The 72,089-nt window shown below is 31.4% G+C and overlaps 3 protein-coding genes and 1 long non-coding RNA gene across 5 annotated transcripts in view; 3 read left to right on the forward strand and 1 right to left on the reverse strand.

Annotated features, from left to right (window-relative positions):
* The window catches only part of LOC137810644 (uncharacterized), a 20,416-nt gene extending 11,030 nt beyond the window's left edge, over nt 1-9,386 (forward strand). Inside the window, exon 4 of the long non-coding RNA XR_011080938.1 lies at nt 9,144-9,386. This is a non-coding gene — a long non-coding RNA (uncharacterized lncRNA). The remainder of the gene's footprint in view (nt 1-9,143) is intronic.
* A 30,395-nt stretch (nt 9,387-39,781) lies between these two features.
* LOC137830180 (squamosa promoter-binding-like protein 3) lies at nt 39,782-41,215 on the forward strand. The gene is made up of 2 exons (XM_068637359.1): nt 39,782-40,240; nt 40,684-41,215. Exons 1-2 carry the CDS (start codon nt 39,906-39,908, stop codon nt 40,907-40,909), a joined length of 561 nt encoding a protein of 186 aa, XP_068493460.1. The 5' UTR covers nt 39,782-39,905; the 3' UTR covers nt 40,910-41,215.
* A 1,878-nt stretch (nt 41,216-43,093) lies between these two features.
* On the reverse strand, nt 43,094-47,148 carry LOC137816146 (probable protein phosphatase 2C 39). 2 transcript variants are annotated; one of them, XM_068619262.1, is made up of 5 exons: nt 46,864-47,148; nt 44,745-44,990; nt 44,052-44,328; nt 43,614-43,768; nt 43,094-43,473 (listed from the first exon to the last, which is right to left on the reverse strand). In XM_068619262.1, exons 1-5 carry the CDS (start codon nt 46,894-46,896, stop codon nt 43,336-43,338), a joined length of 849 nt encoding a protein of 282 aa, XP_068475363.1. In that variant the 5' UTR covers nt 46,897-47,148; the 3' UTR covers nt 43,094-43,335. The 2 variants fall into 2 exon arrangements, with proteins under 2 accessions (XP_068475363.1, XP_068475427.1); XM_068619326.1 differs by having other exon boundaries at nt 46,786-47,141.
* An 18,531-nt stretch (nt 47,149-65,679) lies between these two features.
* On the forward strand, nt 65,680-67,116 carry LOC137833291 (uncharacterized). The gene has a single exon (XM_068641653.1). The coding sequence runs from the start codon at nt 66,019-66,021 to the stop codon at nt 66,655-66,657; it is 639 nt and encodes a 212-aa protein (XP_068497754.1). The 5' UTR covers nt 65,680-66,018; the 3' UTR covers nt 66,658-67,116.
* Nucleotides 67,117-72,089: the final 4,973 nt, after the last annotated feature.

Raw genomic sequence — 72,089 nt, forward strand, 5'->3', positions numbered from 1 at the left:
TCTCTCACATTCAATATTTTGAATAAATTTAAAATAAACTAAATGTCATCTTAAAATTGTTTAGTTAAACCTAATTAAATATGGTAAAACTGATTTGTAATATTTTTCTAGTTTTTAAGTGATATCTTAAATTGGAGCATTGTAGATAAAAATAAACATGATAGGAAGGAAATTTTATTAAAATAATAATCAGATTGTATTAGAGGGTTAGTTATAAAAGATTATAAATATTTTATATTGTAATAATCCAAACTTAATTATCATAAATCAACTATTCCAACCACACAGGCACTTCGTATTTTGAGGGTGAAAACTGTGGTGCGGGGCAATCATATATGGGTGGGTAATAAATAACAAAAGAGTGTGCAAAAGAAAAAGAGAAAAGGAATAGTACATAGCAAAAGGAAAAGAGAAAAAGTCTCTAAAGTGCATTTGTTTATTAAATATATGCACAATTAAGCATTTATTATTTTTTCAAGTAATTTATTCATTGGTTTCTCACCTAATTAAATGAATCACAAATTGTAATAATTTTATCACAATAATTCATGCACTTCATAATATTCTTAACCTTACAATGCTCTGTTGGAAAAGAATATAGCGTTATCAATCAGATTAGTTTATTACTGTTTAGCAAAAAATTTAGAATTACTGACACGTGTGTATGTATATCGAATATGAGTTATGAACATTGTATATCTATGAGATTCCTTGAACCTAAGCTATCAACTTTTTTTATTTTATTATTATTATTATTATTATTTATACTTATTATAAAAAAAATTATAAAAAATCATGAAATAGAAACCAATTTTTAGATACCAAAATAATTAGTTATAATAATAACTAAATTAGAGACCATTTTAGAAACTAAAAAAAAAATAGTTTCTAAATTAATTTCTTTTATTTTTAAATAGTTTATAGCAACCAAGGCTTGTTACTAAATTTAAAAACTAAATAATTAGTAGTTAAAACCTTGGTTGCTAGATACCAATTTAAAAATTATTTAACAATAATAGAAACTAATTTAGAAACTATTTTTTTTAGTTTCTAAAATGGTTTCTAATTTAGTTACTATTGTAACCAATTATTTTAGTTTCTAAAAATTAGTTTCTATTTCATGATTTTCTTGTAGTGACTCTTAACCATAATGACTCTTAACGAATGTCTTCGAGGTTCTTGAGTGTATCATTCCATCTTACATGAATTAGAGGAATAATGGAAACTTGATAACCGTTTTACTTCCTCGTAATGAACAACAACTTTGTCGTTTGTATTTTTTTCTACGTAGGATGTATATGCTATATACACTTTCAACATACCACACACACAAACCTTAACATATTGTTATTGCTATTTTAATTACTTATATATTATATATTGAATTTGACTATTTTTATTGATTTTGTTTTTTAGATTAGGTTTCTACATTCACATCACAAGTCAATGAAATGAAAGTAGTGATGATTTTTTGTGTGTAAAATTATCCTTGAGAGTTTCCCTTGACTTTGCTATGTTTTATGAATCACTTAACATGGTCTTCTGTTTTAATCTGTTACCAATAGGATTATCAATTAACATGTTCTTTAACCTTATCAGAATTAATTTAATCAATTAAATAACCATATAATCAATTGTTTTGATTTTAAAACTTTTTCAAAATTATTTAAACTCATTTTAGCTCATTTGATTGTGTGTTGTTCTTACCTTTGTATGAGAGACTTAGAAACAAATACACAAAAAGCCTAAACACATTTATAACAATATCATCTTCATTCTTCATAAACTTAATATTTTAATCGATTATACCATCAATGATATCAATTAGTTGTATATGTGTATGAAAAATATCAATTATCATTCTATTTTAATCTATTAAAGTTACAATTTGAAGTTGTTAACTTGACAAAAACAAATATTTTTACTAAGTTTAGTTAGATTGTTTGATTAAGTATATTCTCTATGTCCAGATGATTATATTTGAGTCTATAAAAATTCCCTAGAAAATTTGAAGAGACTCAATGTGAGTAGTGGAGAGTTAAGTAATGAATATAATTTATTTTCTCTTTTTGCATTTGTTTCATGTTTGCACATTATTTTAATACTGTTGATATTTTTAATTTTAATATTTTTATGTTTTTTTATAATTCAGGTCGTTTAGAATATAAGATATGCAAATAACTATACTTGATATCCTTGTAAATCATACAATAACTATGATTTTTTTTATTATATTTATAAGTCATACAAATATTTAAAGTTATTTAAATATACAAAAATACTATAAAAATATTTTACTTTCATAATATTAAATATTAATTTATATTTTTTTTAGTGTTTCTGTTTTATGTTGGATTGAGCTGAAACTATCGAGTTGAGCTTTTATCTCTTTTAGTTTATGTGTATATATTTGTTTGCTCAGTCTGTGGCACAATGCAAGATGGGCACATATAAAAAGTCATGCAGAATAAAAGAGTTAGAATAATATTCAGATTCTCTCTCCCCTTAGCACTATTCATCATCTTTTCCTTCACCTCTATGCTTCAACAACCATGAAGCATATGCAGAACGTCAAAATGGTATCAGAGCGGGTCTAACCCGCTCTGCTCTCCACTGCGACTGGTTCTCTTCTATCTCTATGTTCTTATCTTTCATTCTCCATTCCTTATTCTTCCCATTTTGAAAATGGCTGCCAATGAACAAGACCCATCCATGAATGACCAACAAAATCCGGCCAGTGCATATTACCTTCATCCTGGAGAAAACCCAGGTAAGGTATTGGTTACGCCACATCTAGATGGAACATACTATCATTCGTGGAGCAGAGTAATGAAACGTGCATTGCTGTCAAAGAATAAATACAAATTCGTCAATAGTGAGATCCTTGAACCCTTGCGAAGTGATGCCAAATACGAAGCTTGGGAAAGATGCAATGTTACGGTTGTTTCTTGGATTACACGAAGCCTTACTCCGCAGATTGCTCAAAGCACTGTGTACATTGATAATGCAAGAGACCTATTGAAATATCTTGAAGAAAGATTCTCAAAGGGGAGTCATTTTCATGTTTCAAACCTTCTGCAAGAAATCACTCCATCAAACAAGGTGAAAGAAGCATCAACGAATACTACATTGATTCTAAAACTCTATGGGAAAAGCTGGATTCTCTGCATCCGCTACCCACCTGCACTTGTAAATCAAAGTGTACGTGCAATGTGATAAAAATCATAGCGGGAAACATGGAGTCAGAAAGAGTCATGTGTTTTCTAAAAGGATTGGGAGGAAATTACAACACCGTAAAGACGCAAGTTCTACTAATGGATCCTCTGCCAGGAGTCAACCGTGTCTTTTCTTTGGTCCTGCAACAAGAAAGACACCTAAATGAAAGTGCAGTGGTGGATACAAAGATTCTCATCAACAATGCCAACCAATATGGCCAAAAGATGAATGCAAAGAATAATGGAAGAACCCTGCTTGGCGCAACTACGGAAGAGGAAGATGAAAGAATTATGGTAAACAATGTTCTTTTTGTAATAAGATGAATCACACGGCCGATGAGTGCTACTCAAAGCACGAATATCCTCCTTGGATCAAACAAAGAACGAGTTATGCTGCAAATGCTATGAAAAGTGAGGTAAGCAATGAAACAGAGGTAGAAAAGAGCGCACACAATGATGCTCACAATGACCAAATTCTGAAAAATCTTGACACTGAACAATTACAACAGCTTGTGGACACGATTCGGATGCAAAGGAAAACAGAGAGTGGTAAATAATAGCGTTGGAAATTCTTTGAAATCAAACAACACAGGTAAAGAAGGTAAAAATCTCTGGATTCTTGACACTGGGGCCACAGATCATGTAACGTGTTCCATTACCTCTTTCACTAACTTTTACGAGATAAAACCAGTAAAATTTAAATTGCCCAATAATCACGATGTTATTGCTACATGTTGGCGCTGTTATTTTAACTCACAAAATTACCCTTCATAATGTGTTATATATACCTGCTTTCACCCTGAACATACTATTTGTACAAAGGTTGATAAATTCTTTAAAATGTAGGCTTGTTTTCACTGATAATGTTTGTCATATACAAGAGAAATGTACTTTGAAGATGATTGGTCAAGCTGACATTGTGAATGGGCTACATCATCTCCACACTGATGAGAAAGAAAGTCAGATTTACTTCCTGCGTAAACAAGGAAGTTTTGAAGCAGTCAAAGGATTAAATATATGGCATTGTAGAATGGGTCATCCATCAAAAAGGGTATTAGAAAAACTTGTTAAACAATACACTGGTATACACTCCACTGATATATCTTGCTAAACAACATAAGCTTCCATTTCCATTAAACAAAACCAGTAGCGATCATGTCTTTGATTTGGTTCACATGGATATATGGGGGTCCTTTAAATGTTCATTCTTTGCATGGGCACAAATATTTTTTAACTGTTGTTGATGATCACAGTAGGTATACTTGGATTCATTTAATGAAAAGTAAGAATGAAACTAGAGATTATATGCAACGTTTTGTCACTCACATTAAAAACCAATTCAACAAAGGTAAAAAAGCTATTAGAACTGATAATGGAAAGGAATTTTGCTGGAAAAGTTTTTATGATGAACATGGTATAATTCACCAAACTTCATGTAATGAAACTCCCGAACAAAACTCTACTGTGGAAAGAAAGCACCAACATATACTTAACATTGCGCGTTGCATTTTGTATCAATCAAACTTGCCAAACAATTTCTGGTCTTATGTTGTTCTTCATTCTGTGCATCTTATAAATTGCCTTCCTTTTCCTGTCATTCAAAACGATTGCCCATATAAACTAATGCATGGAAAGGCTCCAGATCTTTACAATATTAAAGTGTTTGGGTGTCTTTGTTTTGCTTCTACCCTTGAGCAAAGTAGACACAAGCTTGATCCCAGGGCACGCAAATGCATCTTTCTTGGTTTCAAGCATGCTACTAAAGGTTATGTGGTTATGGATGTTCGTTCTAGAGAAATATTTGTATCAAGAAATGTGATATTCTATGAAACCTACTTTTGTAACTCAAAAAGCGAAAACAGTGATGAGACTACACTTGAAGACACTGATTTTACAATGTATGATGCTACCTCTCCCAAACCTACTATGACAGAGGAAAACACTGAACAAGAAGAACCCAGGCGATCCATAAGAGTCAAGAGACCACCAACTTACTTGGAAGACTACCATCATAGCATAATGGCCTCACCATGCAACAATGCAACGCAGAAAACCAAGGTATTATACACTTTTAGCTCTGTTATATCTTACAAGAATTTGGCAGAATATCATTTAAAGTATGCTTTATCAATTTCATGTCAAAATGAACCTCGAAACTATGAGGAAGCCAAGCAATATCCAGAATGGATGGAAGCCATGAAAGTTGAAATAAAGGCTCTCGAAGAGAATGAAACTTGGAAGATTACGAAACTCCCACCAAACAAGATAGCCATTGGATGTAAGTGGATATTCAAAATCAAACGAAAAGTTAATGGAGACATAGAAAGATACAAAGCAAGGCTTGTGGCGAAGGGATACACACAACGTGAGGGCATTGATTACATGGAAACCTACTCACCGGTGGCAAGACTCACAACGATTCGCACCATCCTTGCAGTAGCCTCCACCATGGACTAGCATCTTGAACAACTCGATGTCAACAACGCCTTCTTGCACGGTGACCTAGAAGAAGAAGTTTATATGGAAATTCCACCAGGTATTGCTTCCAAGAAAACACATCAGGTATGCCAATTGATGAAGTCTCTTTATGGTCTAAAACAAGCAAGCTAACACTGGTATGATAAGCTCACTTATTTTCTTTATTCCATCAACTTTGCTCGCTCTAAAGTTGACAACTCTCTCTTTGTAAGAAACACTGAAGGTTCTTTCATTGCTCTACTTGTATATGTTGATGACATCCTCATCGTTGGAAACAATGCCAATGAGATCAATATTGTAAAGGGTTCTTTAGATGCAACCTTTAAAATAAAAGACTTAGGTCACTTAAAATTTTTCCTAGGACTTGAGATAGCTAGGACTGGGGAGGGAATTCATATTTGCCAACGTAAATATGCTCTTGAGATTTTGGTAGATGCAGGAATGCTGAGTCCAAAGCCAGCGGCCACACCCATGGTGCAAAAGAATGAAAAATTGTTTGACAGAAATACAGAGGTACATGACATGTTCTTGTACAGAAGAATCATTGGAAGATTGCTCTACTAAATAAATACACGACCAGACATTAGTTTTGCTATGCAATTCCTTAGCCAGTTTGTTGAATCTCCTACAAAGGCACACCACCAAGCTGCACAGAGGATCCTCTGTTACATAAAGGCTTCTCCAACACAAGGACTATTTTATCCCAGAAACACCAATTTACAAATCAAGGCATTCAGTGATTCAGACTGGGCGTCATGCATTACGACACGGCGTTCTACCACAGGATTTTGTATTTTCCTTGGAGAATCTTTGATATCATGGAGAACCAAGAAACAGAGCACCATATCTCGCTCTTCATCTGAAGCTGAATATCGAGCTCTTGCCGCTACTAGTTGCGAGATTCAATGGTTGAGTTTCTTGCTTGAAGATCTACATGTAACAACTAATGGAGTTGCTAGCTTATTCTGTGACAGCCAGTCAGCAAGACACATAGCACAAAATAACAGTTTCCATGAACGAACCAAACATATAGAGATAGATTGCCATGTAGTAAGGGAGAAGCTTCATGAAGGTCTCTTTCACTTACTACCAATCAGCACTGAAGATCAACCTGCAGATCTTCTTACCAAATCTCTTAACAGAGAGATTTTTTACAAATTTCTTTCCAAGCTAGGTGTGTTAAACATTCACCCACCAGCTTGAGGGGGCGTTTTAGTGTTTCTGTTTTATGTTGGATTGGGCTGAGCTTTTATCTCTTTTAGTTTATGTGTATATATTTGTTTGCTCAGTGTGTGACACAATGCAAGATGGGTACATGTAAAAAGTCATGCAGAACAAAAGAGTTAGAATTATATTTAGATTCTCTCCCTCTTTAGCACTATTCATCATCTTCTTCCTTCACCTCTACCCTTCAACAACCATGAAACATATCTAGAACGTCAATAATTTTAATTACTAGACATGTGTGAGCATAGTATCCATAAGAATTCCCAGACACATGTTTCAAAACATACAATGCATATAATAAACCATTACGACATGCAATTAAGTTAAAATTAACTCCCGTAGGAATTCTAATGACATGTGATTGGACACCCTCGACACATTAATCATATATAAAAGAAGCACATGAAGTCTTGATATGGGATTTTCGAGGACTTGCTGCTTCTTTTAAGAGTAACAAAAAAACTACAAATTCCACCTGTTCTCACCGAGGATGAGGCAGAATCCGAGTTCATACAGGTTATTAATTTTCACTATTTTCTCACTATTACAGTAGCTGAGTATTAACTACTTCATCACTTACGATATTAGGTGTTACACCACCTTAAAGAGATCTAAATGCATGGTTGAAAGCATGCTATCCTATCAAATTCAAATTCAAAGAAGTCTATTAAATGATGTGATCATGTCAAATAACACACGTATAACAACATGGTAAAATATTTAATTTAATAAATATTTTTTTTAAATTTTTGACAATTTTAATACAGTTTTAACATAATGTTATTAGAAAGAATAAACACAATAATTTTTAAAAACTTAAATTTATTATATAAATTTCTGTAAAAAAAAAAACTTAATCAAACTTTTTTTTTTAAATTTTAATTTTTAATTTATAGAATTCATAATGATCCGTATTTCATATACTACATTTTAAATATTATACATCTCAAAATATTTGTGTCTGTGTCATATGTTGGTATTAATATTTGTACTAAACAACCTATGCCCGGATCATTGTCCGTGTGCGTGTTAGTGTATGTGTTAAAAGTATTATCAACCTAACAATTTGTTGGTTCACATTTAATGCCATTCTCATGTTTCAAAGCCCGGAGTCTTGTTTGGCTGTGGCACACCAGAACTTTTGGATCCTACCACACTACTGCACACCCAAGAAAAGGCTCCAATGGAATGTGATAATGACAGAACCAAGCTAATTATAAAATCGAAATCAACACATGTTTCAAAATCCTTTTGAAATCTTTCGTTTTCTTCGTAGTGTGACTGCACCCCACTTCTCTCTTTTCATTTCTCTTTACCGCAGTTGCTCCGTTTCTTTCACAATCTAGTATTCTCTTTCACTCAATCTATATCTACTTTCTTTCTCACAATCACTGCCTTTTTATTTTGTCTAAGAACCATAGACTTAATTACTCTTATTACTTAAAAATCAATTTCATTCTTCACATCGTAAAAAGTTTAATGTCGTCCAAAAGTTCAATTTGATTTTTTTTTTAATTTAAATTTAGTTCTAACTTTTTTAAAACAATTTAATGGGGTAGTTATAACTTTTTTTTAAAAATATTGAATGTGATTCAGTCAGTTAGATTGACATCATTAAACTGTTTTAAGAAAATTTAGAATTATATTGAACTTTTTTAAAATTTTGGAATTGACTTTTGATCCTTAGTAAAATATTATTTTTTATTAATTAAGATAACTTTTAATTTTCTATTTTGATTATTCAGATGAAATTGAGTGTTAACAATTTTAAATGATTTAATATGTTAAAACAGATATTAATAAATTAGAAGAACTACTGGATTAAAATTCCAAATAACATATTAAAATTTTAAATAACATAATTTTTTTCTAATATTTGGACAAAATAATTGATTAGACCACTTATAATCGATTATTTTAAAGTGTTTTGTTTCTTGAAAATTCATTTTGTCCAGGATAATTGATTATGAATGATATTAATTGATTATTTCAGATATTCATGTTTTTTGAAATCAAACTTTCTCCTAGGATAATTAATTAATTAATAACAGAAAATTTTAATCAATTATTTCACATGTTTGAATATTTCTTATCTTTACTCTAACACATATTGTTTTGAACTATTATTGTTATAATTTCGTTTTGATAATGCCCTAAAGGCATAAATTTATGCATGCTTGCTTCGATGTGAGTTTAAATTTGTCTTTTTGTTATTTTTTTTAGTTGTATCTCATGCAGGGGAACTTAGAAAATAAAAAGAGAGTTAATATAGTAAGGGGAGCTCTTTGTTATTTGTTTCAACCGATGTGTTTGAAGACTTCAATGAAATGAAAGAAAAGTTAGCATCGTCTCCAACATTAAAGATTGAATCATGCGTTAAGTGTGGGTCATCTTAAAAAGGAGAGATTGTTGGATTTGAAGAGTAGACTCAAGCTTCAAGAGAAGTTGTTTTGATGATGATGTTTGAATAAGTGTTTTAACTTTCATTATATGTGGTTGAGAGTTTTTACACGAGGTTTGTTGGTTCAATACATAACCTATATAAAAATTAATCAAAATAAAATCATTTTTGAAAAGTTTAAAACATGAGAAAAAGGTTGTATGACTATGTTAATCGATTAAGATTTTAAGTAATCGATTAAACTATTTTTAAGAGGTTTCAAAATAGGATAATTGATTATATGTTTAGTTAACCAATTAAAACAAAGAGCAGAATTATGAGTTTTAAATGTTCTTAGAATTTTACCTATTAAAATCTTGCATAATTGATTAACTTAGTTTTCTAAATTAAATGAAAAGCTAAAATAATTGATTAACAATGTTGTAATCGATAAAGAACATAAAATGGTGTAACTTTTTTTCAAATTTTAGCAAGAATAATCGATTACAAACTTGAAATAATCAATTAGGTATGTCTAAATAAGTTTTCAATCAACATTTTCTAAACTCTATGAATAAAACCTTAGTCTCACTCTTTTATACAACAATTACTACTGTGAAATATGAATTGAGACCATTTGGGTAGGAAGACTTTTATCCCCACATGAATAAGGATATGTTAATGGATGATTTTGGAAGGTGGGATAGAGTATTGTCATACTTTTGAACCAACAACATGAGCACACAACTTTGGAACACAATAATCCTAAAGCAAATTGCATCCATTTTTTATGTTACATGTTAGAAAACGATTTTCAAAAAAATAAGCAATTTTGTTTTGTTCCTTTAGAAGTTCTAAAGGAAAATGGAAAAATAACTTGAAAGTGAAGAAGAAAGCATCACACTCTCCACCATACTCAGAAGAGAATTCAAGACATAATTAAGCAATTTTTGACTTCTAAAAGCCATATATTTCTTATAAAAAAGATAGAAGTTCATGTTCTTAGAAGAAATTTTGTTTTTATTTATTTGTTTTTTTTGTCTTATGTGGTTGCCATATTTCTTGGAGTTTTTCAATTTCTTTTGGCAACTCACACAAGATTAATTTGAAGAAGAGGTTTTCAAAATATTTTCTTTTCTCCCTCTTCTTTCTTCAATCTATTCTTCCTTTTCTTTTTCTATCTTTTCTTTCTTTCTAATAAAAGCATGTAATTTTTCTCTTCCTATACATTCTTTTTTCCATCTACAATTTTTCTACCTTTTCACAAGCTCTTTTATCTCTTATATAATCTTTTTATTTTTCTCATATAAAGGCAAAACAAATTTTCTTCTCAAACACAACTTTAACTCATTCCAATTCAATATTTCTAATTTTCTACCAATCCTGACATCATTTTGCCTTTGTTTCCACCAAGACATGACATGTTTTTGAAAGCATTGAGTAACCATGGATAATCTTCTAAATTCATCTACTTAGTGGTATTCAAAAGTTTGATCAACCTTTGTCTCCCATTTTAAATATACCTCAACATTTTTATTTCCATAAAAGGAAGGGAGGTTTACTTCATGCTTTGCAGAATAAGGGGGACTCTAGGCTTATGATGTTGTTTAAGGGGTGGTTGATATGAATGGATAAACTAAGGATTGCTAGACAAATAAGGTTTGGTGGGGCCCAAATTTGTATACTAAGATGACTGACCTTTTTGTGAAGTGCTTGATGTGTCCTTAGTCATCTGCTGGTTGATGTGGTTTGTATCACAACCTCTTAAAAAAACTTAATTCTTACCTCTAAAAGTCAACCAACACTTCAACAACGCAACCCACTCCTCCACCCTATCCCACACAGCTAAAATGAACCTCCACCAGCACCTCAAATGAACGAAGAAGAAGAACAATGCCCAACCAACTCATCCACGATGCCTTTTTCAAATAAAAGGTCAAGGCTAGTTTCAAAATTTTAAAAATTGTGGGGGTGCAGGAAGAAAAATATAGGGGTGCAGGAAGAAACTCCCAATTTATTGTTGTAGGAAACCCAATTTTAAGGTTTGTAAATGTGCTATGCTAGGGGTAGACTTGGGTGTTTCTTCCCGCACCCCTACATTTTTAAATACCCAAATTACCCTTGACAGTTTTGGGTGGTTCTGGAATAAGGGGTGTTTCGTAAGCAAAAGATGTTTTCAGAATAGGAAAGTCAGAAGACAAAAAAACCATTATGGAATACCCTTTCCAGAACACATTTTTTGACTTCCAGAATGGTAAATATTGAATTTATAAAATGTGTTCTCGAATGGGTATTCTGGAATGGTTACAGAGTGCCCTTTTCGGGAACAAGTTATGGACTGCCCTTTTCAGAATGTAATATGCATGCACTTCCCAATTTCATTATGGATTTTCTATTTTTACAAATATTATGAATTACCAATTCCAAATGCAAAAAAAAAAAACCCTTACCTTTCTTTTTCGACGAACAACGCTTCCAAAATCATCCACTAACCACCACAATGCCGCTAGAAAGCACACATGTCTCTCTGTCTATATATCTATTGAAAGCGCACTAAAATCATCAAAATAGCCCAAAATACCCACTACCACTTGTTCTAAATAGTGACAACAAAAATGAAAGAGAAGAAGGAGACATTGTGCTTGGGTTCTTAAAACCTCTCAAAGTCAATTTTGTCAATTCACATTTCTGACGGGTGCAGGAAGCAAAATATAAGGGTGCAGGAAGAAATACCCGATAGAGTTTTATGACAAATTTGAAATTAGTTTGGAGGGAGGTGACTCGTTAGCCCAAAAGGTAGAGGGTATTATTTGTGTTTCATGTGCTAATTTTGGTTCCATTTCAAACCTACTTGTATAATTTTTAGATTATAAAACAGGTACTTCCATTTAATATATATTTTTTTTGATAAAAAAGAAAGACATAAACTACGTGAAAAAAAATTACATTAATATTCTGTTAAACTAGAATAGCATAATACGAAGAAAATAAGAGCCACTCATGATGACTAACTTGCAAAGACTATACAAAAGAAGCAGGGAAGTATGAGTTTTTATATTGAATGAAAATTAAATTAAGCATATCAAAAGTTTAAAACACAGTAACCCTAATGGATTATAAAATTCAACTTGGCTCTGGTATCATCCTAACAAAAAAACAAGTCAGCTATTATTTTATTAGACTTATGTGTGCGAAACTTAAGAGAATCTAATACCTGTGTCTGTTTCTTACACGTAAATATCCGATAAAGCGGTAGCAAAAACGACAACCAAAGAAAAAAAAAAGCAGGTACTACTAATGACTAGTTTTTCTGTGTCCCGAATCCAACATCTAGGCCACAAAACTTACGATTGATACATAATTTCTCTGTTTTAAAAATGTTATTACCACTTCAATTTTACTAAATTCGTGTGAATGAGAAAATATATATTAAAAAAATTCAATCACTTAACTGAAATTTGAAGAAATTAGTGGTTAACTATATGTAGGTTAAAACAATACCCTAGAGTTAAAGCAAAAACATATACATGAGAGAAAAGCTATGAAGCTCGGATACGGTGAAAAAGGTGTCGTTAGTATTTCCAATACACCGTGGAGACGGACACACGGCGGAAGCGTGCCCAACGCGATGTCAGACACTTTTTATTGGTCTGGAAACGACCCTCTTTTTGGATACGCCGGAGGAGACACGTTTCCTTCCTTGGACACGCCAGAAAAACAAAGTAAAAAAAGACGCGGTTCAGTGTTTTAAAGACCTCTTCTCTTCCACACTAAATCTAAGATAAAATCTGATAAAATCTCAAACAAAATATTAAAATCTCCAAAAAGTAAAAGTTAAACATTATGTTTTTCTTGATTTTTTTTTTCATATAACAAAATATATTACTAATTTTAATTTATATATACATGTCCCGTGTTCTATAATTTTCACTTTAGCCATATCTTCGTGTTTTTGTTCGTGTCGTATCCGTGCCGTACCTTTCTTAGCAGAAAAGTGTGTTGTGAAAACAAGTATATGATTTAAGACATTATTCATGGGTTGCCAAACCTTGGGGACCAACATCACCTTCCATGCAGCTTATATTCCTCTTATCTTATCAACCATGCAGCTGTATGCACTATATATCATTCTTTAGCAACAAGAATTGTCTAGCACTAGAACACTTTTGTCTATTCATATCATATGGAATTCTTCACAACTGTCCTACACATTATTGTTTTGGAGAACACAAGAAAAAGGGCCTTTAGAAGAAACAAACAGTGTACATGTTGTGCACACTTGGGTGTGTGGAACTCATGAAGTGGTGGTGATGGGCTAGCTAGAAGAAGTACAGAGGTGAAGAATAAAAGGGCAATGCATGCAGTGGGGGACCAAGGGCAAGTCAACACATGAATGAGAGTGATGGGCATGATTTTTTTCTGGTGAAGTATGTGTGAGGTGTGAAATTCTGATTCTCATAATAAGGAGAGTGGAAAACAGAAAACGAAAGAAATAGAACATATATTCAGGTGGATGTCAAATAGGGATGGTTGTACATTTATGGCCAAGCCTCACTTATGCCTCTCAAGATCATGATCTGCATCACTTAAATTCTAAGTTTCCTTTGATTTTACAAAGGATTGGTATCATTACAAGAAAATCACGAAATAAAAATTAATTTTAAAGATAAAAAATAATTAATGGTTATAGTAATTAAATTAAAAATCATTTTAGAAATTAAAAAAAAAATTTAGTTTCTAAATTAGTTTCTATTATTGTTAAATGATTTTTAAATTGGTATCTAATTAGCAACCAATATTTTAACTATCAATTATTTAGTTTCTAAATTTGGTAGCAAAAATATTGGTAGCTAATTAAATACCAATTTTGAAACTATTTAACAATAATAAAAATTAATTTAGAAATTAATTTTTTTTTTAGTTTCTAAAATAGTCTCTAATTTAGTTACTATTGCAACTAATTATTTTGGTCTCTAAAAATTGATTTCTATTTCATGATTTTCTTGTTGGTATATTAACAACTTAAATAATGATTTGTGAATTATTTTATATTATAAGTGTTAAAAAGTAAAAGAAGAAATGATCTTTTACTGAAATATGAGTTTATGTGAGATGATGGAAAAATTTTAAAAAAATAATAAATTGGTATTTTTAACTATATAATTATCAAAATAACATTTTTTTAACTACATAATTGTCAAAATAACATGTTTTAACTATACACTTGTCAAAGTAATATTTTTATTTTCATAAAGTCTGTTTTTACTTTTCAACTTATACAAGTATATCATGGACCTTTTTACTTATATTAAAAATAAATATTTATGAGATTTTTTTTTATAAATTTGTTTTTATATACTTAAAACTAGTTATATATATCTTATAAAAAAATTAATTTTAATTTATCTCTTCCTATATAATATATTGGAAAATTGTATGACTAGACCTTTCTAGATATTATTGATTTTAATATTGTGAATGTGGGTTTCAATCTTAAAAGGGAGAGAACTTATGCTATTGTCTTCCTTTATTCTTGAAATAGGCCTTTTTTATTACTTGGTACTTACTTTTATATTTCTTTAAAATTTTAATTTTAATTCCTTTGAATTATTGACTTTATTGAAATACTAATATTTTCGTGTTAACGTTTTCTGAAATGCCAACTTTAGTATTTTAAAATTTCTCTGTTATTTATTTATTTCTCTCTCTAATATCAGTCTCTTATATTCTCAAATTAATTCTTTCCATTTTTTCAAAATTTTTATTTATCCTTTAAAATTAAATGTTCTGTAGCGTTTTATTTTTTTTTCTTTCTAAAGTTGTTATAATAATGATATTTGAGAAATTTTATACCGATATAATTGTATAGTTTTTCATATATGTAATTATAATTTTAGACTTTTATCTTATTTAAAATTTTAATTTGTTCTGAAATACAAACAAATAACTCATAAGACGCAACCTCTATTAGTTGGTAGGGCAAATTATTTGGTTTAAATACATAATGATTAATTTCTGCTAAAAAAATGATATGGATGATCTTTAATGAAAAACTTTATAGTTAGTTATATTTTTTATTTAATACTATTTTTGTCCGTGTATAAATGATGAAAAAAATCAATTTGGTTTCTATTTTTTAATTTGTTCAATGTAGTCTCAATTTCTTTTAAAATGTGACTCAATGTGATTTTTTTGTTAGATTGTCTTTGACGTCGTTAACTGAGTGATGACTTGTCACAAAGAGCGGTGCATATGGAATTTGATTTGGAACACTTATATCTAGGTTTGTCCCTTTTATGTAGTTGGCTAGGCCATGTTGTTTTCCTATTTGGAGTGTGTACTTCTTCTATTTTGTTGAGGGGTTTGCTTCATTACTCATCAATGTTTGGATATCGATCTTTATCTTGTAGTTATAATGGATGAGGTTTGCAAAAACCAATGTAACTTCTCTCATGGTGGTGGAGTAGGAGTTCCTTCATTGCACACATTTACCACTGTGAAGATTTTTGTGTATTAAGAACAACTATGACTATTAAGAATGTTGGGAAAATTTTTTTGGAGTTGTCTTAAGTATAAGGTTAGAGTTATGGAACTTTTTTTGTTAAACCTACATTTCTTCTTTCTAACTACATGAATCGTTTGGTTTTGTGGTTTTGCTAAAAAATAGAGTTGCAGTAGAGTAGTGTTGTGTTGCAATTTCTTCAAATGGTGCATTCAAGAGGTTGGTGATGAAAAAGATTCAATTATTACGAGAAAAAGGAAGAAGATAATAAAAAAGATTCAATTATTGAACTAATTTCTTTTCTATCCTACTTACAATTTTTCGGCAAATGAATCCTTGAAAGGAAGAAATATGCAATTTGTTCTTTTGCCCATCTCTCCATGATATAAGTTATGATATCATCTAGCACGGTGATGATAGGTTTAGCCCTTGCGCTAAGAATGACATAATCCTTCATTCCTTTCATTGTCAACATCACCTTCAACTTCCACATCCACAAGTTCTTCATTGGGTTCCTTTAACCAAAGAATCTTTTGATACATTATGAACTTCCTCCACTCTCAGAATCCTCCATATTGGGGGGGGGGGGGGGGAGGGAGGTGAATTGTTTTTTAAAGATTTTCGCACGTATTGAAGGTTGAGTGAAAAACTATGAAGAATTAAGCAATGGAAAATCCGTTCAGCCAAAAAGAAAATTGTTTTTAAACTTGATTCCAGATAAACAATTTGTTGTTTTCACGAAACAACCGGTTGTTTATATCAACATATTTGAAAATCCAAGATAAAATAGTTCAATGAGTGAAGGGATAGAGAAATTTTCATACAAGATGTTTATACTGGTTCACTCTTAGCCAAGAGCTACATCTAGTCTTCAGCTAACCACTGAGAATTCACTATGTAATCAAACCTAGATTACAAAACACACACCAAGAGTGATGATCTTGAAGTCCTCAAGAACACACACCACTTTTGGCAAACCACACAGTTTTCCAGAAACTCCTTCTGAAACTACACCACACCAGAACACACATAAATACAATGTTCAAGGAAGAAGGGAATAAAATACACCTAGGTAAATCAAAGATTAAAGATCATAATTACAAGACAACCCTATTCCACACTTGAGATGATCTAAAAGCTCTTTGAAATCTTGTAAACTATTTTTTATTGATCTCTCTTTCTTAGTTAATGGATAGGAGCGTAAAACAACCTTCTTATACTCCAATCAAATGGTCAAAGTAGTTAAATCAAGAGCCAAAAGCTGTTGGAATCATTTAAAATAGATTTGAAAATCCTAACAAAATTCTATTAAGGTTTTTAGAAAAACAACCAGTTGAATTCTCGAAACAACCGATTGAATAAGTTTGACAGGAAAGTCAAAACAAAGCCAAGCTTTTCAAACTCATTTTAAAAGCCACTAAGTGTCAAACAATCGGTTGAATCAACATTTCAGCAGGTTGAAATTTCACACTCTTTAGAAAGCTCATCTTTTTCAAAAGGATTAAGATTCAATTAACCTTGGATCATCTTAAAGAGTGGATTAACAATTCAAAGACTACTAGACACACACACAACCAGTAACAAGGTCTTTAAGCTTGAGGTGTCAGTGTAGCTGAGATGTTAAGTTGCATTGTGATGCCTAACATGAAAACTTTTAATAAATAACTAGTTGAACAGATAAATCAATTGATTGATTTAATTGATCTTTTCAATCTAACACCGGTCTTTGCGTAAACTTTGTGAAAACAATTTACCTCCTCTTGTTTCGGCCATATATTCTAAAATAGACACTGTGTACCACAAAAAAATGTACTTCATTACTTTGCCTTGCAATGTTGACCATATTAATTGCACCATTGTCTTCAGACAACAAGTGCAACCTATCTTTAAAAAGATAACACCCACCACAAGGATATCATAACTCCTTCACTATTACATACCCCATTTCCTTTAGAATGCCTAGTATATCAAAATAAATCCATCTATCTGAGTCACATGGCCTTCTACTTGTCTGACCAACATATTTTAGTGTGTCAATATTTACAAACTTCCCCCCATAGTGGACCATAATGTCAAAAAAAGCCTTCGTACATGACAACCAATAAATAAATGTATCCTTATTAAATATGAATATGCACACAAATCAAACAAATTATAAAACATATAATACACTGAAAAGGAAATGATGGACCAGAAAAACAAAAATTTCTTTGTGGTGGGACCCTAAATCCTAATTAACTGACAAAGTGCAATGAAATTAATAAATTACATAGTTAACTGCATACAAACAATCAAAACCTCAAAAAATAATATTTTAATCTTACCATAAACCCCTAAACCAAGAGTCACACAACAATTGAAGTCAAACAAAGTGGGACTCACCTTACAAAGTTAATAGAAAACCACCCACTAACAAAGCAACAATGCAAACAACAAGAGCCCAATCACCACCACTACAATGCACGAGATCACTCTCCAAATCTCGTAAGTCCCTCGAGAACAACCCCAATTTTTTTTTTTCAATGTTCAGGAAACACACAAAATTTTCATCTCAACAAATGCCAAATGACATGTTCCAAATGAAATTATATAAGTGTTTCAAATGAAATTTAATGTGTATCACTCTCTATGTCAAGTCTTTATCCACTTAATGCACATAGAGATCACATTCAATCATTTTAAAATAAATTGGTCCACCTAATAAATTAAAAACTGACTTTTTTTTGGGTCTTTATATAGGAACCAAAAATATTATTAAACCTATTTTTTAATAGAACTTAAACTCAGTTTCATTTTAAAAAATAGATAATTCCATTTTCTTAATGAGGATATAATTCCTCTTAAACTAATGATTTGGTGATACATCTTTTTAAGTATTTAAAGTAACAAAAGAAAAATCCTAATTAAGGCAGTTTTAAAATTCTTGTCATGGTGGTAATCTACCAACCAAAACGTGTACAGTATATTCGTAGTTGCACTGTTTTTTTTTTGTAAGTCAACTAAGTGCTATCAAATCAGAAACAGTCTATTCTCTCCCATTATTCAAAATCGACTTCCAACATCGAACAGAGATATACTCGAACAAACAGTGTTGAAATTTTATAAATCTTATACAAAAACATTGCCTAAACAAAAGAACAATTTTATTTTAACACGTTTAGAATAAAACAACCCTTTCATAACTTTAATTTAATAATATATTAATAATTATTTAAAAAATGATTAAAATGTTAATATGATTGTTTTGTTTTAACGGATTGCCAAATATTATTGTTGTAAATAAAAATAGAAAGAAAAAATAAAACTTGAAAAGGGTTAACCTAATACTATTTTCTTTCAAAGTTTTCTTAAAAAAGTTAGGGTTTTATAGGTGAAAAAGTGAGAAAATTGTGAATTCCCCCCCTCTAATAGTGCTGTTATCCTTTTTAATTCCCCAAAAGAGTAAATTATATATATTCTTTAATTACCAGGATAGCACGCATCACTATTTATAGACGGGATTCGATCTTTTGATGACTAAATTCTGATCCTGATTTTCGTGTTCTGTGTGTTAAACCAACCAGTTCAAATCCGATTTTCTGGAAACTAAATTTTGATCTATAATTTTGAATTTTTTTCTAACAAGTAAAAATATATAGTAAATATAATAAATAAAATATAAATAAGTGTAATAATTATTTAGTTATGTGTTGAATTAAAATATTTAATATTAATACTGATTTATTCATAATAAAAAATAGAAAATAAAGAAAAGTTAGAACTAAATAAATTAAGTACTTGAAATGTAAAAAAACAAATGATATTTTAAAAAACTATTAAATAGTAAAAATTTACACTTAACTAATTAATAAAACATTGATTAAATAATAAAGTTATTTTTTTTATTGTGTAATTATATTTGTAATATAGGAAAATATGGATGAATAAAATCTGTATTTAATAAATGGAATCATCTTCATCCTAGATAAAAATTCTTAAAACTTTGTCGAGTTTACAAAAAAGATTAAAAGAATACTTCTTATTAAGTGCGGGTTTGCACTTAAACGCATTTTGTAAAAAACGCGGTAGCATTTTTGAAATTAATTTGATTTACAAGTGCAGTTTTTCATATAACCGCACTTGTAAATCATTGGACATTGATTTACAAGTGCGGTTTTACTTTACAACCGCACTTGTAAATGCTTTTTACCCTAAAAATTTGAAGCGCGCCACTCCAGTTTCACACTTTCACTTTCTTCTCCGCTCTGGCCTTCGTTTTCACTGTTCTTGCGCTCGCGTCTTCTCTGCATCTTCGTTCCTTTTTGCCATTGTAAGTTTCGCGAATCTCTTCATTGGCATTGGCATTTTCGTTCCTTACTAGTTTTTGTTGGCATTGACATTTTCGTTCCTTACTAGTTTTCGTTGGCGCATTGGCATTTTAGGTTATTGTTCCATTGGAATTGCTCCTTCATATTTGCTCTTCGCTGGTCTGTCGCTGCTCCGCCACCGCTTCCGCCGCCGCCATTGTCGTGTGCCTCTGCCATTCTGATCACCAACAACCTTGGTTCACGGAAAGGTTGGTTCTCTTTAAAATTTTTTGAATTTTTATTTAATATTTTGAATTTATATTTTTGTGTATTATAATTTATATATTATTATATATAAATTTGTATTTTCTTAAATTTATATTATATATTTAGTTAGTTGTTAATTACGTTTTAATAAAAGTTTTATGTTATGTTAGTTGTTACTTTTAGAATAGAATTATCGTGTTTGGATTGAGTCCGGGGGTGTTCGACCCTCGGAAAATGTGTGAGATAGAATACTAATTATTAGAAAATCCTAACTATTCCAGAATATATAATGGATCGAGGTTGGATTAATGTTGTTCGTATAAGTGATGAGTACGAAAGGGGAGTAGAAGAATTTATACTATTTGCGCAGCGTAACGCGATTATTAGTGGTCATGATGGAGCAAAGATCAGGTGTCCGTGCGTTAATTGTTTGAATGGAAGGATACTGGATGTGAATATCATGAGGGAACACCTGCTATGTGATGGGTTTCTTCGATCTTATACATCTTGGACATGACATGGTGAATTATTAAATTTACCACGTGTTTCCGTAACTGAAGAATATGTGGGTTCTACCATGGATGAAGCAGTACACGATGATGGAGATGATGATCGATTGGAGGACATGATTCGTGATGTGGGAGCTGAGTGTTTTGCAAAAGTGCATGGATATGGAAGTATATCAAGAGATGTAGAGACTCCTTTGTATCCTGGATCAACTAACTTCACACGGTTGTCGGCGATGTTAAGATTGATGAATTTGAAGGCAATAAACGGATGGACTGATAAAAGCTTCACGGAATTGCTCCAGCTATTGAAGGATATGCTTCCAGAGGGAAATACTCTACCTAATCGTAATTACGAGGCCAAAAAAGATTCTTTGTCCAATGGGTATGGAGTACAAAAAGATACATGCATGTCCTAATGATTGTATATTATACCGGAAAGATTTTGAATTGTTGAAAAGTTGTCCGAGGTGTGGGTTATCACGTTATAAGTTGAAACAAAAAGATGATGATTCTATTGATGAGATGGAAAAGCATGGACCCCCAATGAAGGTTATGTGGTATCTTCCCATCATTCCAAGGATGAAGCGTTTGTTTGCAAACCTAGACGATGCTAAAAATCTTAGATGGCATGCAGATGAGAGGAAATGCGATGGCATGTACCGATATCCAGCTGATTCTATTTAGTGGAAGAAATTTGATGATGACTTTCCAGAGTTCGGTAAACAATCAAGAAATATCCGACTTGGTTACAGACGGAATGAATCCGTTTGGTAATATGAGTACAAATCACAGTTCATGGTTTGTATTACTAGTTATTTACAACTTACCTCCTGGATTGTGCATGAAGCGATAATACATGATGTTGTCTATGATGATATCCGGTCCGAAACAGCCAGGGAATGATATTGATGTTTATCTAAGTCCCCTAATTGAAGATTTGAAGTTAATGTGGGACCAGGGTGTTGAAGTATTTGACGGATTTGCTAATGAAACTTTCAAGCTTCATGCCATGTTATTTTGCACCATCAATGACTTTCCTGCATATGGTAACTTATCAGGTTATAGTGTTAAGGGTCATAAAGCGTGTCCAATATGCGAAGAAGACACTGCTTCTCAACAATTGAAACATGGAAGGAAAATAGTATATCTTCGGCATCGGAGGTTTCTTAGAAGTCATCATCCTTACCGGAGGTTGAAAAAAGCCTTTAATGGACACCAAGAGGGTAGTGGTCCACCAACTCCATTAACCGGTGTTGAGGTTTACAAAAAGGTAAATAACATAGACCACACCTTCGGTAAGTAAAAAAAAAAGTCATCTGTGACAAATATTTGGAAGAAGAAATCAATCTTCTTTGATCTTCCGTACTGGTCGAGGTTAGAAGTCAGACATTGTATAGATGTAATGCATGTTGAGAAGAATGTGTGTGATAGCTTAATTGGTACACTTCTTAACATTAACGGGAAGATAAAGGATGGTCTAAATGTTCGTTTAGATTTGATTGAGATGAACATACGCGGCGAGTTGGCACCCATAGAAATGGGTAAGTGTACATATTTGCCCCCAGCCTGTTACACAATGTCAAAAGATGAAAAAATTAGTTTTTGTCAATGTCTAAAAGGTGTGAAAGTGCCACAAGGACATTCCTCAAATGTGAAGAGCCTAGTGTCAATGCAAGATTTGAAGTTAATTGGGTTGAAGTCTCATGATTGTCACATCTTGATGCAACAGTTGTTGCCGGTAGCTATCCGTGGGATCTTACCAAAAAATGTTAGACATACCATAACCCGTTTGTGCTCATTCTTCTCTTCCATCTGTTGTAAAGTCATTGATCCCTCAAAACTAGATGAACTTCAAAATGAAATTGTTGTTATCTTGTGTGAATTGGAGATGTTTTTTCCTCCGTCTTTTTTTGACATCATGGTTCATCTAGTGGTGCATCATGGTACACTTTTTTTTAATATTCATTGATTAATTTTAATTTGCTGATGTTATTTTGCAGGCAAACTTTGAAATTCCTGATGTGGAATTGCTTCGATCAAAGATTATATCCAATATCGGACTCAAATTTCGTACCTTTAAGTCAAGACTGACTTCGAGATACATTTTTGGCGACCTTAAAGACTAAAATCCATGTTTAAAGTACAAACATATTGATGAAGAGACATGACGTCTTTTTAAAGAAAGCCGTCAAAATGAGGCTTCGATGGTAAGTGAAGTAACTTAACTTTTTTTGTTTATATAACATTAATAAGTTTATCTTATTTACTTCAGTTTGTTTATTTCAATTATGACAGGATCGTCGGAAGAAAGCTCAAGAGATAGCTTTGAAGAATCTTACCCCACACGTTATGTCTCGTTCGGGGTATCGAAAACTTGAGCAAACACTGATGGTGGAAAAGGAGAAATCTAAACAGGGGACGTTGTCTGAGAATGTGGAAACAGGGGTCACTTCTCCTCCATCACCACCTTTTCGCCATGTAAAATGGAAGAGGGCCCGAATTAAAAAGTCGGGTGCACCAAGTTCTGAGCAATCCGGAGTTATCATCGAAAAAATTGTAAGTTATTTTTGTTATTTTCATTTATTTTAAAGCATTAATTATATTAATGCTTGAAAATATGATTTTTGTGTACTCTTGCAGGATTCCTTGGAATCCGACGGTAAATTTGTTGCTGAAGGTCATCACGATATCTTGGTTGAAGCAATTGAACGACCTGAGCACTCTGGTCGTGTTCGTGCAGCTGGACAATGGGTCGGAATTAAACTATATTTTGGAGTTTCAGAGCAACAGTCATCCTCCTCCTCCAAAGAGAACGAAACTCAAATGAAGACTAAGATAGTGAAGAAATAATGGAGGAGATGAAAAAGGAGACTGATTTGATGTGGCTAGAGATGAAAAAGGAGAATGATCGAATGCGACAAGAGTTTCTATCGCAACAACTTTGTGCTGAACCCCTTGTTAGTCCCACTCTGAAGAGCACAAAGGGGAGTTGTGCGGCTCCTCCAACATCAGGGGATGATATCAATGGGCAGACGAAGGATTGTGAGCTACTGGTAGTGGGCGGCAAACTTCCTCGGGTGGTGGTCCCTGGAAAAGTCTATCAAGACGCCACCACCTTACATAACGTTCCTCTCTCCCCTGATGTGGCGAAGGTAACAGTTGAAAAAGTACGATTTCCTGATGCTCGTGTTCCACTACCTTCAGATGAGGTAACCACTGTGGCCGATGCATTTCAGACATTCGTTGCCTGGCCCAGAGAGCTCATTCGATTTATGCCCGAACCTCATGTAATAATTTCATTTCATTATATTATTTTTTATTTATATTTATATATTACATATAATTTAATACAAATGTTGTTTATCTTGTAGAAACCTTTTCGGCCACCAAGTCCGGAAAAGAAGCGTGAGGTTCCAATTGACGATCCTATAGTTTCCTTACGTCTCATTGCTAGTCAGATTGGCAATGAACCTTTTCCAGTTTCGTGGGATGATACATTTTTTAAAATAAACACTGAACTGCCACTGTTGATGTACAACACAGATTTATCAGAATTTATATATGGGAATCAAGAGCTCAATATAAGTATAATTCAATTTTTTATGATGTAAGTATCTTTACCTATTATTCAATTTACTTTATGTTAAATTATTATTGATTATGCTTTAACTAAAAACTTGTAGGTTTTTGCATAGAGTCTGTATCACTGAGGGGAAGGAAAATATGTATGGAAACTTAGATCCTGCATATACTAATCCCGTTTGACCAAACTCATCTGAGACTCAAGCATACATCACTAACACCCTGGAAAAAGAGGGAAAACAAATTTATTTATGCCCTTATATTAATGAGTAAGTTTAATTATATGTCATCAATTATTATTATTTCATGTTTTAAATATTTACTAACTCTTTTCATGGATGATATAGGCATCATTGACAGTTACTTGTCTTATCAATGGTTGATAAGACTGTTGTGTGGTTCTGTTCCCTACACAAGAAGATTCCCACAAAATTTAAGGATATCATTGATACGTAAGTACATTATAAACTTAACTTTGTATATGTTACTAATTAACCATCTACTAACGATGTTTTTTGTATTAACCAGTTCATGGCGTGGATATAACATCCTAAAAGGTCGATCCAGTTCAAATAATTTGAACTGGATAAGAATAAAGGTTTGTAAGTTTTTTCTTTCTCTATTATCATTGTTTATCAATATACTAACATATTACTTTTTATTGAATTATAGTGTAATAAACAACCAGGAAGCTATGAGTATGGCTATTACATTATGCAATGGATGATTACCATTATAAGACTAGGTGTTAAAACTGGTTGAAAAGAGGTACTATATGTTAAATCATTTTTATAATTCTTGAACATATATATATCTAAAATCTAATTTATGTCAACTATATTTTGCAATGCAGTTATTCATAGAAGAAACACCAATGAATTCGGAAGGCATTTCATATGTTAGAGAATCTTGGTCCACATATTTCATAAGTTTTTATAACTCTAGCATAGGTAATCAATAGTGGTTTTATTATATGTAATTTGATTACTTGTAAATGTACATTTTGATGCTCTCAATTTATATCTATATTTCTGTATTTGTCTGGCTAGGTTTGATCATTATGAAGGTTAATTTATATGGTTTAGGGACAATACAAATTGCACTTTAAAAAAAAACACTATTTATAAATGCGGTTATTTACCAAAGTCGCATTTGTAAATCAAAAAATAAGATTTACAAATGCGGCTATTACCAAAGCCGCATTTGTAAATGTGATTTACGAATGCGGTTATTATCAGAGTCGCATTCGTAAATCATGTGATTTACGAATGCGGTTATTACTAGAGCCACATTCGTAAATCTTAAACCCCTAAATCCTAAACCCTCATTCAGAAGAAGATACAAATGCGGTTATTTTAAATAACCGCATTTGTAAATCTAATTTACAAATGCGGCTCTATGGCCGCATTTGTATCTCTCTGATTTACGAATGCGTGCTTATCAAATGCAGTTCTATAGCCGCATTTGTAAATGTAAAATAGCCGCATTTATTTTACATTTCTGCACTAGTGTTATAAGAAGAAACTTGTATTGTTCTTTCTTCTCAAGCAAGGATACTTGAATGGAGAATTAGGAAAAGATTATTCCCATTTTGTGAAGATAAACTTTTAATATCAAATAAATTCTCATTCAATCAATAAATTTTGTGAAAGGCAGGTGTTCTATAGATGCCTAGCCCCCTGCACTTGATGTTACAAAAAAAAGTTCGATTAATAATCATAAATACAAGTAAAATTGACACCTCTCCCTCCCTAACTACCACACTTTTGGCTAAGAAGAAAGGTTTCATGGAGAAATGATTTACACTAAAGAGTATAAATGAAAATATTTTTTTCATTTTTCCTTAAATTCTAAACTCCAAACCATAAACCCTAAAAGTGTATAAGAGTATAAATTTTGTATAAAAATAGTAATTTTCTCTTGTAAATAGTAGAAACATAAGTGTGCTTCATTTTGGACTAATTAGGATTTGACTTGGAAGTCAAAACCCTAATTTTTGAAGTTGACATGCATTCCTTTTTATTAGAGAAGTCAAAACCCTAAACGAAGAGGCCAAGAGTGAGAGCATATGTCCCACTCACACATTGACGACCATACAAGCATCAAAGATGCATGAAGGCTTATAAACACTTGAAAATCAAAGAAGAATTTGAGGAAACAGTTTTTTATGAGCCAAACACTTGAGGAGAGGAGGTAGACTGGAAAATACACAAATGGAAACAAAGAAAATGCGAAACAATAGCATTACGTTTTAGCTAGTGACAAAAAATTCCATCACAAATATGAAAATCCATGGCTAAACCCGTCACTAGCTAAAGCAAAACTTCTTGTTAATTTCCTTGTTATGGAACTTTGTTGTATTCTTTTTTTATAATTTTCTTGCACTTTTCTTTACTTTGGTTGATGGTTCAAATGGCTCCCGAAGAAAGGTTTAATGGAGTCTAAACTCAATTCGTGGAGTATGTATCAATTAAAAATAAAATCTTAAACAAGAGTAAAGAGAGAGAAGTAAACAAAAATTTATACTAGTTCACCCACAACAAGGGTTACATCAAGTCCCCTCAAGCAAATCACTCAAGAACCTTTCACTAAGTATTCTCCACCTCTTTAGGTACACAAATATTCTTACACCTCTTTAGGTCAAAAAGTATTCCTACACCTCTTCAGGTCACAAGTATTCTACACCTCTGTAGGTACACCAATATTCTACACCTCTATAGGTACACACCAGTATTCTTATACCTCTGCATGTCACCAAGTATTCTTACACCTCTTCACGTCACCAATATTCTACACCTTTGTAGGAAATCAGTCATAATCTCCTCGAAGGCTAGGTTCTTTATTTCAATAGGCACAAAGAACGATCCCGACCGTCCCTTATTATTTTACACGTGCCAAGAAATGATGTTTGTCTTATGAGATATTTACTTATGGAAGACATGGGGCATGAACGAGAGCATGGTTAATTAAGTAGGCTATGAAGCATGAGCCATATCAGTGCAAACCTTTTAACAATGAGAAAACCTTTCTAATGAGAGAACAATAAAAGCTCACATGATATACTTCTTAGTGTGAAGTATTTACAATGGTTAAACTCATAACCCAATCTCACAGATTCAATCTATAGAAGTAGATGTAACTATATAACACTATTCTTAATCACACAACTATAAAACATGTTCATGTACTCTTAGAAAGCTTATATATAAATTTTTACACTTTGTTGTTGTGCTCTTCATCTTCAAGGTCTTTATGCAGTCCTCTGAAAATTGAATTTTGAAGCTTTATGCTTTTTACTCTTCAATATAGTTGTTAGACGCTTAATATAGAAACAATTGCTTCTGATTTATATATCAGACGATCATGAAAGCCAAGTACATGCTATGAACAAATAAACTTCACAAAGTACATATCATGATGATACACATTGTGAAGATTTAATATGTTAGACGCTACTTTAGGCATGGTAGACATTGATCAAAAAATAGAAACCGTAAAAAAGATAAACATGTTAGATGATGCAAAGAATGCAAGTGTCAAACTATATAATGAATGTACACTAGATGATGTATTGGAAAGGAAGAAAGATGATGTTACACAAAATGTTAAATAATATATGTCAAATACTATATATCCATGACAAACAATGACAAGAGTGAAAATAGACTTAGCTGAAAACATTAGACGAAGTCAAATAGACTCATTAGACAAAGCATAGAGAAAAAAATCATAAAGCAAGGCTAAGTAATGCAAATGATAGACTATGCTTAAGAGAAACTCACTAGACAATGTTCAAACATTTAAGAGTTATACGAAGGTCTCACAAAGCTTGGTAGACGATGTCTACAAAAAAACTCAATGGATCAAGCTCAATATATAGTGTTAGAGAGAGCTAACACAATTTCCAGATGATGAAAGCTTTACAACGTGTCAGACAAAGATCAAGTCATACATGACAAATGATGATGGGCGTTGAACAATCATTTGACAGGGAAGTTGATGTGAGTTGATTTTAGGTTGCACATTTTATTAGTTGCTCTTTGTTTATGATTTTTTATTTTTAGCAATGCAAGGTGAGAACCCAAAGAAGACCCCCACTGGACACAAACTTAACCAAGTGGTTAAGTAAGTGTGAAGGTTCACTTATAGAGGGCAAAAGGAAAAACACAAGACTATGTGATTATGATGCAACGGGTGGAAATTAAAGAACAATCGAAGTAAAAGATGAATGAAGATGACCAAAAGGAAGAGACATAAACAAGAACATCAACAAGAAAATAAATGGCGCAATGGAAGGATGGAAAAGAGATAAGGTGAAAGAAGCTTATGGTGAAATGGTGAAGATGATCATGCCACTTGGAGGGTGGGAAACCCCAAGATAAGTGAAGGAAGAGCCGCCACTTGAAATGCTCACACACTCAAGATAAGACCCAAAATCATTTAGGAGACAAAGCTCACTAATCACTCAAGCAAAGTTTCTTTACTTTATTCAAAATCTAGGTGAAAATACATGAGGCAAGCCACCCTATTTATAGGAATGAATACCTTGGCAGGCAAGATGGGGGAAGGGTAGAAAAGTCATAAGAGAGGGGCGGCCTAGGGGTTGACCTAGGTCAAATCTGCCCCCTAGTCCTAGCTTCTAGAAGCTAGGGCTACCCCCTAACCCTAATGGACTTGGCACAAGCTAATTTGATAAATACACCCCCACTATTATGCTAAATGGACCCTACTCTATTGAAATTAAAAACAAAGAGACTAGTTGGTGCTTAGCTCCCAAGGCTTGGGCTTTGCTCCGGGTGATCCTCTAAGGAATGATGAACTCTTAAGCACTGATAGTGGTGGGTCCTGACCTAGTCCTGGATCCTGTGTCATGCTCTGGGTCATCCTTCTGGAGGGTTGGGCTTGGTTAGGGGATGCTCTATCTCTCAGGTCTTCATCATGCTCTCCGGGTGGGAGAGAATTCATTCAGGAATTTGCAACACCTGTAGAGAAAGGAGTTAGATCACTAACATTAAAAGAATGGCTTCTTAAATACGAGTCAGGTAAATCTAACTCATAAGCATTATCATTGATCCTTTTGATGATATGAAAGAGACCATCACCACATGGTAGGAGTTTGGATTTCCTTTTAGTAGGGAAGCGATCCTTCCTCAAGTGAAGCCAAACCTAGTCCCTGGGTTCAAAGAACAATGCCTTGCGCCTTTTATCGGTGTTGCGCATACTTGCCTATCTTCCTTTCAATTTGGTGCTTGATGTGGTGGTGAAAGATTTTAATAAAAGATGCTTTTTCAAAACCATCCTTGCACAAAACCTCATCAAGTAAAATAACAGAAAGTAAGTTAAGGGGTGTGAGGGGATTAAACCCATACACAACCTCAAAAGGGTTGTGAGAAGTAGTGGAGTTAACTACTCTATTATAAGCAAACTCAATATGAGGAGGTAAATTTTCCCACACCCTTGGGTTCCCGGAAATAAGGCATCTTAGTATTTGGGCTAGAGTTCTATTGACCACTTTTGTCTAATCGTCAGTTTGGGGATGACAAGTAGTAGAAAACAAAAGTTTAGTGCCAAGTTTTCCCCATAAAGTCTTCCAAAAGTGACTCAAGAACTTAAAGTCTCTATTAGATACTATACTTCTAGGAAGCCCATGCAATCTAACAACTTCCTTAAAGAAGAGATTTGCAATTTGACAAGCATCATCTACTTTGTGGCATGGAATAAAATGGGTCCTTTTTGAAAACGATCCGCCACCACAAAGATAGAATCCATACCCTTAGATGTCTTGGGAATACCTAAAATGAAATCCATAAAGATATCTACCCAAGGCATGTCCAAGATGGGAAGAAGGGTATATAAACCATGGGGTTGCACCTAAGACTTAGCCTTCCTACATGCTATGCACTTATCATTGAAACTATGTATGAATTTGCGCATGTAGGGCCAAAAGAAATGCTCATGCAATGTATCTAAGGTTTTTGCTACCCCAAAGTGTCCCATTAAACCACCCTCATATGCCTCCCTAACAAGATATTGTCTCAAAGACCCTTGGGGAAAACAAAGTCTTTTCCCTTTAAAGAGAAAATCATCATCTATGAAAAAGTCTTTGTGGTCACCCTTTGAGCACTCTTGAAAGATGAGAAAAAAGTCAAGTTCATCTTTGTAAATTTCCTTGATGTGATCAAATCCCAAGTATTGAGTGTCCAAAACATTAAGCAAGGTATGTATTCTAGAAAGAGCATCCGACACCACATTAGACTTGCCTTGCTTATGTTTGATCACATAAGGAAATTGCTCAATAAACTCTACCCACTTGGCATGTCTCTTGTTAAGTTTGCTTTGAACTTTCAAATATTTAAGAGATTCATGATCACTATGTACCACAAACCCCTTTGGAAAAAAAGATAATGTTGCCAATTTTGCAAAACCCTAACAAGAGCATAAAACTCTTTGTATAGGTGGAGTAATTGAGATGACTCCCCTTGAGTTTCTCACCAAAATAAGCTATGGGGTGACCCTCTTGAAGGAGGATAGCCCCAATGCCTATGTTAAAGGCATCACACTCAATCTCAAATTTCTTAGCAAAGTTGGAAAGTGTTAAAATGGGTGCCTTGGTTAATTTGTCTTTCAAGGTTTCAAAAGCATTTGCTTGTTCTTGGCCCCATTTGAACATTACATTCTTCTTTACTATCTCATTGAGAAGTGCAACAATAATACTAAATTCTTTCACAAATCTTCTATAGAAACAAGCTAATCCATGAAAGCTTCGTACTTCACTAATATTGTTGGGTGTAGGCCAATTTCTAATTGCTGCTACCTTTTTCTCATCAACATGCAACCCTTTGGAACTCACTACAAACCCTAGGGAGTCTATATGGTCTATGGAAAAGACACATTTTTCTAGATTGGCATACAACTTCTCTTTCCTAAGGGTTTCTAGAACTTTCCTAACATGCTCTATATGGTCTTCTATGTTCAAGTTGTAGATAAGGATTCCATCAAAGTAAACTACTACAAACTTGCCTATAAAAGGTCTTAAGACATGATGCATTAGTCTCATGAAGGTGCTTGGAGCATTGGTTAAGCCAAAGGGCATGACTAACCACTCATACAACCCAAACTTGATCTTAAAAGCGGTTTTCCATTCATCTTCCGGTTTAATCTGGATTTGATTATACCCACTTTTAAGATCAATTTTGGTGAATATTTAAAGAATATAAACATGAGTTTAAAACATTCTATTTTCTTTTTATTAATATTCATTAAATCTCTCTATTTAGGGTTTTATTGGCTCTTGTATTTTGGGCTAAGTAGAATAGGATTTTTGAGCCTTGTGTTTTTGACCAAGTATAATAGGATTTTGGGCCTTAGGCTTTGCATTATAAGCCATGTTGGATGACCTCATGTGAAGATTGCAAAGACTATATAGGCTCCACATGTGTAAGCTTCTATAGATGCCTATTTCCCTAACTCTTAAAGTCCGTGGTGCCATTGTTCCTTTCCCATTGGGTGTTTTCCTCTTTGTCTCTCTAAGTCCCTGGTGCCACTTGTCCTCTTCTCATTGGAGAGTATCTTGAAGCTTGGATTGCCACATATCACCATGTGAATGGAGAGGATTTTAGAAGCATAAAGGACAAGTGTCACATGTCATTGTATGAGTGGAGAGGATTTAGAAGCTTAAGAGACAATTTTAGGAGGCTAAAGCACTATAAATGAGAGTGCTTACCTTGTAATATTCAGACTTTGATTGAGTAATGAATTTCTATCGGATTGGTTTCAAAATTCTTCTCTTAGTCTCTTTTATGCTTTGCTTATTCTCTTATCTCAGAAAGCTTAGAGCATTGCTAGAAGGTTGGCCTAACCTCCTTCCTAACACATATTCTCCTTTCACACCTTATGAATTTTACCATGCATTGATCTTCACTACCTATGTTGCCATTCAAATCCATCTTTAAATCATTTCAACCGAAGAATCTATCATAGAGCCAAGGAGAACTCCATCAGTTGGTATTAGAGCTTTAGTTGCATCAAAAGAGATAAGTTCTTTGATTTATTTCATTCTTTTTGTGTGTGTCAAGTTGTCTTAATCAATTTTCATAATTTTTTTTTAAATTTTCATCGTTTGTTTTGAGTTTTCTACCGTTTAATTGTTTCACATTCAATTTTTATCGGTTCAAAAATTTGTTTCCCTTCATTGCACCAAACTAACATAAAATTTCATAGGATTTGCGTGTTTTAAATAATGTTCGTTCAAGTGCTAATTTTTTTGTATTTTCAATCAATTTTAATTAGTTGGTTTTGTGTTGTTTTCAATTTATAATTTATATATGTTGTTGTCTTTGTCTTGTTTTTTTTCTTAATTGTCCTAATCTCATGAGTTTAGTAGTGTTTACAAATTGTTTTTTGATTTGCCTAAGTGAATTGCACATAAGATGTTTGATAAATTTTCTCTAAATAAAATTCAATGTGTGAGTGTTGGTGCATTTTTCTTTTAGGTTTTAAGTTCAATACTTACTATTAGATCATTAGTAAGTTTCATAAATCACAAAAATCCATTGTGTCTTGTTGTCTTTGTTCATTTTCCATTGGGTTCTTTACGTCTCTTCTTTGCTACCAGGTTTCAATGTAATTGTTCTAAAATAGAAATTTTACTGTGACCTAAATATGTGTTCAAATAAATTAATATTTTATATATGTGAACTTCAATATATCACAAATACTATGTTAAAAAGGAACCTTCAAAACAAAATAGAAAAAAAATGATAAATCTTAAAACTCAGGATGTTTTATGTTGAAAATAGTTGAGCAAGAAAGAGTTTTGCTCCCAGTTTTGAAATTGTTGCAATTAATTATGTGAACAAATTTGGTTGAAATTTCGTGAGCATATTTCTTATTGTTTTATATATTTGCAGTTAAAACTTTAGTGAAAAATTAAACCTAGAACATTCTACATAAATTCCGCCGGTCAAGACCTTGTTCTTTGAAATTTTTTACATAATAGAATGCCCACTAGGGAGGTGCAACAAAGAGGGGTGAATCTTTGTTCTATATGTTTGCTATGTAATAAGCATGAGGAGTCTCTATCTAATATTTTTTTTGGATGTCCTGTTTCTTGACAAGTTTGGTCTTGGCTTCAACAAATTTTTTCTACCGTGGCTTTTTCTTCTCTTGAGGATTTAATCCACTATATTAAATCCCTGGGAAGTCCCCTTCTTAAACTTATTAGACTTGCACACGTTAATTTCTTGGTTTGGATGATTTGGAGAATGAGAAATCACATAAGGTATCATCAAGAAATCAATACTCATATGATTATTGAGACTAAAAGAACTATGTCAAACTTTATGGAAATTCCTCTAAGAAATCTTTGAACAATGATATTTCTAATTTCTTTGCAATTAATATGAGGCCAACAAAAAATTTACAGCATATTCAGGTTGTTTGAAGTTTCCCGCAGGTTGGTTGGATTAAACTTAATACAAATGGTGTTGTAAAGGATTCTCCTGGTTTTACTACCTGTGTCGGGATCTTTAAAAGAAGCATGAAAGAGTTTGTTGGTGCATTTTCTTCTTTCCTCGATGTTCAATCATCTATTTTGTTAAGTTTATCGGAGCTATCATTGCTACTGAACAAGCTCAACAGGTTGTGTATTGTCGTTTATGGCTAGAGAGTGATTCTACCGTGGTATGTCTAGCTTTCTATTCTATGCACTTAAATCTTATTTCTTGGAATATACGTAGTAGATGGAATAAATGTTTGTCCTTTTGTAAAGAATTGAGTATAAAGTCTCACATATTTTTAGAGAGGGTAATCATTGTGATGATAAGCTTGCTTCCTTAGGTTTGCTTAATCCACTTGAGTTTATTTGGTACTCTAGTTTGCCCTCTAGTCTTTACTTAGTTTTTTCCATAATAGGTATAAACTCCCTATGTATCATTTTGTCTAGGTTCTTGGAAGTTGTTTTGTATTTCCTTGTATGGATTTGGTCTGGTTTCCCATATTTTCTTGTTCGCTTTTTCTTTTTAATGAATTGTTTCATGTGATGGTAAATGATTGTTAAGGTCTGGGGTGTCAGCCTAGCTGAGATGTCAGGTTTCATAGTGATGCCTAACATGAGTTTTATAAAAAAAAAGTGATTCAATAGAGTTGCAAAAGTTGTGTCTGATGTGACCTTGCAGTGAAAAGAGATGTGTTTAAAATAAGTTTTAAAATATGTTTGTTTGACTAAACATGTTATGAAGTATTGAAGTTGCGTCTTCTATATTTCATTAGAAGTAACTTTTGGAAAATATTTACGAAAATATGTTGTTTAGTTAGTTTGTTTGACAAATTTGCTTAAGTTGAAACTTGTGTCTACATAAGCTCATTAGACGAAACACTCATTATCTTATAACTTTACCAAAACTTTGTCTGTAGATTCACACTAAGACTTTGCTTGAGAAATATTTTTAGAAATTAGTAAATCACAATTCAACCCTCTCTTTTTGTGATTTCCCTATTTTAACAACGAGTCACTAAAATAGAAAGTTGAAATAGTTATGGTCTACCCTACAAATGTTACAACCTTAGAAGAATGACAATCCAACTAGTCTTTTAATCAACTATTTCATACAACGACAAAAGTACAATGAAATGGAGATCATAAACAAGTTACGAAAATCAATTATCGACATCCAGTTCAAGTTGTTAGTAAAAAAACATGCATGACTTAGTACAAATCAAAATTGACACTAACATCTCATAAATGATCAACCATTATAAAATGACTTAACTTCTTCACCAAAGCATGCAAAATGAAGAATCATGATACACCATTAAATTATTTGTCCAAACTAAAGATTTTTTTTTTAAAAAAAAAACACATGAAAAAATGTTTAAACTTACAAAACAATACCTACATAAACCAATACGACGATTATCTGTTTCATTTTAATTATATTTATGCCCTTTCAATTGCTTTTACCTAAATATTAAAATGTTTCTTTAGTAAATATATTTTTAAATGGTTTTTTGAGAATATTAGTACATAAATGTATTATTATACTTCAATAAATAAATAAAATAAATTTTGTGTTAAATAACTATTTCATACAAATTTCAATTTTCTTACTTTTACGATTCTAAAATTTATTTTTTCCACTATATTCATTATGAATCATTTTTTACTTTTATCACCTAAATAAAATTATTTTTTAATAAGTATTTCAAATTTATTATCACCGTTTTATTTTTAATAGTTTTTTATCATTTAAAAAATTAATTATCAACATACACATAATTATTAAAATAGTTATAATAACAATTATATTTTACATTTACTTACACAATCTAAATTAATATTTATTTAATTTAAATTACTTTATTCTATTATTTATTTTATTTTTCATAAATCTATAATTTAATTTCTTTTCCATAAATCTATAATTTAAAGAAGGTTTACAAAAAATATAAACAATAAAACTAGATTTCGTTCTCTTAGAAGTCGAATTTCAACGTATTTTTTCGTAACTGAAATTACTGTGTAAATTCATAATTGGGTGTCCTCATAACCCGATGTTGAACCTACACTGTAAAATGTGTTATCGTGTAAACAATGTGTACTTGTCATTTTTGATGAGGAAAATAAAAAAGAAAAACAATGATACAGGGTGAAAAAATTCCCAAATTGGCCAATTTGTACGGATATCTTTTGGGCAAAAGCCATGAACACTGTGAAGTCCTTTTCCTCTTTAACCAATAGAGAGTAGACAACTTAATTGGTTCTTCATTTTCGTACAAATCTTTACTAACACATGCTATTCCACACACAACAATAATAATAATAATTTATACCATTATATTAATGTAATAAAATGTAAATATATATTTGGGTAGTAATAATAATGATGAGATAATTTTTACTAAAGTTTACTAACTTATTTACCAATTTGTTTTAATTTTTTTAAGAAAATAATTATTTCACATTAATAAGCTATGAGAATTTTATATAAAAAAAAAATTAAAATATCATTTTTAACTCAAAACTTTAAAATAATAATAGATACTTGATTTTCTTTCTTATATACTGTCTTCAAAACTTATTTTTATTCACAAATTCGCACTTGAACTTCTAATACATATATTAACTACTTATTCTAGTGATAGGCATTTTTAACGAAAAGTTTAAATGAATTCGATTTAAGAAATTGAGTAAAACAAGAGTTATCAAAATACGAAGAACAAACACTAAAAGATATGTTTAACATTATCCAGCAAGACATTGAAATCGACTGAGAATAAAAATCTTGTACTTAGGAAATATTTAGGAAATATGAAATCGTTTTACTAATTTGTGGAACCTCTTTTCCATTTGTTCACACATTATTAATATGTGAATTATATATATAAGGTTGATTTTTTTTTTATCAACAATAAAAAATCAATAAATGTAAACTATTTTAGGGTGGTTCAACCCATATACAAAAAAACCTTAAGTCAACTTACTTAACTGTACTTTGATATCCAACCTAAAAGAACAAACCTATGGAAAAAACATCAACAAATCATCCTACGACCAAACCTTTAATTAAATCAAGACAAAAACTTCTGAAATGTCAGTCACGCCCCTATTCAAGATTATATTGTTCCTGTGCTTTCACAACTTGCTTACCACTACAATCCAAACTGTTCTCCATACATCGCCTGAAGCACTTATGAGTCTGAACTGGGAAAAATTCATCAAAGGATCATTGTGAGACACAAACTGCACTCCAATCCATTCAAAATAGTGACTCCAAACTAGCCAAACAAATTTACACTCGAAAAACAAATGTGAACAAGACTCCTCCTCCACCCTGCAGAAACTACATAAAGGTCTATCTAACAAGATCCCACGCTTTTTCAAATTGACCTTGATGACTATCTTATTCTCCATCACCATCCAAACGAGTGCGGATGGCTGCACTTTACACCTCCAACTTATAAGCTTATAAGCTTGGGGTAAGATGAAGGAAAAGTTAAAATCTATAATCACCATTTAGGCTGAAGACATCTTTGAGAGTTGTTAGAAAAAAGATGGATGTTACGTAGAGTAAGTTTGAAGTGAATTAAAGTTGGGTGACATGAAGCGAAATCCTCAATGATTGAACGTAGATAAGGTTGAACCGTTTGTTTTTGTCCGCTATATCTAGATACCGTCCATGGTGAAAACTCGCATCAAGTACTCAGTACGATGGCATCTTGTGAAACAACGGTACTAGCGTGCTAGGTCATGTCAGCACCACATGTTGTGCCCATAACAGTACTTTTACAACTTCTTATCATTTATACCACAAAGATTCTATCAGAATAATTGCTTTCAACTCTCAAACCCTTTAACTCTTTCATTTTTAACAAACAAATTTTAACTTTAATGTTCGGATTTTCATCCACTATATATAAACATATTTATAATATATATCTGTTTTATAAAATCAAGTTAAACTTAAAATTTTAATATGGTATCAGATATAATATCATAGTCATTTAGAGTAGTTATGATAACATAGTCATTTAAAGTGTATCCTAACGAAATATTGTTGAGTTTATTAGATCATCCGTCATTATAGGAGAATCATTAAATTGAAATTAATTTTAGAGACTAAAATAATTAGTTACTATTTGATTAAATTAAAGACCATTTTATAAACTAACAAATTATTAGTATTTAAAGTAGTTTCCGTTATTAATAAAAATTTATAAAATAATTTCTAAATTGATATCTAACCGTTAACTACCAAGATTTTAACTATTTACTCCTTTATATTCTAACTTTGGTAGTAACAAGTTAGAATATAAAATAACAAGTAGTTAAAACCTTGGTAATTAATGATTACATACAAATTTAGAAACTATTTTATAAATTTTTTGATAATAGAAATCACTTTAAATACTAATAATATTTTAATTTTTAAAATAGTATATAATTTAGTCAATATAGTCACTAATTATTTTTAACCTCTAAATTTAGTTATTATTTAATAATTTTCTTATAATGCGGATCGCTAAGATCATTCATTTTATATATATATATATATTCATACCGCTGAATAAGATTGTATTATATTTAGAATTCATTTTTTAATAATTAACTCAACCTTACAAAATTTATTTATATAATAAAATATACACTTATTATGTATTAAGAGTTATTCTTATTTTTAATGAATATAAGATCTAGAATGAAATCCTACGATAAAGATAATCAATTCCTCACTAAAAACAACAGAAGGTTATGTTAGAGAGGATCACCAAGGACAAGGGGACAGTTTGCCAATACTCTTGTCAGTTGGAAAGGTTAATTTTCTTGTCCCATATGAAAAAAAATAAAATTGATGTCTCTACTAAACGGTCTAGCGTAGTGCAGTGAGTACATTACACCATGGGGATACCACATAACAAATGCAATGGACCAGTAGTTCTCACCCCATGCAAATAAATTAATGCTCAATCTCACTGCAACATTGAATAAAGCTAACTACAACAGAGACAGAGACAAGAACTACCTAATTCTACTCAAGATCTTTACTTGTGTACTTATGTGATGTCTGCACCTCTGTGCATATAATTGTTGTGGTGGCAGTGAAAAATAAGAGCTGGTAATTTTCTTCTTTAGGTTAGTTCTGAAACAAACACAAGGGATTCCTCCTCCAATTCTTATTCTCATTGAAACTTTGCATATCAACCATGCTTTTGGAAAATATTATGCATTATTAATATACAGATATTGGTTTAGTAACTCAGAACAATTGTTTCATGAGTAATGGTGGACTCAGATTATTCAAGTGTGTGTACTGTTATTGTTGTAGAATCCTGATATGTTGTTAATTTAGAGTGAAGGATGAATAATTTTTTCTTCTTGAAATATGAACATATATAATGAAATAGAAATGTTTTTGGAAAATTGTAAAGTGGTGTCTTTAACTATTTATGAGTGTGTACTGTAATTACAAAGGATTGTGAGGAAGGGGTTGTGTAGGCATGTGATATTGGTCCTTGATCAGCATGGCATCAGAAATCAGAACAAGAAGAAAGAAACAAGAACAAAACAAAAGCAAAATCCTCTTCTTCCAATTTGTAATTCCTTGAGTACCAATGGTTATGCGTTTGTGATTGACGCGCCATCAGCACTATCACTTTCAACACAACATTGATTAAAAAATGAATAGCAACTTCCCAGTTCTCTCATTTCACTGCAGCAACTGGGATTTAACCTTTTCCTCTATTAGCTTATCATTAAAGACAAAACATTTCCAACACCCTCCTCTGTGCACTATTCCTCTACCTTTATGCTTACACAAGCACACAATTAACAAAACGGAGCCTGTGGTCCACACCCTTCTTTTCTGCCTTTCTGCTTCCTATAAACTCCCTCTTTTGCTCCAAAAAGTTCTGCCTCACCAACAACCTTACGTCCTCCTTCACCATTCACCACCCTTTTGCACAATGGAGGCCAGGACTGTGGAGAGGAAGAGATCACTGGTTGAGAGGGTGGAGGAGGAAGTGGAAAATGAAGTGGAAGAGGAGGATGAAAGTGGTGCTAGTCTCACAGAAGATGACAAAAAGAGAGGGCTTAGTAGCAATAGTGGTGGCGGGAGAAGAGGGTCAAGTGGAGGTGGTGGAGGGGTTTCTCCACCTTCCTGTCAAGCAGAGAGGTGTGGTGCTGATTTGACTGATGCAAAGAGGTACCATCGCCGCCATAAGGTGTGTGAGTTTCACTCCAAAGCTCCTGCTGTGGTGGTTGCAGGGCTGAGGCAGAGGTTTTGCCAGCAATGTAGCAGGTTTGTTCAATCAACACTCATTCATCTTCACCATTTTCTCTTGGGACAAAACTTGTATTTTCTATATCATTTTACCATACATGGTACCCTTGATCCTGCTTTCCTCTTATCTTAGTTTAGTTCATGAACTTTTGAAGATAACAATTATATACTTTTTGTACCAAAGGAATCACTACCACTAGCATCATCAAGGCTTTGAAACATGGATAGTTTCTAGCTTTCTTCAAACATAATTGTGACTGTATCCATCACATTTGTCCAAAAAATTTCAAAATGTTAATGATCAACAAAAAATTATGACTAGATGCAATTAAAAGCCTTTAAGGGTCTATTCACAAGTGAAAATAAGCCATGATCAATGTCTAAAAACTATGTTTTTCTTCACAGAAGTGTGAAACAGTTAAAAATTGAAGCTTTTCTCTTCCTATGGTGAGTGTGTGCAGGTTCCATGACCTGGCGGAGTTTGATGAGTCTAAGAGAAGCTGCCGGAGGCGGTTGGCCGGACACAACGAACGGCGCCGGAAAAGCAACCCTGAAGCTTGCAGTGATGGCAGCAAAGGCCATCACCACCCTAAGGAAACAACACACTGCAGGCTTGCTGATGAGAGGGGGAGAATTCAGATGAACCTACCAGGGAGTTCTGGCTACAAGTCTTTCAACATCAGATGAAGCAAAAATGTTCACCAAGCTCTCTCTCTTCTGTCACCCTCTGGTTTCTTACAAACCAAGTCATATAATAAAGACCACTTTGTTTGTTCACATGATCAAGAACCAAACTAAACAAAACCTCCAACATCCAAAGCTTGTGTCTATGCAATGCAAGCTAGTTTCCTGAGTTCCATGTTTTCTTATTTAGACAGTGCCTTTCGTTTCTGTTTTTCCTTACCATTGTTATCCTATTGAAGCACCATTTCATGGTGGTGAGATCTTATCTTCCATTGGATTAAAATAAAAAGCTTTTGCATCTTTTCGCTATTCATCTTTGTATTTCGATTCTTTCTTCTTATTCTCATTTTTCTTTCATATGCTAATAAACTAACCATTTAGTTCTACATTCTGTTTCAAACTTAAACTAATTACTCAAAAAGAACTAAATTCTTTTGTAAAGTAAATTAAGTTTATAAAATTTCATGCAAATAAAAAGTATCTCAACTTTATTTTAGTACATATATGTTATTCGAAATATAAATAAATGTCTACTGAGAAATAATATATCAGCAAATGCTTAAAAAAAAGTTATATGTCTGACTTTAGATAATATCAAATAAACATTCATTTAATAAATTAATATTTTAATTATCTTTAATTTATTTTTTAATTAAAAATATTATTATATTATTATAATGGGTTGTCTAGTATATGTATTTTACTTTTTAGTCTCAAACCAATCTTTTCCATAATTTTAATAGTTAAATTGGATAACTTTATATGAAGTTATTAAACCATGTAAGTAAAAATGTAAATTAATCTTGTTATATATGTTGTGAGAAATGGATTCTCGTGAGATTTTCATCTCAATTCTTCACTGTCAAAATATATTTATTCTATAATAAGGAGTTGAGACTTTTTACTGTACACATCCAAACCCATTTTATGTACAATTTAAAAAACATAGTAAATATATGAATATATTTCTGTAAATATAAATTCAAAATAAATATACACATATGAAGAAATTAATGAAAAATAAAATATAAATTATAAGCCATTCTCATTAATCTAACTTTTAGTTAGTACGTAGCAATAATTGCATTTTTGTCTAAGCTATCATATTTTGCTTCTCCCGCTCACAATAAAAATGCATAGAAAGAAAGAATTTAATGATCAATGATGTAGTTGGATAAAACCACTTGAAGTTAAAATTAGATGTATACATAAATGTAAAAACAATACATTTTTTTAAGATAGAATGTAAACTTATATAAATTAAAAAAACTAGATCTTATTAAGAAAAAATTTCATTTTTCTTTAATTTTTTCATAAGTTAAAATTAATTCATGAATTGCGAAATTATTTCATATAAATTTTCGATATTTTTAATTCCCTAAATTTTCATTTTAGCTTATGCATATAAGCCCAAATGGATGAACCAACAAAATGGCCATAAGTGAAATTTCCAAAAGGCTTTGTTCAAGTGCAATTTCTTCCTGTACCTCTGTGTAAGAGGTGAAATGACAATTTGTAATCTTTTTCATTTTCTTTATTGAGACCTATCTTCTCTTTGTTATGAATTCTAAAATTTTAAGCTCTAAAATTTGAAATACAATTTTATAATTCAAATTTAAAAATTTAAAATACAATTTTTTCATTTTAAAAACTAAAATTTTAAACTCTAAAATTTAAAATATAATTTTATTTAAAATTTTAAAATTCAAAAAATATTTTCTAAATTTGAAAATAATTTCAAAATATATTTTCTGAATTCAAAAACAATTTTAAATTCTAAAACTTATAGTACAATTTTTGTATTTTAAATTTTAAAATTTAGAAAGCATTTTTTAAGTTCAAAAATATATTTTTGTATTTTGAACTTTAGAATTTAGAAAATCTACAGATTATACTATTCGAAAATGAAAAAACGTATTATACAATTCAAAAATGAAAAAAACAGATTATACAATTTAAAAATGAAAACAAAAATCTTGCACCTCTAACCAAAGGGTGGTTTTGGAATCAAAAGATTTATAGAAGTATATAGTTGCAGGAAGAAACTATGATTTAAAAATGAAAAAAAAAATCTTGCACCTCTTACCAAAGGTTAGTTTTGGAATCAAAAGATTTATAGAAGTATATAGTTGCAGGAAGAAACTATGGAGGTGGAGGAAGAAATTGACTTGTTGAAGATGATAGAGATTAACCAAACTTGATTTCATTCATACCAATTATTTTGGTCAACACAATCGAAAACTACATCCTTTTAACATTGGTACATCAAACAACATGTTCTGAGACGGGTGATTTGTATGAAAACAGATGAAATATAACATACTGAATGCCTTGACATGCAATAACACCACAAGGGTATATCACCATTTATCCATATACACTACAAAGTATAAGCTACACTTTCAAGTTCTACTATTTAAGTTATGTGATCACTGCAATTTCACAACAACACAAGAGATATCATCTGAGCTTTTCCTGTTACGTGCTTCTTCAGTAAGGAGCTTTGCCGCAGACCGAGCATCCTTAACATCCCTTATTGCTTCAACTGCTTCTTGATTTGTCATTACCTTCAATAATTTTAATGAATATGATTAGTGCAGAAAATGCATGTATCTTGGTGTAAGACACATTCATTAGGTGTGTGTATTATTATGATTTCGTTCTTCAACATGAAGAAGAGAATCTTGTGTTGTTTATTGAATATTACCTTCCATAAACCATCACTGGCTAAGATAATAAACTCTGCATCATCGCCTATCATCTCCACAATCACATGTGGTTCTGAGCTCAAGTGTATCTTCAGGCTTTTGTCACCGAATGCCCTTGACACTGCCAACTGACCATCAACTCGTGGAACGTCCCCTGATTGAATCAGAAAACCAGTATCCTTAGCACTGAATTACTTGAATGAATGTTGGATTTTTCTAGGAAGGAGAACATTGAATTTCTAAGGACTAAAAGCTAACAATTTTTTACAGTTTGAGAATCTAAAAATATATCAAACCTTAATATCAAGGACATAAGAAAACACATTATTAAGAATCAAATGAGAACAGAAGTGAAACTAAACACAGATAAGGGGATGATATTGTACAACACTAAATTAAGATCAAGGTAAACTATCCAACATTTTAAAATGTCATACCTGGGAAGTTTGACACAAAACCACCTCTGTTTTTTATATCCTCACTTTCTACACTTGGTTCATGATCCACTGATAGTTGTTTGGCCTGGCCATTCTTGCACAAGACAGCCCTGGAATCCCCAATATTGGCCACTACTAACTTCTGACAGTTGATCAATATTGCTGTAACTGCAGTTGAACCTCCTCTACCCAATTCACCTGATTTGTCTAAAATAGTGGAATCAGTTATACTATATGCTCTCTTGACAGCCTCAGCAGGTTCTGTCCAGAAGTTAGGCTACATGAAGAAATGGGGGAAACAAGAGTTATAGACATGCATTATATTTGAAGAGTTTAATTTTTAACATTCACATTCTTCATGATGTTGTTAAGTAATTAGAAATTTAGAGTAATTATTACATACTACATGCTAATCTACAACAGGATGACAAACTCAAACTAAATCTAAACAAAGGTGTAGAGAAGGAAAAACATATGGAAAAAATGAACACTTCATATGACAGGAAAAACAAAATCTGTTTCTGTTTTCTTTAAACTATTGTTAGACAGTAATCAAACTCATTCAGCTTGCACTGACATTTTTCTTCTGAATTAAACTCTGAGGTCCAGCATATTTGCTTGAAAACAGTTTAGGTTTCACATCAAGCAGCTCAATAATTAAGTAACCACTAAAGATTATGAACCCGCATTTACCTCTTTCAAGATGGTATCAAACAAATGAGTTTTCAAGTAATCAGGTACACTTTGACCTGAGTGGCCATCGAATATTGCAAATAAGCCCAATTCATTGTTATCAACTTGCTTAAACTGAGCAACAACATAGTCTTCCATGGCATGACCTGCTCTTCCCTTTACCAAGTGAAAGCCATGAGTTATGTGCTTCTTCATCTTGCTCTTTCCTTTACCTGAATCAGAATCAGATGGGCCCAAAACTTTTTCCTGTAAGTAACATAATCAGGTCACAACACATTCACAACTGAAAAACTCAGAAAATTGAGTTATCAATCAAATAAGAATCAGGTCCGGGAAGAAATATCTAAGTGAAAACTTTTGAACTCATCTAACTCCAAGAAAGACAAGCATAGGCAACTTATCTAACCAAGTTTATTTCTTGAAGCTTTGTGTGATTGTTAAGTTCTAAGACACTACTCAGCTGTATTTCAAAAATTAATAGCTGAGAGTATGATTTCCCAAAGTTTTTTCAAAAGTAAATTTAGGTTTATGTATCTACACATATTCTTGTATCTTCTCAAATAAATAGCAAATCATTAATTATACTGTCATTTTAAATTTTCTGACCTTTGCACTTGTCAGACACAACCTCCATTTCTTTTTATTCCTCACCAAACTATAATAGTTTGCCCTCAAATGTATTTGTCTGTAAATCAACACCTAACTAGAACTATACAAAAAGACTGAACTGCATTTCCTAACTCATCAGGGACTATCTTGCTTTTAAACACATAGCATAGCATAAATCTGGTTGATTGATATTGCAGCTAGCTGGACTTAACAACTGGCACAGCTGAATCTAAAGGCAACCGTCCCATCATGAGGGCTACAACTGACTTTTCCCATTCCTCGTGTGTTCCATGTCAAAAACACAATGTTCAGCAACAGGGGTATTGAACCCGTGATTCACCCTCAACAGCATTTGATTCCAAAGTTGCAGGTGACCACATAAAATTTTATGATATTTTCTAGCCACTGTGACATGTAACCTCCCAACCATCTCCATTAACCAACCAACTTAACACCTAAAATATGATCATTCACACACAAAAGCACAATAGATTGTGCAAAGTGTCCGCAGAAAAATACTCTAAAATTTTGAATTTGTTATGCCATATAAACCTGCAATACAGTAATAAAACTAAAAAGCGAAAGTTACCCGCAATAAACTAATCTAATTATAAATGGATCCACCAAGAGATTTTGTAGGCCATTAAGTTCATTGGTTGTGGTGGCTGTGCAATAAAATTTCACGTAGATGTTGATAAAATTAAGGTTCGTTGATAAAGAATATTGGCTAGAAAAGGTCAGCGTCTTAAATGAATTCATCCTCAGTATCTTGAATAATTAGAGCCTGTTTAGAAAGATACTTCAACAGTTTTCGGGAGCTTCTCTGTTGAAAATATGGAGCCTTTTTCTAATTACAAAAAAGTTCTTCTAACTTTGTATCCTCATAGAATCTTAGTATTTGACTCTTTGCTAAAGGATACTTCAAGTTCATAAGAAAAAACTTATGATCACCCTTTACACAGGTTACATCACCAATATCACCAATCCACAATGAGCCAGTAGTAGTCATTTTCCCTTTAAGATGGCTTTAACCTTAAAATCTAAGCTATAGAAAGCACATTCCCTACAATTCAACTCTCAATGAATTATGACTCAAGGGTAAGATAGTTCTTCCATATAAATTAGGACTTTAGAACTAAAAGAGTAAAAGTAGAACCCAACACTAAATACTAGTAGAGAGAGTTTAACTCATCTTATTCAAAGTAAGATGTGACTTTAGATCCGAATTTAGAATCCAGAAAGGTAGAGAGTGAAAACTACATTCACAACCACAAATACATGAAATATAATTACAGGGTTTATCAAACACAAAAGCAATCCAGTGAACTGATGGACAAAGACAACACCGACAAAAATGAACAGAAACCAAATTGTTAGCGATTGTGATGAAACAAAGGGAAAAACAAGTGAGGAAAATCAAAAGAAAACATACCAGGTAGCAATTCGATTAAAGTATAGCAATGAAAGAGAGAATTAGGATAACAGGAAAGGTGAAAAAACAAAAGGGTACCTTCATCTTATGAAGGATTTCTTTGCCGGTCATAGTGAAGGATTTAAATAGAGATTTAAGATAAAAGTGAGAGTGGCCACGTAGAGGGTGTGTTGTTTTTTATGTATATTTTTTGTGTTAACGCAATGAGGGAGGGTAGGAAGAAGACAGAGAAGTGAAGAGGTGAAGAGGTGAAGATGCAGTGATGGAAGCGATCGAAGGGAAGAGAAAGAAAAAGGAGAGTGAGTTGTGTTATGCAAGTGATGATGTCGCGTTGACACGACTTTTTTCTACTTCCCAATACCATGCCGCGTACGTCGCAATTACAAATACGCGTTCAGCATACACGTGGCGTTTTCTCGTTGGCCATAACTTTCTCTACTTTTAAATTAATCATCCCTAATAAAGTACGTTATTTTCAGGTTATCGTGAATGGGGTATTTAGCTCAGAAAAGAAAGAAATGGAAAAATTGAAAAAAAAAGTATACATATATATATTTCCAGCTTAGTAGTATTTTAATATATGGAAAAAAGGGGATAGCATACGAAAGAATATTTGTGTTAGTCAATAATACCTTGATCAAATACTCGTTTATAATTTGGTTGTGGTAGTCTCCTTAGTAAAATTAGTATATTGTGACAAAAAAATAAAATAAAAATACCGTGTAAATATTTTTTTTATCCTTTTGTGTATTGTATATTATTTGTGTAATTAACCTAACGAGGTGAACTATTAAAAAAAAAAGTAGGAAAATCAAAATAAGGAAATGTTGTTAATTAATTTTGAATTTTTTTTGTGAAAGATGGTATTTAGACGATGATTAAGTTTCTGAAGCAATTTAATTATATCTTTTTCGTATCATGTATTTTATCATATGTAACTTGCTAACTCCTCTGAATCATTTGTATATGATATTTTTTTTATTGATTCCTATTATTGATATGACTTGTGATTCTTGCGTCTAATAGACTATGCTAAATGCAAGTTTGACCTAAGATAACTTATGGAAAGATATTAACTTAAGGGGATATACATTAGAAGTCAGAACAACTTTCTTTCTAAAACTAATGAATAAGAGGTTTTAGATTCTGAAGAGGAAATCCTTCCTCGTAAAGAAGAATTATTATTGGTCAAAGGCTTTCTGGGAACCAAGTAGTTGAACTAGAATAATTACAACATGAGAACATCTTCCACACAAGATGTAATAGTTTTAAAACACTTGTTCTATATTGTGGATAATGGTTCTAAATGTAATTGTTGTAGTACATGGTTGGTGGACAAGTTAAACTTGACTAATAAACCACACCTAAAACCTTACAAACCTGAGTGGATTAAAGATGATGATGGTATAATAGTCAAACATCAAGTAAATATACCCATCTCTGATGGAAACCGTCAAGCCACAATATCCACAAAATAATAAGGAGGATAAATACCTTGATCTTTGTTTAAAGACTTATTAGCATAAATGAGCTCAATTGGGCTTTTGTCTATCTTTCGTAGGTCCAATAAAGAGGACAATTCTAACATGAAGAAATATACATAGTAAATCAAACAAGACCTCTACACCATGAAAAAATACTAGAGCCTTGGTCAGAGGACTACAAAAAGACTGGAACTCAGTTGGCTTCAACATGACCAAGTCAATATCTTTTAGGGCCAGAATTTAGTTTAAATAATTGTATAAATTAGTTTAGGATTTTATTTAGATCATTGATAAGTGTCAGATTTTAGTAATACTTCATATTAAAATACAAACACTTATGGATATTAGTTGATAAATAATCATAAAATAACCCCTAATTTATGAATTTAAACTTTTTTACACATTTTGTGATTTTAATTTGAATAAGAACGATTTATTCCCAAATTTGTGTTAATTTCAAAATTCTGAGGAAGAATGGAGATGAAAGAGCAAAAAGAGAATATACAAAGCCAAAAAGGGAAAGCTGGAATGCACTAATACTCACCCAAGCTCGCCCAAACTCGTCCAAGTCAGATGCCCCAGAGCATCTCACCCTATCTCGCTCGGACGAGATCACTCCAGTGAGGTTGGACCTTTTTTTCGTGTAACTCACCCAAGCGAGCCTAATAACACTCAGGCAAGAAGTCATTTAGCCCAAGCCCAACTAGGTTAAATATGAGGTTTGAGGCACAACCCTAAACATCTAGTTGGGAGAATAGAAGGTGTTAGAAACCCTAGAGGAGGCAACCGTCAAGGAGAAATATTCTAGATCTTCTTTCTTACTCTAAATGCTTGTAACAACCAACATGTGTGGCTTGGGATTGAGAGTAATTTGTTCAATCTCTTATGTATTAAGGTGATATTTAAATATAATATTTTGTTCTTGATTGATGATTTGTATTATCATTTTGTTTGTAATGTTTGTTTCTATGATCCAAATCATTAGATTTGACTGAAAAGTACTTCTAAGTTTCTGACCCAAATGATAATGCTTAACATATTTGAATGTTAGGAATATATTTTAAATGTTAATTGCTATCAATGTCTAAACGTAATGACAAGAAGTTTTTATAAATATGCAAGGAATTGATATTTAGGAGACTTCTTAATAATTTTATATGCAAGGAATCGATATAAATAATTTTTATACGAGCATCAATACCAATCAAAGGATAGAATATTATGATGCTAATCAAAATACAAAAGAGTAAGAAGGTTGAACCCCAATCCCAATTTTCTCAATTGAATCAACTAACTTTATACTTTGTTTTTATTTAAATTTCATGCAAACTATTGTCAATATCAAATCAAATCAAATTATTAAGCATATTCTTATACTTAGTGGATGTTACTATTAGGATTTTAAACAATTGTTCCTTGTGGGTTCGATATCCGTCCTTAGGGACAAATTATTACTTCTGACTCGGTACACTTGTCGTAAAAAGAGTCACCAACCATGTATTGGGCCTAGGTTTAATTTTGGGTTTTGTATTTGGGCTAATATAAGAGTGAGTGCGTATAGTAATAGAGTGAGTGTGTATCGTAAAGTGACTCACCACATGGCATAGGAAGCACAAACGTTCACATGGGTCTTCCTCAACAGAGATGATCCCCACCAATTAAGAGGTGACATCTCTCAAATGAGAGGAAAACACTTGTGAATCTCTCATTTGAAAGGATCATGAGCATGGAACATATGATGCCACTTGTCACCTTGCCAATGGAGAGTTTTTAGGTTAAAATTATTATTTTAGACATCCAAGTCTCCTATAAATAGGAGTGCACCTTTCTTATACTTTTTTAATTTGGAATTAGTAATGAAATGCTACCCATTTTTTGCCATTCTACTTGTTCCTAAGTGTTAGAAATAAAGGCCTTAAACAAGAGGGGGTGAATTGTTTATGAAAGATTTTCACAAATATTGAAGGTAGATTGAAATACAATGAAGAATCAATCGATTAGAAATTAGTTCAGCCAATTAGAAAACTGTTTTTAGTTTGATTGCATAAAATCAACCTATTGTTCTTGCGAAACAATCGGTTGTTTATACCAGCAGTTTATAAAATCAAAGCTAAAGCAATTTTAAAGAGAGTAAGGATAGAGAGATTAACACAAAATGTTTATACTAGTTCACTCTTTACCAAGAGCTACATCCAATCCTCGGAAACCACTGAGAATTCATTAAGTAATCAAACCTTGATTACAAACAACACACCAAAGTGGTGATCTTGAACCCTTCAAGAACACACACCACTTTTGGCAAATAACACACAGTTTTCATAACAACCTCTGAAACTACACAACACCAAGTCACACAAAATTACAGTGATCAAGAAAGAAAGGAATAGAATACAAGTGGGTACAATCAAAGATTAAAGTACAGAGAATACAGAGAATCATATTCCACACTTGAAAATTATGCAAAGCACTTTTAAATCTTGAAAAATTGATTTTGATTAAACTCTCTTGCTTAGTTAAAGACCAAGAGCGTAAAACAACTTATTTAAACTCCAATCAGATGACCAAAGCATTTAATTCAAGAACCAAAAGCAGTTTGAATAATTTAAAACAAGTTGAAATAGCTTAACAAAATTTTGTTAAGGTTTTCAGAAAATCAATCGATTGAAATCATGAATCAACTGATTGAATTGGTTTACAGCAAATTCGAACAAAGTCAAGCTTTTCAAATCCTTTTCAAAATCCACTAAATGTAAAACAACCAGTTGAATTCTCACTTTCTTTAGAAAACATATATTTTTCAAAAGGATTAAGATTCATTTGACCAATCTAATGATATCATATGTTTTTTGTAATCCAATCTAATGCCTATCTTTAAGTATTTATTTTTAAGTTCCTAATCTTTTTATTACCTTTAATTTCTTGTTTTTCTTAATTTTTGGTTAATCTTTGTGTCTTGTCTCAACTCTAATATCTCTTAAGTTTTGCTTTCCAAATTTAGCTTTTGTCACTTTTATTGTTGACCTCTTGAAGTGGAATACAACTTCAAAAAGATTTTCTTTGTGAGAATTAAGCTAACTTCTAGGTAGCATTCTAACATAAGACAAAGGACTTTGCAATGAGTACTCACCTTTGGAGGACAAACAAGTAGAGACTTTGAGAGAAAACACTTGTGAGAGAAGAGAAGAAAAATTTTGAAGATTTTTTTAATTTTCTTTTGTGCTATTTAAAATTTTGTAATCAACCATTTGCTTATTTTAATCGCTTTATTTCTAAAACATTTTTAGACGATGGTGTGTCTTGAAGACTCACAAATGCCAATAAAAATAAAGTGTCAAATCAACTCAAGGCAAATATGATGAAAAAACCAAAGCTCTGATAACGACATGATGTGATTTAGGGTAAAAGACATGAAAGGAAACACAAGATATGGAAGGAAACCGAAATGAAAATGAAATAAAACAAGAATACCAACAGAGATAAAAGTGTAATGGAAAAATGAAGGGAAGAAAACTTATGGTGATGAAATGAGAGTGGACATGCCACTTAGAGTGTGGTTTCCTCCAAGATGAGTGTAGAGGTCTGCCACTTGAGAGCTCTCAACTCACTCAAGATAAACCATAATGCTTAGAGCTAACAAGCCTCACACAATTTGTGCAGAGTTTTCCTTCTATAAAATTGAACATGAAAATACATGGAGTAAGACACCCTATTTATAGGAGATGATGCCTTGGTAAACAAGAAGCAAGGGTAGGATGGGAAACACTAAAAAAGGGGGTAGCCTTAGGGTTTAACTAAGTCAAAACTGCACCCTAGGCTTGTCCTTCTAGAAACTAGGTCAAATTTCCTTCCTAAAGGGCTAAACACAAGCTAAAATGATAACTACACCCCCTATTATGCTATAAGCACCCATTCTAGCCTATCTTGTTATTTTGGACCCCCGAAGTGAGCCCAATTTATTTACATAACTTTTCTCTTGTGGAAAAGACCAGATGAAAGAACTTTTGATATTCTGGTTTATAGCTTCTTCTTCTTCTGTTGATGCTTTCTCGAGGCTTGGTGGGACCCGACTTTGTATACTGAGATGACTGACCTTTTTGTGAAGTGTTTGATGTGTCCTTAATCATCTGTTGGTTGCTTTGGTTTGTATCACATACCAGAGAAGACCTCCACATCATGAAAGAATATTAGAGCCTTGGTTAGAGGACTACAAGAAGATCAAAACTAACCTAGCTTCAGCAAGACCAAGTCAATATCTTTTAAGGTCAACCTTTAGTTTAAATAATTGTATAAATTAGTTTAGGATTTTAATTAGGCCTTGGTTTAATTTTGGACCTTGTATTTGAGTTAATAAAAGAGTGAATGTGTTTAGTAATAGAGTGAGTGTGTATTGTAAAGTGACTCACCACTTGGCATAGGAAGCATGGGTGTGGCATGAAAATCATGAACGTCCACATGGCTCTTCCTCAATAGAAATGATCCCCACCAATTAAGAGGTAACATTTGTCAACCTCTCATTTGAGAGGAATCTCTCAAATGAGAGGAAGACATTTGTCAACCTCTTATTTGAGAGGAATCTTTCAAATGAAAGGAAGACACTTGTCAACCTCTCATTTGAGAAAAGCATGAGCATGGAACATGTGATGTTACTTGTAACCTTGCTAATTAAGAGGTTTTAAGTTAAAATTCTTATTTTATACATCCAAGTTTCCCAATTTTTCCATTCTACTTGTTTCTAAGTTCTCCTAGGCTACTCTCCTTCAATACTTAACCTAGACTCTTTCTTAGTGAGTTTGTCTTACCTCTCACAAATTCCTAAATCCACTTCAAACCATTAAAACTCCTCTTAAGTTTATGATAATGCTTCCGCTCCTTAACTCTCCTTCATCTTCCATCCAAAGAAGAAATAAAAAAGATGACTACTAGAAGAAGAGCGTTTTTCATCAATCTCCATAGCCAATTACAATGAAAGTGTTTTATGTGACATTGTTCCTATGGAAATTAGGCATATCATACTTGGTAGGCCATGACAATATGATCATAGATCTATACATGATTGCTACACTAATAAAATAACTTTCACTCATTAATGAAGCAAAATAATTTTAATTTCTCTCACATCTCAACAAGGGAGGATAAAATAAAAATGAAGGTGAGAATTGAAAAAGAAAAGAATATAAAGGAAGAAGAGTTAAAACAAGCCAGAATTAAAAAAAAATACTTTGTATGTTGTCATTGAACATAAATTAGATATGAGGACATATCATATGTGTGCGAGTCAACCTTCAATCCTCCTCATTAGAGAAATCAAAAACCCTAATTAAAGGGTTAATAAGGACAACACACAATCATCACAAAGCATCACACAACAATACATCAAACCAATTACAAGAAACGTTTATAAACACATGAAATCACCTTGTTTTGGGTGATGTGGGACTTAGAATAAGCTATGTTATGAAAATTCTGTGTAACAAGTCTCATATCCTCTAAATCACGGGGTGTAAGAGGACTCAAGCATCTATATATGGAAACCCTAATTGTTTGTGCTCTCAAATTCTCAATAATTAAACTCAAATTTAAAGAAATGATAAAAAAGTACTGATATTTTCTCTAATGCGTAACTTTCATAAAGACAACAAAGATGAATGATTTAATCTAAAAAATCCAATCAGATTAACCTCCTTTACATTCAACAATAGTAATAAAATCATATAATATTGATACACACAAGTATCGTTAATAAAAAAGTCTCGATTGTTTAGAGGTTTGAACTAGTTTTTCGTCTTCATTTAATGATTCTTCTTTATCCATCTTTTCAATCTAAAACTTAAAGAACAAATTTAATAAAAAAAAATATCAGTCAAGGATAAAAAATACTAATACTTAATACCTAATTTTACAATCTTAAAATTCAATCTCAAAAATCAAGATTCATTAACAATTTATGTGATAAGACTATGCCCATATATAAAATAAAACACTTAAAGAAATCGTATGAATCAAATTAAAAAGCTAGTATAAAAAAGAAAACTAAAACAACAAATAATCTATAAAAAAACCCTCAACCATTTCGATCTACAAAGTTAGATCTCACCAAAACTTCGAATTACAATTCAGTTTGAAACTAACCCATGCAATCAAAGAGTGATATTATGAAATCACCGCAAATCAGATCCCACCGATTCAGTACGTTTTCATTTTCAAAGAAAATGCTATTGAGTTGCTTTGCTTGCAGCAAATTCAACCATCTGAAATATTCAATTCTATGAACGAAATGCTTTAATGAATTCTACAATTACCAATGAATTAAATAGGTGAATGAACATAAATGCTCCACGTAATGGAAATTGGAATTTGAACATCAAGCAGATTTTGATTGCACCGAACACCTTTAACAAAAGATAAGTTTACACACTTATCTTAAATGACGTGTCAGGCTATGAAACTCAGACACTTCTCTTAAATGATGTATTAGTGTCGGATACTCATATCGAACATTGACACTCCTATGACACTTGTAGGACACGTATCCGTAAAATGTCTAATTCAAAAAATATTTGTTAAATTTCTGACAATTTTAATATCATTCTAACATAATTTTAAAAAAGAAAAGTATATTAATTTTCCAAAAATTTAAATTTATTGTATAAATTTTTATTATGATTATAAAAATAAGAAACAAATCCTTTTAAACCAATCATAAAAAACATTTCTCGTTTCAAAAAATAATCTGAAACATACCTATATACATAAATATTTATTTTTAATTTATATAATTTATAATTATATTATATAAAAATCAGTGTCTTCATTTTAAATATTATACGTATTTTTACAACTTTAGTGTCTGGGTTTGATAGGCACCACGTCAAATCAACACGATAAAATGATTCTACCGCTTGAATTGAATTTCAGAGTCTACTACAACAATTCCACCGAAATTGAATTATTTGGCTTACACTGATTCAACTGAACAGATTATGTTGCTTCCAACAATTCAATCACCGCTTCAACAACGAATTAACTTCAATTGCACCACCCTACACTAAACTGGATTCTATGTGCCATGATACTCACAAACAGACACCGAATACTACAACGATATGGGACACATCAATACATGTAATATTTAGAATCTAGAACATGGAACATATATTTATACGATCCTGCTATAAATTATATAAATTGACTATTAAATTTGTGAAATAAAATTAGTTAAATATAAAAAAAAAATTATTTATTTAAAATATAAAGTATTTAAGATATTTCATCTATTTTTTAATCATTATCATGAAAAAATACTTTAGTTTAAATTTATTTAAAGACAAATTAACAATTCTAAAGAAAATCATGTATTTTGTTGGTAATAGCTTTAAGTCGGCTATAATCATCTTAACGTGGTCGCAAAGTTCAATGTTAATCTTTGTAAATAAGGTTATTAGTACACGTCATATCTCTCTATAAATACAATCACACGTTATTTATCATTCACTCATATTTTAATATTTAATTATTATTCAGATGATATTATTATATTTTTACTGATTTGATTTGAGTATCAGATATTCAAATAGACTTTCTTTCGTCAAAGTTTGACAATCCACCTATATACGTATATTGATAGACTAGATTAGACTATGTTGTTACCTAAAAATTAATTCTCAAAAAACGTTACATTTAAAAAGAAAAAGAAAAATATATCATTAGATGCATGCCACGGTTTCTTGCACGCTCAAATCCAATGAAAATCTATTACTTCACCGCTTCCAGTTTCTCCACCGTTTCACGCCAATTGTACCGCACAGCGCCTTATACTTTCCACCTCATTGCAATGATTCTGAAATTTTAAATTCAATTAATTTAGTCCGGCAGAACCCAGCTAATTCTCCAATGAATTTCAATTTGTGCATGGAACATTACACTCTAAACCAAATGATACGAAATTCAATTCACATTTCGAAAGCTTCACCTGAATAAATGGATAATTGCATCACCAGAACAAAATCAAAATACATCAGCGAAATGTTTTACAAATGTTACGAAAATGTCGCAAAAGTGTGGATCTAAAACTCTGACAATCAAATCCCTCAAATGATGATTAATTAATCAATGATTAATAAGAAAAGGTTGTTTTTAACGATTTCCACTAAATAATTAAGAAAATAAGAGATACATTAGAACATTAGAAGTGGAAGAAGACGTCATATTCATAAATTATGAATAAATAAAGTAAGATTTTTCGTCTTTAATTATAAAATTTAAAGATGAAAATTGAAAGTTCTATCAATATTTTAGAGAGAATGTCTCTCACAAATCACAAAACTTCTTTCAAAATGAATCTTTGACAAAAAAAAATAAAAATCAACATAATCCTAATAATACTAGGCCTATCACCCATCCAATAAGTGATCTTACTAGCTAATAGAAGGTAATGTTTATAAAAGTCTTCAATTAAAAAATATATACAAACAATTACAAAGGTCCAATACAAAATATTTTCCTATTCTAGTCTCAAGCTTCTTTCTTGGTCTTTAATGCATGTGCTTATCAAATTTATTTGTGCAATGCCAAACTAAAGAAGTTACTAGTGTATTACAATGTTAAACATAAAGTGGTCACCCTTTTTATCATCAATAAACAAATGAGTAGGTTGAAGTATATAACAGATAAATAAAGAGAATCTTGCATAAAATTGTTTCCCTCTTAGAAAGGATTGATCTAACAAACTAGATGATGTTCTATGGGTATATATTGTACAACTCTCAAAATATTTGTTAGTTTATCGGCTTTTAGTTTGTATATGGGAAGATTTGTCACTTGGCAATAGAACTTGATTATATGACCTGAAGCTAAAATTCCTAAATTATGATTATATAGAATTTATAACTAAGAGGAAACAATAACTAGTGAAACTATAAAAGATTATATTCACGGTCTATGAGTCCTTAAAACACTATAAAGAAAAGACTAATCGATTTTATGATAAAATGTTAATCAAGACGGAGTATTATTTGGACTTTATAACTTAGTCTCTTACATATATATCATAGTATAAAGCAAATGAAAAGAGAAACTAAAGAAATATCATCTTTGTCTTCTTTTTCTTAGCTTTCCCTTAAACAAATATCGTATGTTGAGCTCTACTCCCCCTCAACTTAGCATTCTCTTTAAACATAGTGAAGATCTTCTTCCCTTTAAACTTTATCTTCTCCCCTTTAAATTATATATTCTCACTTTTAAAGTTTATCTTCCTTTCATTCTCCTTTAAGGAGCATAAAAAAATGTGACCTTAGTCCAACTCTTCTTTGTTTAAGGAAATTCACATTTAATGCTCACATTGCATCTAATGACTATTAGGCGATAGTCTTTCCTATATAGAAAATCACATTATCTGATCAAATAGCCTCTATAAAATCTATAATACTTAAATTCTCTTTAATTAAATTAAAACGCTCTTCATCCATGACTAGGAAAATGATGCCCCATATTTGAACGAAAATTTGGTTCTCACACCTTGGATTTGCTCTTGTGGATAAGTGATATGAACTTTCAATCTCTCTATTAGGTCTAACTTATGATATCTAAAGCAGACAATTCTTTGTCTATTTCTTCCTTAATGTTTGATCCTTTAAATGCATTTGTTCAACGTCATCTTCTAAATCTAATAGTCTTTTATTAGTCTGTTCAAAGTTTTCAAAAGCTACTTTGCTCCATCATGTTGTTTTAGGTCTAAGGGAATGTAGACTTTGTGATTATCATGTGTCACGAGTATCCAATGTCCAAGAACCAACTTAGTACCTCCTCTTTTCGTAAACCACATATGCAACACGAACTATAAACTGTTTTGGTACCAAAATATTCTTGAACCCTTTCTTATTAGTTTTTACTAGATGTCATTTTTGTTTGCACACACTTGAGTGTCTAAGCTTAGCATTGTTGATACAAGTAGTTACAATATTTTTCTTACTCTTGAGGTCATAGCCTATACCAAACTTATACAATGCATGTCTAGAGTTTGAAAAGAGAAGGTTTAGAGCTTTTGGAACTCTAAATAAACTTTGTAAAATCCTTTTTACAAATGATTATTTTTCCTTTAAGAATTTTTATCTTTTCTACATCTAATGTATGAGTCTATTCTAGATAAGAGCTTTTCATTTTCAATAATTAAAACTTTAAATATTTATTTTGATTTAAAATATCGCTCAAAGATTTGTTGAAACTGTTGAAAAGATCTTTGTAAAAAAGATCATCCTCTTCCTTTTTATTAAACTATGAAAAAGATGAGTCAGTTGTTTCAAAAGAAAGATTGGGGCTAAAAATCACCTCATCTTCTATGTCTACCATAAGACATATATTGTCGTGTTATGTGTTTGATCCAATGTCTAATCTCGAGTATAAATAATCCAATGTAGCAATCAAACTCTTCTTCTTGAATATTGGCCTTTACTTGAGTTCGAGGCACCCAATCATCATGTGTCTGGCTATTCTACATTCATAACATGTGACTTCTTGATTCTCTTCATCTTTCTTCCCATTGGAGAAGCCTTCATTTTTATTACTTCGATACCAAATGTGAGAAATAGGTGAAATATGATAAGTGTCATAATTTAGTAATATTAGATATAAAAAGATAGGTATTTATGAATTTTAATTGATAAAATAGTCATAATTTAACCTCTAATTTAGGAATTTGAACTTTTTTACATATTTTTGGATTATAAGATGAATAAGAATGATCTACTCCTAATTTTGTTCTATTTTCAGGAATTTAAGGAGAGATGAAGCAAAAAGATATATTATGAAAAAACATGTCACTTAGCCCAAACCCAATTAGGTTAAATAGAAGGTGTGAGGCATAACCTTTGACATCATTGGGAGAATAGAGATTGATAGAAAACCCTAAAGGAGGCAACCGTCAAGGTGAAACATCCTGGATCTTCTTTTCTTACTTTCCATGCTTGTAATGGCTAACATAAGTGACTAATTCTTTTCTTTGTGATTAGGAGTAATCTAATCAAAATCATATGTATTGAGGTGATATTTATCCATAATATTTAACTTTTGATTGATGATTGATATTATCATTTTATTCTCAACTATTCATGATTTTGATCCTCAGATTTAACTAGAAAGTACTTCTAAGTATTTGATCTAAACGATAATGCTTAACATATTTGAATGCTAGGAATAGATTTGAAATGTTAATTGCTTTATAACATTTGTTTGTAATGATAAGGAGTTTTTATAAATATGCGAGAAATCGATATTTAGGTGACTTTCTTAATAAATTTGTATGCAAAGAATCAATATCAATAATTTTTATATGTGCATGAATATCAATCAAGGTTAAATATTATTTATTTATTTTTTAAAAAACACAAACGAGTGAGAATGATGAACTCTAATCCCAAGGTTAAATATTATTTATTTATTTTTTAAAAAACACAAACGAGTGAGAATGATGAACTCTAATCCCAAGGTTAAATATTATTTATTTATTTTTTTAAAAACACAAACGAGTGAGAATGATGAACTCTAATCCCAATTTTTCCAACTGACTCATAGAAATCATTTACTAGCTTTATTTAAATTTATCATACACACAATCTTTCAACAAACTCTTACATATTTTTTTATATTTAGTAAATATTATACTTTAAAATTTAACTGTTTCTTGTGGGTTCGATATCCGTCCTTAAGGATAATTTATTACTTCTGACACAATACACGACACAATACACTTGCCATAATCAAGTTTGTGATTCTAATCATGAACTTTCTCACCTAAGGTTCGATTGTAATAGTTGGAAGTTTTGTGAGGGTTTGAATTCGAACTTTAGTGAAACCCAAACTTTAATATATGTGAAGGTTAACTTGACTGTTTGGAATGCTTTGAGGTTTAGGACACACGACGAGAAACTTAACAAGTTTCAGGACAACATAATCTATTTAAATTCTTCTAATAAAATATTTTGTTCAATTTATATATATTTTTAATAAGATATTGTTATTAATTTTGTACAAAATTTTGTGTGTAAAATCTGATAAAATTATCCATACCTAAATATCAATTATTTCAAAATTAATTCTATGTCATGGTGATATATTTTCTACTAATTTGTTGGGTAGAAAATTAATTTCCATTTACATACTGATAGATAAGTAGATACAAATTAATTTTTATACAAATAAAATTCCTTACACAAATATCTTGCTAAACGAAAATTTTATCTAGATACTAAGTCCTACATAGAAATTCATTAGTAATTATGGAAATAGATGAAGTATGCATTCAAAATAAATTGAGGCTAAACTTATAAATACAGTTACTAATGAAAGATAAAATTGTGTCTTTCTTTGAATATCTCAATTACATAATAAAACTTAATTTAGAGAGCATTATTCTAATGACATCAACTACAACAAAGTATTTATTGAGTTTTCATGTAGGACTAGTTTTTGAATATGTTTTGGACTGATGCAGGTGCTTACAATTATCCAAAACAAATCTCAACTGATACATCCTCATATGGCTAGTAACTAAAACAAACAATAAATTGAGGAGGAAAGTATTTAACTAAATTCATTAGAGTAATTGTATTCAACATCCCTTACATCTTACGCATAAGATGTATAGAGTAATATAAACATCGTTCAATCGTTAAATTACTTAATGAAAGTTTATATTCTATACTATTTGCAACAACAAAAAATTTATTATAAGAAAATTTTGTTTTAAATATGCTATACACACATTGCTTAGTTGCTACACTGTTATTTTGCAAATTTTTTATGCCCTTCGAATGCTATTCAACGTGATATGGGTAGTCAACAATTTATTAATATTAAGAAATTGTGATCAAACACTTTGTCTTTAAATTCATGGAGCTGCCACTTTGTGTTGGCGTCGTATGAAAGTTGCTTTGTAGGGAAGATTAATTGACCAATAATTTGCTTTGGTGGTGGAAAAACAATTATAAAAACTGAAGACTGAATCTGGCTGACCAATGGTCCCAAAGACATAATGAGATGAAATGGGGCCATAGAAACTTGAAGAGGAGACCAAGAATACTTATTGTGAATGACTTTGTCCCCTTGTTTGTGAAGGAGTAATCAAAAGTAAGTGTTTGATCATTAAAATCACACTCCTATTGTTTCATCACATTTTATTTTCTTCAACACCCTAGGGAGCCTTCTCCTTTGCTTCCTCCTAAAAGAAAGCTAGCTACAATGGTGATCCCACCATTCCTTGGTGTTTTAAAAGAATCAAGTGTAAACCATTGAGCACTATTCTCCTGCTTTTTTTAAACACATAACTTTTTAAGCACTACAATTCATTTAAGGAATTGATTTCTCTTGACAAATATTTTTTCACATGTAATAAAAGAACAAACTTCTACTAAAAAATTTATAAGATAAAATTATATGCATGACATTGTAACACCTTTAAAAATTATATATTACATATATATACATATTTTTTTCTTGTTGAAATTTTTTATTTCTCTTATAAATTTATAGACATCATAGAAAACAAGCAAAACATCCATAAACTAAAATTTATAATGTATCTCTTGTATTAGCTCACTTTTTGTTGAACTCTTCCACTTGGTACATTATTTGTTTATGTGTAAAATAAAGTTATTATAAACAAATAATAGCACAACTACAAAAAGAACAAGCTAGTAATTTAAAATTTTCTTCATAACACATAATAAATAATAATACTAATAAAAAAAATAGCTCATATAAAATATTTTTTAATACCACATTGACATAAATAAAAAATTTCTCCATCATACGTACTTAAGTGTCTATGTATCTCATGCCACAACCTACTAGCATCGCTTGCCACATCTCATAGGCAATCACACTCACATTCCATCAAATTCATAACAAAAAACACGTGATGACTTCTAGAAGACTCATAATGCATTGAATATAGACTCTAGAGATTCTAAATATGTTAAAGTGTCATCCTCTTTGGCAATAAACATTATCCAGTCATGTGACAAGGCAAATTTCTATGACTTACAAGACCCGGTTCTATTTCAAACTGCAAGTTAAGTCGTAAAAACCTCCATTGACTCTCACTAGTTGATATTTTTCTCTAAGTGAGTTCAATAAATAGGAAGTCAAGATAATTTCTTTCTAGTTACACAACCTAAGTATTTTAATATAGTATGCCCTCCCTGAAAATAACTATGTCAACAAACACCACATGGCATATCACATCCCTAATGTCATATATTCTTATTCATATATTCCAACTCAAATTAAATACTAATAAATTACAAATTTATCATTCTTTCCATTATAATAATGTTAAAGCATAATATAATGATAAAATATAAAAAATTAGTGAAAGATAACAAATTTTAGCATTTAAATACATTAAAACAAACGTTTTTCAAAATTTTAAAAATACTCTTTCTTAGCAATCACTTTTATCATCCAATGAATTAAGCACATGTTGAGATTTTACTACTCACCTTTATCTTTGCTCAACCATAGGAGTCAGCTAGTCCAACATCTTTTAGTCACCCAACGATAAAAACTTTAAGATTTTCACTAAATAAATGACCATATGGTTGCCCACAGGCCAAACCTATTGGATTTTCTATTAATTGAATTTCATTGGACGAACAAAGTGGTTGCCCACAATTCAAACTTTTGCAAAAATTTACAATGTGTATCAAATTGATTTAAACATGATTCTACTTCATTGTTTAAAATGAAATTAAGAAATTTGTTCCTAAATAAGATCATATTGAACCCATTTGAGTCAAATTGGAATATTATACAATTAACTACTAAACATATCACCTATCTCACTTAGAATTCATCAGCTCACATTATACAATTTTTCATCTCGATCACTTTCAACAAGTCATATCTCAATCATACCACACATAACTAATTATAAATGTCTTTAAGAAACACTAGTCAAATAGCACACATAAAATATTTTCACAATTATCTCAAAATTGATCAACACATTTACTACCGATATTAAAGTCCAAAATATTTTGAATATCTCCAGACAAAGTATAATCCCTGAATAAAACTCAATATAAGTCATCTTCACATCTAGATCATCTACCATTAAGGTACTCTCAAAACCCTAAACTATAACCTACTTAATCAAAATTAAGCTCCTAATTTCTTTATTATCACAGGAAAGCTAGATATGTCTGATAAAAAATCTAAACATATCATCACATATTCCTGAACTAACAGAGATTCATCTTTGTCTCAGAAACAACATATGCAAAGTCATATCCCTAGACATGCCACCTTTCAAAAAAAAAACAAACTCAAGAAAAAGGATAAAGAGAAACTTACTCAAAAATAATTTTTGGTCTGACATTATTATTTTACTCTCCATTAAAATATCTAAAGTGGACTTAAATATAAAAACAAATAAACAACTATTTCAAAAATTTAAAGAAAAGATAGAAAAAAACTTGTTTTAGAAAATATGATAATTTTTTATGAAATAAAGTTTGAATAGTTGTATTTTCTAATTATAAATTTTTTAACTTACAAAATAAAATATTCATCCATACTCATTTAAATTACTTTTACTCTTAAACAAATTAACTCGATATTTATTTCATAAAGATTTCAAAAATATAAAAAATAATTTTTTTAAAATTAGTTTACACATAAATTAAACATAAAAATCTAAAAAATTATAAACAGAGTTTCTATAAATTAATTTATGTATTTTTTTTCTATTTCAATTATTAAAATATTCGTCTCATTAAAGTTGGGATACATATTGACTCCTCTCCCTTTTCTACTTTAATTTTCTTTTGATTTTGTTCCACAGGAAAGGGCATATTTGGGACTATGTGTCCTTTAGAAAAACAAAAAGCAATTTGACAAAGGTAAAATATCTAATTCACAACCGTACTTGTGGGGAACACCAAATAATTATTGAAAAATCAATACCTTGAAGCTTATGGGATAGAGAGATACCATATCTCTTATCAAAGTTGAAATCAAACGTACATTTTAATATTTATTTACGTTTCAATTGTTAAATTTCATGACATTACTTAAATAATAATATTTATCAATCACGCATTATATTTTAAAATAAAAGAATACGGCGTAATATTATTCAATATGCAACTATTAAAATTTAATTTAGTTATAATAAAGAGTTTGATTCAGTAATTAAATTGAGAAAATCTATGACATATAAAAATTGTGAAAAAGTATAATCTTGTCAAAGTTATAACTTATGTCAATAGATTTCTCTCTCTCCACGTATTGTGGCCAAGAGACAAGATGATTAAGCATATTTTCACTTTCCAAATCCACTTGGCCCTAATCACTCTTTAGCCACCAACAACTTTAAATAAATAAAAAATGCACAACAAAGACTATAATTTATCTAGTAAATACCCCACAAATATAACGCATTTCTATATAGCATGTTTGAACACACTATTCTTTTCATCTCTTTCAAATCAACACCTACAAACTTAAGATCCAAATATATTTATCAATTGGAATTAAGAAAAGAAAATTAAAATTTAACAAATTAAGGATTAGTGATAGGTCGCGAGTTTTTTATTAGTATGGAATTATTATTATTTTTTATCAAAATAAGATCATTTTTACAATGTTGTGGAAACTCTCTTAACGTGATACGATTTTATTATAAAAATAAAATAAAATTGTGTCAATATATTATAATTATTTTGAGCTAAAATTGTATTTTTTATATAATTTTACTTTTTCTTTTCTAACACGATTTTTTATAATAAATTGTAGTATGTTAACACGACTTTTTTAACCTTATAATTTTTGAAAAAAGATACCATTTTAATAACAAGGAAAAAAATTACTCCATCCAAAAAAATCAATAGGTCGTCATTGCTAATTTTTATTCTCACTTTACTATATTTAAACTCATTCGACTATTAACTAAAAATAATCGTATTACAGATTTTAGGGTTTTTTTTTTTTACATTTTATTTATGTGATAGTTAGAAAATTATTTAACATATATACTTATTTTCTTTTCATCTACTTTTCGCTCAAGATTTCTTTCTGTTTCTCCACCCCTCTTCTATAGTTTATCACTTTTTCTTTTTCTTTTCTTCTTATTCCTTCCTTCTTCTTCTTTTTATTGTTACATAGATTAAATATTAAGTGATTCTGGTATTATAAACTTTTTTATAAATTAAAATATTATTTTTTATAAAAAATATTACTTTAATAATTGTACAATAAAAATCACAAATTTACATATAATATAATTTCAAAACTGTTTCACTTCTTTACATAAGATCCACATTTATAATTCGGTGCATCAATGTCAATATATCAACACTTTTTATTTATTTATATATATTTCTTTTTTGTTGAAAAATAAAACCCTAAAACTGATGTACATGCATGTATCATTGCTTATGGGTAACCTCTTTAAAGTTGAACATCACATGACACACATATATACAATACACTCTTGTTTGAGACACATCTCACATAGGCTAACAACATCATTACACTACCACTATGCAATATTATTCCTCAAACTTATATCTTAGTTGGCATCTCATAGTTTACATTATGCACACCACCCCCCCAAAGCTAGCTAGCTACCTCAATTTCAAACAAACAAAGAACTTGATTCACTCCACATGTCCCACATCCAATATCACCATCATACTCTCTCTCCAACCCTCACACATATATAAACCCTAATTTCCTCATCACAACCAACCATTCCATGGACAACAAAAAGAACATCAGCACATCACCTTCCTCCGGCGACTCCTTCTCCTTCCGGAGCACGCCGACACCGGACTCGGACTTTGAGTTCGGCTCCCTCACGCCGGACTCCCCCTCCGCCGAGCCCTTCGCCACCTCCCCAGCGGACCACCTCTTCCTCAATGGCCGTCTCCAGCCCCACTTCTTCCCCCTCCCTACCAGCCGCACCAGCAGCACTAGAGACTCCCTTCTCTCTTCACTAAGCAACAGCACCAACAGCAGCTGTAGCAGCGCCAGAACCAGCTCCAGCGACAGCTCCGAGAGAAAATCCTTCCACAATAAGCTCAAGGGTGGTGCATTTCTGTCAAAAACCCCCTCACATTATCAAGGGTACGGGTGTTCGCAGAGGTGGCAGTATATAACTCCCATGCCGGCGTTGAACCGTGAAGGCTCCTTGCGAAGAAGAACCAACACGAACCAAGAGAAGGACAACAAAGGGACCATGAGGAGGAGGAAGAAGAAGAAAAACAAGAAGAGTAAGAAAGAGAATAAAGGGGTGAGGTTGAGATTCGGGAGGAGGATTCTACGGTGGTTTGTGATGGCTTGTAGAGAATGCCACGCCATGGAACCCTCCAAGGGTTGTAACAGAGAGAAGTGATGCCGTGACATAATTGGTACATAACTTCATCTGATAAAAGAGAATCATGAGCTGAAATATGTTAATCCTTTCTCTGGATCTTGCTATTTTGAATATTTAAATATTGATCAAGCATAGTGTGGTTAGAGAAAAGAGATGTGATGATGATATTGGAAGGAAATGTGAATAGTTAGTTCTGCAACTTTTGCTTACTTTTTTTGTTTTTTTCTTTTACGTACATGGGAGTTTGGGAAGATATTGGTAAGATTTGTGCATGTGGTTGCCACATGAAACAGTTTATTTTTGTTGTCGAAGCAAAATAATTAACGTAATGGTTTTGGGTCCCCAAGGAACTATTATGACCAAAAAGAGTGGTCTGAATTTGACCACTACAGAATAATTTTGACTAGGATTGGGTGTGCAGTGAAATTGTTTTGTGATAATGTTATTTAGCTACGGAAAAATTCTGATTATGTAACCGTTTTCTCTATTGTGTCACTGGTAACTTTTTTTTAATCTTTCCTTTTTACTATCTTAATTAACATGGTTAAAAAATAACCATATATTTCTTTAAATTCTTCAATAAAAATATAGTGTTTAATTAACACTTATTCTTTTTAAACAGAAACTAAAATAATATTTCATTTTCTTGAAACTCACTTTTACGAATAAATATTGAGTAATTTAGGATCACTAAATTTTTTTTTCCAATTCAATCGTATAATATATATTTCAATTTTTAATTTACAAAAAAAAAACTAATACTTCACTGTATATGATGTCATAAATAACTAAAAAATATATGTTAAAAAGACATATATAGAAATTATTGTGAAAAGCAAGTATAATATACAAGAAACAAGTAAAATTGTGTGTTAAACTTTTTTGTAATATTTTGAAATATCAATGTATGATCAGATGATGTTTTAAGTTGACAAACTTATGTATGTTTTGCCAGATTTACACTTGATAAAAAAGTCAGACACAATTTTAAGCGAATAAACTCATTGTTAAGATATTTTCATAAATCTAGTTCAAAAAATCCTCATTTTCAAAAGTTAGAAGATAGTTCAACAATATGTAATCTAAGATTTAAGAGTGTTTAGAGTAAAGAAAGATTTACGCTTGATGTTTTTATATTGATGCACGTGTTAACCAAGATTATGTCTAGTTCTTTATCAAATTAATCAAGTTTCACTAAACATATTAATTATCACTACAAATATAAAACGAGTATTTTTTGAACCTTAGTCACTTTTAACTAAAATTGAGTATTGTTTAGATCACAGTCACTTCTGACTAAGACTGAGTACTATTTCAAATGCAATCGCTTCTGGATAAAAACGAGTATTCTTTGTAACGTTACCACTCTTGACTAAGACTGAATATTCTTTATAACACAACCACTCGTAGTTAAAACAACTAAGTTATAAGAGAGTCTAATTAAATGATAACAGGTTCGCTCACTAAAAGAGGTGTTGCATCTTACAACGTATAAAATATTAGGTTCATTGATCTTCTAAATAGGTAAAGAACATGATAATGTTCTATGACGAGCTAGGGTTGCAAGCTTAAAATTTTATCTTCATACATAGATAATAAATTAATATCAAGTGTTGTTGTCTGTAACACTTTTTCTTAAAGGAATCTTCAATTTATGGAGAGTTTTGAAAGATTTGTTGCAAATTATTGAATCGAGCTCTTACCTCTAAACCAAAAGCTATAGTGGATAGTTAGGACGCAACTCTTTTTACTTAAACCCATTTGAAAGATCTCAAAAGGATCTTGTTGTATCTTATATGGTCCACTAATTTGTGCTTGTGTTATAAGAAAAATGTTAACTAAAATCCAAAGTTTCTACATAAAGCCCTCAATTGCCTCATAGTAGAGTATTGTTCCTTTTTTAGTATGTGGATCCAATATGCTGCAAAGTTGAAGCATGGAAGTGGTCCCTTCCAGTTTTAGTTGAAAAATCCTTTGAGACTATCCTCTTCAACAACCTTTTCCACACCAAATTCCTACCAACACCACCATCATCTCCCTTACATTTGATCAAGTTTTACAATTTCATTACTGATATCCTTTTCCCCTTTGAACCATCAATTAAACCAACCACATCATATGTCGAACCTCCATCTTCCAAACTAGTCTTACTGGTGTTTCCATGGCACGAAACAATTATCATCCCTTCATCCAATAATGAAGATGTTGCTACAAACACATATGATATGACCACTGATGATATGATCATCGATGCTAAATGGCTTTCTATGGTGTCCCTTTGGTGACAAAGATGTAGAGATGATCGATGTATAGACGATGATCACTCTATTTGTTCTTGAGCATTCTTCAAGTTCTTATAATGATGCATATGATTTTGATTTTTTGGAATTTTCTTTAGAGGAAGAAAATGAATATGCACCCACACAACACCCTATCTTGCTTTTTCCTTTTATAGAGGAATGGTTGCCCAAGTTCAACAATTATGACTACATCTTAGTCAATGAATCTTTGTGGCTCAAATCTCAATGGTAGTTTCAATTGTTCCCACAACAACTAGAAATGACTCGTTCAAAAGGCTTCATCAAAATCCTTGGAGCCTATAAGTGAAAGGCACGCTCCTTTCTCATTGATTCGCTAAGACATTGAATACTATCTGTCAATTGTAGATTTTTGAAGCTTACTTGCAAAGACACTAAATCCAGTTTCCCAACCACACTAGTTGAGATTTCACTAAATCAAAGTGTCTTACAAATCAAGACAATCAAGAAAATACCTCTTGAACCCTACAAGAGTGTTTTAAAGTCACACAATACAAAACATTGTACAAAAATTAGACACACTATCTAATTTCTCGCAACAATACATTAAAGTTTCAAAATTAGCACTGGTGCAAAAAGGCAAAGTGAATGTGACTATTTTACATTTATAAGGGCGGTTATAGAGTCACATTTGATAAGCACGCATTCTTAAATCAAAGAGATAAGAAGGTGACTATATAGCCGCATTTGTAAATCATATTTATAAGGACGGCTATTTCTGGTAGCTGAACTTGTGTATGCTTTCGAATGAGGGTTTAGGGCTTAAGGGTAATGCATTTACAAGTGCGGCTATTACCATAGCCGCATTCATAAATGTTATTTACAAGGGCGGCTATGGTAAATGATAATTCTTAACATATTTGAATGTTAGGAATAGATTTGAAATGTTAATTGCTATCAACATTTTCTCGTAACAATAAGGAATTTTTATAAATATGTGAGAAATCGATATTTAGTAGACTATCTTAATAATTTTATAGGCGAGGAATCAATATAAATGAATTTTATATGGACATCAATATCAATCAAAGATAGAATATTATTATGCTTTTCAAAATAGTAAAGAGTGATAAGGATGAACCCTAATCCCAATTTTTCCAATTGAATCAAACAACTATTTACTTTGCTTTATTACATTCTTGCAATCATATACAACAAACTTCCAACAAACTTTTATTTATTGTGTTCTATTTAGTGAATCTTATACTTTGAGAATTCAATTGTTCCTTGTGGGTTTGATATCCATTCTTAGAAACAAATTATTACTTCTGACACGGTACACTTGCCGCAAAATAGTCACAATAATATAGAAAGAACTTCTAACCGAAAATCCACAAAACTTCAAAAAATCTCTTTCGCACCTTTAAACTTGACTGTCTTCACTTTAGTTCAATCTTGTGTCAAAACCTACTAAAAACCTAAGCATAAACAACAAAGATAACAAATTAATAATGCAAGTATCTAACAACAACAAAACAACGCAACAAGACAAGACCACAAACCTAATTTACCATTTAATACAACAAACAAAGTATGGATTTTTACATTTATGGTGGTGCAGAAAGAAAAAAGAGAGTGCAAAAAGAAATTCTCTTACTAGTTTTACATTACAACCTTAGCCAATTCGGCCCAGGCATTAAAAACAACCTATTATCTTGTTTTTTTAAAATGTTTTTATGTATTTTGATTTTGAAGTACAAAATTATCACATTTGTCATTATATTTCACGGTTTTGAAGATAAAAAAATTATACCTGTATAGTTAAAAGTAAAAATAAAATCAAACCAAATATTCCTAGATTTCAGGCTAGTGGTACTATAGAGTATTCACATTAATTATTTGGCCTATTTTGTCAAACTTCTATATAATAACAGTTAAATCAGAGAAATATAAAGATAAAAGTAAAAATATTTTTCTTATAAATTTAAATTAATATATAAACAAATTAAATACATAAGAAAATTGTATTCAGTTCTCTCAGATAAATAACATTTATTTCCATAAATAACATCTTTTATAATTTTTAAACTTTTATCTCCATTATATTCCTAATAAAGTCACAATCAATCCTTTTATTTTATTTAAAAAGAATAATATTGACTAAAACTTAAATAAAAATTATGAAAACTAAAGTTATAAATATAAAAAAAAATATAAACAAATAATTAGAAAAAAAATTTATTAATAAAACAAGAAAATGAGTGTCAAGTTATTAAAAATATAATAGAGACGAATATTATTTATTAAAAAAATAGGAAGACAATACCTAATTAAAATTAGTAAAATATTTGAGTATCCATTTTAAAAAAAAAACATACAACATGTATATGTATTTTGAAACTAAAAATTGAGTGTAATTTAATATACAAATAAACAATTTTCCCATAAAATAAAAGTTTTGAAGAAATTACAAGATCTTCATCAAATTAAACCCCAACTTATACTAACTTTGAGAATTAAGTATATCTCAAATTAAGTATTGCATCAACGCTTATCATATAAGTCACCTTCCATTTTCCAAAAGTTCAAACTTTTCCAGTGCAATAACTGTTTTTTTTTTATCAGCAAAGAATGGAATTAAAATTAGAGGAGATACAAAGGAGTATCTCAACCCTTTTACATAAAAACGTCCTCATAGAAAAAAGAGGTTGAACTGTTTACAATAAAACGCTACAAAAGCTAGCATTAAAACAACACCCTACCTCTAATAACACTAAGAAAACATGCACACACAGAAGCAACAACGTCATCAGGCATCCCCACATACCACAACACCTCCTTCCTCCTCTCATTCTATGTAGCCTAGCAACAGAGAACATAGGCTAAAACTGCATAGGTCAGAGTTTTGTGTTATTTGAGCACTCTCCACCAGCCAATCCCTTGTTTTTGCTATTCATCTGTATGCACTCGCCATTGCAGAAGTGTGGCCAAAAGCGGCTTCCCGGGGCTGGCATTCATCCTGGCATCAAAGCAGATTAAAACGCACATAGAGGTCAGCATCAAAATATATACTTCCTATACAACCATTGGTGCCCGCTGCTTCAAAGGCTGCATAGTAATTCTTGTCTTCTGCTCTCTCCCACTTCAGCCATGCATTAACTGATAGTTCAGTGTTGAAAATCAGTTTCTACA

This window comes from Phaseolus vulgaris, chromosome 11 (assembly GCF_000499845.2).
Source record: "Phaseolus vulgaris cultivar G19833 chromosome 11, P. vulgaris v2.0, whole genome shotgun sequence".
Taxonomy (NCBI): domain Eukaryota; kingdom Viridiplantae; phylum Streptophyta; class Magnoliopsida; order Fabales; family Fabaceae; genus Phaseolus; species Phaseolus vulgaris.

What these genes read in the sequence shown, in the direction of transcription:
- LOC137830180 (XM_068637359.1), top strand. Translation starts at nt 39,906, where the DNA reads ATGGAGGCCAGGACTGTGGAGAGGAAGAGATCACTGGTTGAGAGGGTG. An exon ending in TTTTGCCAGCAATGTAGCAG is followed by an intron (nt 40,241 to 40,683) that starts GTTTGTTCAATC and finishes GAGTGTGTGCAG; the next exon opens with GTTCCATGACCTGGCGGAGT.
- LOC137816146 (XM_068619262.1), bottom strand. Translation starts at nt 46,896, where the DNA reads ATGACCGGCAAAGAAATCCTTCATAAGATGAAG. An exon ending in TTGATACCATCTTGAAAGAG is followed by an intron (nt 44,329 to 44,744) that starts GTAAATGCGGGT and finishes TTCTTCATGTAG; the next exon opens with CCTAACTTCTGGACAGAACC. An exon ending in CCAGTGATGGTTTATGGAAG is followed by an intron (nt 43,474 to 43,613) that starts GTAATATTCAAT and finishes AAATTATTGAAG; the next exon opens with GTAATGACAAATCAAGAAGC.
- LOC137833291 (XM_068641653.1), top strand. Translation starts at nt 66,019, where the DNA reads ATGGACAACAAAAAGAACATCAGCACATCACCTTCCTCCGGCGACTCC.